Here is a 72,089-nt window from a genome sequence, read left to right on the forward strand (position 1 = left end):
CTTAAATAGGCGGAGGAGTAGTACGTGCGACGCGGTGTTAAGGGCAGACCGCAGACGGGAGGGGTGTAAATGAGGTCAGTGCGTTCCCGCAAAAAAAAAGAAAAAGAAAAGAAAGATGTGTCTGCATTGAATTGTTTTCGTCAATGCTTTAGCAGCTAAAGTTTAGCTATTGTCGGTTGCCGGAAAATGAGTGGCAAGGACAAACTGTTTGTTGTTTGTCCAATACTTTTAGCCTCGAACGGTTCATGTACAAAGGCGATGATGATGCTCCATATACGTAAGAAGGTAGACTAACATAACCAGCCTAACAATAATATTTTAGAAATGCTTAGATAGAGATAGATAATATAGAGGTAGAGGAAGATAATATTGATGTTGATGATTCTTGTCAATCTGATATATTTGATTCAAGAAACTGAAATTCTCTTGATTCCAAACAGATTGCTATACATTATAATTATTCATTACTGTTTTGTCATGAGATAGTGCCTCAATTATTAATTTTGGGCTGGGTCCCGGATTTTGCCGGCCCGGCCCTGTGGCTTATTAGGTCCGGTCATTTTCTAATGAAAAAGTCACAAATGTAATTAATGTTTTCGACTTAATTGAATATCATCCGTGTTACACGTAACTCGTGGTTTTTTAATCCAGTTTATATTTATGCGGTAACGGCTGGACTACCTGCTCCCGTATCGGCATCCATGCACTGGTCTCCACGGTCCATGGACGAACACGGTGCCCGATTTAAATGTGGGAGATGACCTTACTGCCTTGATCTAGCGCACGATTCATATTATGTAGTTTTGTTATGTTTTGGTCCTGATGATGTCGTGGATCATTGCCTGGCTTACTGTAATGTCGATTGCCGAGTAACACAAGTTCTATTAGCAGGAAAAAGGTATGATCGAGTGCGTACGCATTCAAAATTCAGCCGTATGATCCGAGTGCGTATGCGTGTATATGGTACTTCTATGACACACTAAAGGCGTCATGTGTATCTCACCGTCAGGAACTTCATGTACTTACGCAAGTGTGTTCCATTGAACCTGCAACTAGCATGCAGCCAACAAACTAACTAACGTGCCTACTTACATGCAACTAACACGCCCTGAAATCTCTTCATGACGGGGCTCACTCGGCCAGCCAGCGACTCCGTCCCGTATGTATCACACGTACATCTTGCCGGCGTTGAATACAACTAGCGACATGCAAAACTCAAAACTACATGCTGATACAAACATCAAGATTAGTTCTAACACACATCTGTAACCTGGCTGATCGGACGAACGCCCCCCACACAGATCCCGACTGCGCCGAGCTGGCCAGTAACACCAGTGAAGACGCAGATAATTTTGTCGAGCCCGTAAGGTTCCTCATGCCTCCCATGCCCACGAAGTGACGAAGACGTGCGGCAGCAGCTCGAAGCAAGACCTTAGCCGCCGCACCACCAGCTGCAGCAGGCACGGTCCTAGTGTGCGCTGCTAGCTCGTGGCAAAGCACGAGGAGGGACGTGACAGTACCAGAACATTTCCTACTGGCCAATGCCCATATGTCTACTCATTACTCTCTCGTGTGTTGAGCGCATGAGAGCAAGGTTAATAGCACAGCCGACTGCTGGCTATAAGCCCCCGCCACATCACCTGAAGCCTTCATTCACACAATAGGCTGGCTTTTAAGCTCGCTCCAAGGCTGACTCTAATAAAGACTTAAAGATTTAATACTTGCATATGTATATCTCCTGTTGTGATCCGATGTAAAGTGCATCTTTGTGGCCATATCGTACAAAAGAACAGCATCACCATATCATACAAACCAAATGACACCGCAGAGGGCCATATCATTGTTCAGAGTTGAGATAATTGGGGACACAAGTATAGCAGCTAGTTAACTAGCATTGCATATAATTGAAGATTAATAATTATAACCGCAGTCCGCAGACGCATACGCAATGGAGAAAGCAGACCATGCTTGCTTATCTAAGTAGTCCGGCTAGCGGTGCCAGCAAGGAGCTTGAGCCGAAGAACCTCCTACAGTTGGTTGCTGCATCCGAGCGAGCCAGCATGGTGCAGACTGCAGACGATGCCGGTCGCATGAACTGCACCGACGGCCTGACGACCTGGCGTGTTGACAGGACGAGCTGAGGCTCCGATGGAGGGACCTCCACAGGCGCTGGCCCTTCTCCTTCCGCGGCTGTTCTAGGGTTCGGAAGGTGGCAATTTGGGGGCGATTTGAAGAGTTCATATGTTCGATTTGGCGCGCAAGAAACGATTCGGGTGAAAGAAGGAAAGATTTGGCGCTGTGATGAAGGGAGCAGCACGGGACGCACGGGATCTCGGAAGCGTCAGCTCTAGCGCTCACATCGACTGCAAGCGGGCGGCTGTTCATCGGTTCCTGTGCTATCAGCTCTAGCGCTCACATCGACGAAGCGCCGGCTCGCTTCTCTCTCCTCCCTTCTCTTCCCTCCAGCGAGGATTTTGCTGACATGGAACGTCTTACAGCCGGTTGACTGTGATCTATTGTACTTGCTCTGAGATGCAGCTCCCTCTCGTGTATTGTGCGCGTGAGATGCAGCTGCTCCTGCCCTTGCGTTGTGGACATTTTGTGGCCTTAAATAGGCGGAGTACACGTGCGACGCAGTGGTGTAAATGAGGTGAGTGCGTTCCCGCAAAAAAAAAAAAAAAAGATGTGTCTGCAGTGAACTGTTTTCGTAAATGCTTTAGCGTCTAAAGTTTAGCTATTGTCAGTTGCCGGAAAATGAGTGGCAAGGATAAACTGTTTGTTGTTTGTCCAATACTTTTAGGGTGTGTTCGGTTTGAGGGATATCCTCTTAGAAACAGAGATAGCCTTTTTTTTCGGTGGCTGCCACCCGTTTGGTTCCGGGACAAAGAAGGATAGAGGCAACCAGATACCAGAAATATTCCTAAAAAACAGGGATGGCCAGACCTGCAAAAAACGAGCGGGTGGTGGCAACCACCCCGCGCGCGCTTCGTTCTCTCCTCTGCGGCGCGGCGGTAGGAGGCCGGGGCGGCTGACAGGAGGCGCGGCGCGGCGCGCGGCCGGCAGGAGGGGCGGCGCGAGAGGCGACCGGCGCAGCAGGAGATGATGCTCGAACGGTTAGCCTCGAACCACCCTAGACTATCCCTTCAACCAAACACACCCTTAGCCTCGAACGGTTCATGTACAAAGGCGATGATGCTCCATATACATAAGAAGCTATGTAGACTAACATAACCAGCCTAACAATAATATTCTAGAGATGCTTAGATAGAGAGAGATAATATAGAGGTAGAGGAAGATAATATTGATGTTGATGATTCTTGTCAATCTGATATATTTGATTCAAGAAACTGGAATTATCTTGATTCCAAACAGATTGATATACATTATAATTATTCATTAGTGTTTTTTTATGTGATAGTGCCCCAATTATTAATTTCGTGCAGGGTCCCTTATTTTGTTGGCCCGGACCTGGATCAGGTCCGGTCATTTTCTAATGAAAAAGTCACAAATGTAATAAATATTTTCGACATCAATGAATATCATCCGTGTTACATGCAACTCGTGGTTTTTTAAAGCATTTAAATTTATGCGGTAACGATTGGACTACCTGCTCCCCCTATCAACATCCATGCACTGGTCTCCACCTGTCCATGGACAAATACGGTGCCCGATTTAAATGTAAGAGATGACCTTAGAGCAATTTTAATGGGGCAACCCATTTCGTCCGTCGCCGTTCGTTTGGGTCGGCGCGGACAAAAATGATAACCCAACGCATCGATCCATTGCCAAAATGCGTCCGCTTCGCGTGTGCGCTGACCCATTTCCTGTCCAAAATTGGGACTGAAATGCGTCGGCGCGGACGCAAAGCGGACGCTCGCGCGCCCCCTCGGTGTGCGCCCCCAACCACCGCGGTCAACGTAATTTATGACGGCCGCCATCCTCGAGCCCACGCATCGTCGACCGCGGCCAGCCTTTTTTAATCCAAGCGTGCGGTGGATTCCGCCATCTGCTTCCACAACCCCACCCGTCCACATCCAGCCACCTCCTCGGCGACCAAGCGACCGAAACCCTAGCACACCATGGCCGGCGGCTTCCCAAACAATGGCAAGGCCCCGCTCTACCCCCGCGCCATCTCCCCGCCGTCGTCTTCCCACCGGCCTCGCCAGCGCGTGAGCGTCCCGGTTCACCAAGCGCGGTGGCACTGGGAGCACCGCGTGCCACTCCCTTACCCCGATGTCACGCTGCCGCATGCTACCTCTTGAGCTTGCATTGGTTTTTTCCCTTGAAGAGGAAAAGGTGATGCAGCACAGTAGCAGTAAGTATTTCCTTCAGTTTTGAGAACCAAGGTATCAATCCAGCAGGAGTATCAAGATGAAGCACCGATGTACCTGCGCAAAAACAGCAAACTTGCACCCAACGCTACAAAGGGGTTGTCAATCCCTTCACGATTGATTGCAAGGGGAGATCTGAAGGCGGAAAGTGCAACAAAGTAAAAATGTAGGACTGAAAATATGATGTGAAGTAGACCCGGGGCCCATGGTGTTCACTAGAGGCTTCTCTCAAGATAGCAAATATTACGGTGGGTGAACGAATTACTGTCGAGCAATTGATAGAAACACGCAAAGTCATGACGATATCTAAGGCCATGATCATACATATAGACATCACGTCTGACACAAGTAGACCGATACTTTCTACATCTACTACTATTACTCTACACATCGACCGTTATCCAGCATGCATCTAGTGTATTGAGTTCATGACGAACAGAGTAACGCCTTAAGCAAGATGACATGATGTAGAGGGATAAATTCATGCAATAGATATAAACCCCATCTTTTTACCCTTGATGACAACAACACAATGCGTACCTCGCTACCCCTTCTGTCACTGGGTGAGGTCACTGCACGGTATGAACCCAAAACCAAGCACTTCTCCCATTGCAAGAATCATAAATCAAGTTGGCCAAACAAAACCCACAACTCGAAGAGAATTACAAGGATATGAAATCATGCATATCAGAGATCAGAAGAAACTCAAATAAGATTCATAGATAATCTGATCATAAATCCACAATTCATCGGATCTCGACAAACACACCGCGAAAGAAGATTACATCGGATAGATCTCCATGAAGATCATGGAGAACTTTGTATCGAAGATCAAAGAGAGAGAAGAAGACATCTAGCTACTAGTTATGGACCCGAAGGTCTATGGTGAACTACTCACGCATCATCAGAGAGGCAATGGTGTTGATAAAGAAGCCCTCCGTATCCGAATCCCCCCTCCGGTAGGGCACCAGAACATGCCCCAGATGGGATCTTGCGGAGACAGAAGCTTGCGGCGATGGAAAAGTATTTTCGCGGATCTCTCCCATGGTTTTGGATTTTTCGGAGATTTATAGACGGAAGAAGTAGGGCGGACGAGCCACAGGGGGCCCACAAGCCTGCTAGGTGCGGGCCCCCCTGGTCGCGCCTAGGGGCTTGTTGCCTCCCCTGGTGGCCTCTGCCTTGGTTCTCACGCTCCCTGCGTATCTTCTTGTTGGAAATATGCCCTAGAGGCAATAATAAATTAGTTATTATTATATTTCTTAGTTCATGATAATCGTTTATTATCCATGCTATAATTGTATTGATTGGAAACACAGTGCATGTGTGGATACATAGACAAAACACTGTCCCTAGTAAGCCTCTAGTTGACTAGCTCGTTGATCAAAGATGGTCAAGGTTTCCTAACCATAGGCAAGTGTTGTCACTTGATAACGGGATCACATCATTAGGAGACTGGGATTTGTCACTCCGTGTGACGGAGAGGTATCTCGGGGCCCACTCGGTAATACAACATCACACACAAGCCTTTCAAGCAATGTGACTTAGTGTAAGTTGCGGGATCTTGTATTACGGAACGAGTAAAGAGACTTGCCGGTAAACGAGATTGACAAATCCCAGTCTCCTAATGATGTGATCCCGTTATCAAGTGACAACACTTGCCTATGGCCAGGAAACCTTGACCATCTTTGATCAACGAGCTAGTCAACTAGAGGCTTACTAGGGACAGTGTTTTGTCTATGTATCCACACAAGTATTGTGTTTCCAATCAATACAATTATAGCATGGATAATAAACGATTATCATGAACTAAGAAATATAATAATAACTAATTTATTATTGCCTCTAGGGCATATTTCCAACAGTCTCCCACTTGCACTAGAGTCAATAATCTAGTTCACATCACCATGTGATTTCAACGAATCCAACACCCATATAGTTATGGGGTCTGATCACGTCTTGCTCGTGAGAGAGGTTTTAGTCAACGGTTCTGAAACTTTCAGATCCGTGTGTTCTTTACAAATCTTTATGTCATCTTATAGATGCTGCTACTATGTGCTATTCGGAAATACTCCAAATATCTACTTTACTATACGAATCCGTTTCACTACTCATAGTTATTCGGATTAGTGTCAAAGCTTGCATCGACGTAACCCTTTACGACGAACTCTTTAACCACCTCCATAATCGAGAAAAATTCCTTAGTCTATTTAGTTACTAATGATAACTTTAGACCGCTGATTAGTGATTCAATCCTGGATCACTCTGTGTACACACTTGCTGCAAGGCACACATCAGGTGCGGTACTCAGCATGGCATACTTTAGAGTCTACGGCTAAGGCATAGAAGACGACCTTCGTCTATTCTCTTTATTCTGCCGTGGTCGGGTTTTGAGTCTTACTCAAATTCACACCTTACAACGCAACCAAGAACTCCTTCTTTGCTGATCTATTTTGAGCTCCTTCAAAAACTTGTCAAGGCATGTATCTTGTTGAAACTTCTATTAAGCGTTTTGATCTATCTCCATAGATCTTGATGCTCAACATTCAAGTAGCTCAATCCAGGTATTCCTTTGAAAAACTCCTTTCAAACAACCTTGTATGCTTTACAAAAATTCTACATTACTTCTGATCCACAATATGTCAACCACATATTCTTATCAGAAATTCTATAGTGCTCCCACTCACTTCTTTGGAAATACAAGTTTCTCATAAACCTTGTACAAACCCAAAATCTTTGATCATCTCATCAAAGTGTATATTCCAACTCCGAGATGGTTGCACCAGTCCATTGAAGGATCACTGGAGCTTGCACAATTGCTAGTATCTATAGGATTGATAAAACCTCCTGGTTGTATCATATACAATGTTTGCTCAAGGAAACCGTCGAGGAAACAATGTTTTGACATCCTGCGTGCAATATTTCATAAATAATGCAGCAACTACTAACATAATTCTAACAGACCTTTAGCATTGCTACGAGTGAGAAAGTCTCATCGTAGTCAACTGTTTGATCTTGTCGAAAACATCTTTGCGACAAGTCGAGCTTTTCTTAATAGTGACTTATCACCATCATCGTCTGTCTTCTTTTAAAGATCCATTTTTACTCAATAGTCTTATGACCATCAAGTAGTTCTTCAAAGTCTACACTTTGTTTTCATACATGGATCCTCTCTCGGATTTCATGGCTTCCAGCCATTTGTCGGAATCCGGGCCCACCATTGCTTTCTTCATAACTCGTAAGTTCATTGTTGCTTAACAACATGACCTCCAAGACAGGGTTACCGTACCACTCTGCAGTAGTACGCAACCTTGTCAACCTACGAGGCTTGTAGTAACTTGATCCGATGCTCGATGATCACCATCATCAGCTTCCACTTCAATTGGTGTAGGCGCCACAGGAACAACTTCCTGCGCCCTGCTACACACTGGTTGAAGTGATGGTTCAATAACCTCATCAAGTTCTACCACCCTCCCACTCAATTCTTTTGAGAGAAACCTTTCCTCGAGAAAGGATCCGTTTCTAGAAACAAACATTTTGCTTTTGAACCTGAGATAGGAGATGTACCCAACTGTTTTGGATATCCTATGAAGATGCATTTATCCGCTTTGGGTTCGAGCTTATCAGACTGAAACTTTTTCACATAAGTGTCGAAGCCCCAAACTTTCAAGAAACGACAGTTTAGATTTCTCTAAACCTCATTATATACTGTGTCATCTCAACGGAAATACGTGGTGCCCTATTTAAAGTGAATGCGGTTGTCTCTAATGCATAACCCCTAAACGATAGTGGTAATTCGATAAGAGACATCATAGCATGTACCATACCAAATAGTGCGTGGCTATGACGTTCAGACACATCATCACACTATGATGTTCCAGTTGGCATGAACTGCGAAACAATTTCCACATTGTCTTAACTGTGTACCAAAACTCGTAACTCAGATATTCATTTCTATGATCACATCGTAGACAGTTTATCCTCTTGTTACGACGAACTTCACTCTGAAACAGAATTGAACTTTTCAATATTTCAGACTTGTGATTCATTAAGTAAATACTCTTGTATCTACTCAAATCGTCATTGAAGTAAGAACATAATGATATCCACTGCGTGCCTCAGCACCCATTGGACTGCATACATCAAAATGTATCACTTCCAATAAGTTACTATCTTGTTTCATCTCAATGAAAAACAAGGCCTTGCTCATGTAGTATGATTTGCATGTCACTAGTGATTCAAAATCAAGTGAGTATAAAGATCCATCAGCATGGAGCCTCTTCATGCAATTTATACCAACATGACTCAAGCGGTAGTGCCACAAGTAAGTGGTACTATCATCATTACCTCGTATCTTTTGGCACCAATATCATGAACATGTGTAACACTACGATCGAGATTCAATAAACCATTGAAGGTGATTATTCAAGAAAATAGAGTAACCATTATTCTCTTTAAATGAATAATCGTATTGCAATAAACACGATCCAATCATGTTCATGCTTAACGCAAGCACCAAATAACAATTATTTTAGGTTTAACACCAATCCCGATGGTAGAGGGAGCGTGCGACGTTTGATCATATCAACCTTGGAAACACTTCCAACACGTATCGTCACCTCGCTTTTAGCTAGTCTCCGTTTATGCCGTAGCTTTCATTTCGTGTTACTAATCACTTAGTAACCGAACCGGTATCTAATACCCTCATGCTACTAGGAGTACTAGTAAAGTACACATCAACATCATGTATATCAAATATACTTCTTTCGACTTTTGCCAGCCTTCTTATCTACCAAGTATCTAGAGTTGAGCTGCCTCAGTGACTGTTCCCTCATTACAGAAGCACTTAGTCTCAGGTTTGGGTTTAATCTTGGGTCTCTTCATTAGTGCAGCAACTGTTTTGTCGTGTCACGAAGTATCCCTTCTAGCCCCTGCCTTTCTTGAAACTTAGTGGTTTTACAAACCATCAACTATTGATGCTCCTTCTTGATTTCTACTTTCGCAGTGTCAAACATCGAGAATCGCTCAAGGATCATTGTATCTATCCTTGATACGTTATAGTTCATCACGAAGCTCTCACAGCTTTGTGGCAGTGACTTTGAAGAACCATCACTATCTCATCTGGAAGATTAACTCCCACTTGATTCAAGCAATTGTCGTACTCAGACAATCTGAGCACACGCTCAACGATTGAGTTTTTCTTCTTTACTTTGTGGACAAAGAATCTTGTCGCAGGTCTCGTACCTCTTAACAAGGGCACAAGCATGAAATCACAATTTCATCTCTTTGGAACATCACTTATGTTCCATGACGTTTCAAAACGTTTTCGGCGCCTTCCTTCTAAGCCATTAAGTATTTTGCACTGAACTATCGTGTAGTCATCAGAAACTTGTATGTCGGATGTTCACAACATCCACAGACGACGCTCGAGGTGCAGCACACCGAGTGGTGCATTAAGGACATAAGCCTTCTACGCAGCAATGAGGACAATCCTCGGTTTTACAGACTCAGTCTGCAAAGTTTGCTACTATCAATTTTCAACTAAATTTTCTCTAGGAACATATAAAAACAGTAGAGCTATAGCGCAAGCTACATCGTAATTCGCAAAGACCATTAGACTATGTTCATGACAATTAGTTCAATTAATCATATTACTTAAGAACTCCCACTCAAAAAGTACATCTCTTTAGCCATTTGAGTGGTACATGATCCAAATCCAATATCTCAAGTCCGATCATCACGTGAGTCGAGAATAGTTTCAGTGGTAAGCATCTCTATGCTAATCATATCTACTATACGATTCATGCTCGACCTTTCAGTCTCATGTGTTCCGAGGCCATGTCTGCACATGCTAGGATCGTCAAGCTTAACCCGAGTGTTCCGCGTGTGCAACTGTTTTGCACCCGTTGTATGTGAACGTTGAGTCTATCACACCCGATCATCACGTGGTGTCTCGAAACGAAGAACTGTCGCAACGGTGTACAGTCAGGGAGAACACAATTTCGTCTTGAAATTTTAGTGAGAGATCACCTCATAATGCTACCGTCGTTCTAAGCAAGATAAGGTGCATAAAGGATTAACATCACATGCAATTCATAAGTGACATGATATGGCCATCATCATGTGCTTCTTGATCTCCATCACCAAAGCACCGGCACGATCTTCTTGTCACCGGCGACACACCATGATCTCCGTCAATGTGTCGCCATCGGGGTTGTCGTGCTACTCATGCTATTACTACTAAAGCTACGTCCTAGCAATATAGTAAACGCATCTGCAAGCACAAACGTTAGTTTAAAGACAACCCTATGGCTCCTGCCGGTTGTCGTACCATCGACGTGCAAGTCGATATTAACTATTACAACATGATCATCTCATACATCCAATATATCACATCACATCATTGGCCATATCACATCACAAGCATACCCTGCAAAAACAAGTTAGACGTCCTCTAATTGTTGTTGCATGTTTTACGTGGTGACCATGGGTATCTAGTAGGATCGCATCTTACTTACGCAAACACCACAACGGAGATATATGAATTGCTATTTAACCTCATCCAAGGACCTCCTCGGTCAAATCCAATTCAACTAAAGTTGGAGAAACCGACACTCGCCGGTCATCTTTGAGCAACGGAGTTACTCGTAGCGATGAAACCAGTCTCTCGTAAGCATACGAGTAATGTCGGTCCGAGCCGCTTCGATCCAACAATACCGCGGAATCAAGAAAAAACTAAGGAGGGCAGAAAAACGCACATCACCGCCCACAAAAACTTTTGTGTTCTACTCGAGATTACATCTACGCATGAACCTAGCTCATGATGCCACTGTGGGGGAACGTCGCATGAGAAACAAAAATTTTCCTACGCGCACGAAGACCTATCATGGTGATGTCCATCTATGAGAGGGGATGTGTGATCTACGTACCCTTGTAGACCGTACAGCAGAAGCGTTAGTGAACACGGTTGATGTAGTGGAACGTCCTCACGTCCCTCGATCCGCCCCGCGAACAATCCCGCGATCAGTCCCACGATCTAGTGCCGAACGGACGGCACCTCCGCGTTCAGCACACGTACAGCTCGACGATGATCTCGGCCTTCTTGATCTAGGAAGAGAGACGGAGAGGTAGAAGAGTTCTCCGGCAGCGTGACGGCGCTCCGGAGGTTGGTGATGATCTCGTCTCAGCAGGGCTCCGCCCGAGCTCTGCAGAAACGCGATCTAGAGGTAAAACCGTGGAGATATGTGGTCGGGCTGCCGTGGCAAAAGTTTTTTCAAATCAGCCCTAATACCTCAGTATATATAGGAGGGAGGGGGAGGGAAGAGGCAGCCTCAAACCCTCAAGGTTTGGCCGAAATTGGAGGTGGAGGAGTCCTACTCCAATCCTACTTGGAGTAGGATTCCACCTTCCCACTTGGAAACTCTTTACACCTTGTGTTTTTTCCTTTCCAAACCTTATGGGCCTTAGTGGGAACTTATTCCAGCCCACTAGGGGCTGGTTTTCCTCTTCCCATAGCCCATGAGACCCCTTGGGGCGTGACACCCCTCCCGATGGTCCCCGGCACCCCTCCCGGCACTCCCGGTACACTACCGATGAGCCCGAAACTTTTCCGGTGACCAAAACATGACTTCCTATATATCAATCTTTACCTCCGGACCATTCCGGAGCTCCTCGTGACGTCCTGGATCTCATCCGGGACTCCGAACAACATTCGGGAACCAACCATATAACTCAAATACGCATAAAACAACGTCGAACCTTAAGTGTGCAGACCCTGCGGGTTCGAGAACTATGTAGACATGACCCGAGTGACTCCTCGGTCAATATCCAATAGCGGGACCTGGATGCCCATATTGGATCCTACATATTCTACGAAGATCTTATGGTTTGAACCTCAGTGCCAAGGATTCATATAATCCCGTATGTCATTCCCTTTGTCCTTCGGTATGTTACTTGCCGGAGATTCGATCGTCAGTATCCGCATACCTATTTCAATCTCGTTTACCGACAAGTCTCTTTACTCGTTCCGTAATACAAGATCCCGCAACTTACACTAAGTTACATTGCTTGCAAGGCTTGTGTGTGATGTTGTATTACCGAGTGGGCCCCGAGATACCTCTCCGTCACACGGAGTGACAAATCCCAGTCTTGATTCATACTAACTCAACGAACACCTTCGGACATACCTGTAGAGCATCTTTATAGTCACCCAGTTACGTTGTGACGTTTGATACACACAAAGCATTCCTCCGGTGTCCGTGAGTTATATGATCTCATGGTCATAGGAACAAATACTTGACACGCAGAAAACAGTAGCTACAAAATGACACGATCAATATGCTACGTCTATTAGTTTGGGTCTAGTCCATCACATGATTCTCCTAATGATGTGATCCCGTTATCAAGTGACAACACTTGCCTATGGCCAGGAAACCTTGACCATCTTTGATCAACGAGCTAGTCAACTAGAGGCTTACTAGGGACAGTGTTTTGTCTATGTATCCACACAAGTATTGTGTTTCCAATCAATACAATTATAGCATGGATAATAAACGATTATCATGAACTAAGAAATATAATAATAACTAATTTATTATTGCCTCTAGGGCATATTTCCAACAGTCTCCCACTTGCACTAGAGTCAATAATCTAGTTCACATCACCATGTGATTTCAACAAATCCAACACCCATATAGTTATGGGGTCTGATCACGTCTTGCTCGTGAGAGAGGTTTTAGTCAACGGTTCTGAAACTTTCAGATCCGTGTGTTCTTTACAAATCTTTATGTCATCTTATAGATGCTGCTACTATGTGCTATTCGGAAATACTCCAAATATCTACTTTACTATACGAATCCGTGTCACTACTCATAGTTATTCGGATTAGTGTCAAAGCTTGCATCGACGTAACCCTTTACGACGAACTCTTTAACCACCTCCATAATCGAGAAAAATTTCTTAGTCTATTTAGTTACTAAGGATAACTTTTGACCGCTGATTAGTGATTCAATCCTGGATCACTCTGTGTACAGACTTGTTGCAAGGCACACATCAGGTGCGGTACTCAGCATGGCATACTTTAGAGTCTACGGCTAAGGCATAGAAGACGACCTTCGTCTATTCTCTTTATTCTGCCGTGGTCGGGTTTTGAGTCTTACTCAAATTCACACCTTACAACGCAACCAAGAACTCCTTCTTTGCTGATCTATTTTGAACTCCTTCAAAAACTTGTCAAGGTATGTATCTTGTTGAAACTTCTATTAAGCGTTTTGATCTATCTTCATAGACCTTGATGCTCAACATTCAAGTAGCTCAATCCAGGTATTCCTTTGAAAAACTCCTTTCAAACAACCTTGTATGCTTTACAGAAATTCTACATTACTTCTGATCCACAATATGTCAACCACATATTCTTATCAGAAATTCTATAGTGCTCCCACTCACTTCTTTGGAAATACAAGTTTCTCATAAACCTTGTACAAACCCAAAATCTTTGATCATCTCATCAAAGTGTATATTCCAACTCCGAGATGCTTGCACCAGTCCATTGAAGGATCACTGGAGCTTGCACAATTGCTAGTATCTATAGGATTGATAAAACCTCCTGGTTGTATCATATACAATGTTTGCTCAAGGAAACCGTCGAGGAAACAATGTTTTGACATCCTGCGTGCAATATTTCATAAATAATGCAGCAACTACTAACATAATTCTAACAGACCTTTAGCATTGCTACGAGTGAGAAAGTCTCATCGTAGTCAACTGTTTGATCTTGTCGAAAACATCTTTGCGACAAGTCGAGCTTTTCTTAATAGTGACTTATCACCATCATCGTCTGTCTTCTTTTAAAGATCCATTTTTACTCAATAGTCTTATGACCATCAAGTAGTTCTTCAAAGTCTACACTTTGTTTTCATACATGGATCCTCTCTCGGATTTCATGGCTTCCAGCCATTTGTCGGAATCCGGGCCCACCATTGCTTTCTTCATAACTCGTAAGTTCATTGTTGCTTAACAACATGACCTCCAAGACAGGGTTACCGTACCACTCTGCAGTAGTACACGACCTTGTCAACCTACGAGGCTTGTAGTAACTTGATCCGATGCTCGATGATCACCATCATCAGCTTCCACTTCAATTGGTGTAGGCGCCACAGGAACAACTTCCTGCGCCCTGCTACACACTGGTTGAAGTGATGGTTCAATAACCTCATCAAGTTCTACCACCCTCCCACTCAATTCTTTTGAGAGAAACCTTTCCTCGAGAAAGGATCCGTTTCTAGAAACAAACACTTTGCTTTTGAATCTGAGATAGGAGATGTACCCAACTGCTTTGGATATCCTATGAAGATGCATTTATCCGCTTTGGGTTCGAGCTTATCAGACTAAAACTTTTTCACATAAGTGTCGAAGCCCCAAACTTTCAAGAAACGACAGTTTAGATTTCTCTAAACCTCATTCTATACTGTGTCATCTCAACGGAAATACGTGGTTCCCTATTTAAAGTGAATGCGGTTGTCTCTAATGCATAACCCCTAAACGATAGTGGTAATTCGATAAGAGACATCATAGCATGTACCATACCAAATAGTGCGTGGCTATGACGTTCAGACACATCATCACACTATGATGTTCCAGGTGGCATGAACTGCGAAACAATTTCCACATTGTCTTAACTGTGTACCAAAACTCGTAACTCAGATATTCATTTCTATGATCACATCGTAGACAGTTTATCCTCTTGTTACGACGAACTTCACTCTGAAACAGAATTGAACTTTTCAATATTTCAGACTTGTGATTCATTAAGTAAATACTCTTGTATCTACTCAAATCGTCATTGAAGTAAGAACATAATGATATCCACTGCGTGCCTCAGCACCCATTGGACTACATACATCAAAATGTATCACTTCCAATAAGTTACTATCTTGTTTCATCTCAATGAAAAACAAGGCCTTTCTCATGTAGTATGATTTGCATGTCACTAGTGATTCAAAATCAAGTGAGTATAAAGATCCATCATCATGGAGCCTCTTCATGCAATTTATACCAACATGACTCAAGCGGTAGTGCCACAAGTAAGTGGTACTATCATCATTACCTCGTATCTTTTGGCACCAATATCATGAACATGTGTAACACTAGATCGAGATTCAATAAACCATTGAAGGTGATTATTCAAGAAAATAGAGTAACCATTATTCTCTTTAAATGAATAATCGTATTGCAATAAACACGATCCAATCATGTTCATGCTTAACGCAAGCACCAAATAACAATTATTTTAGGTTTAATACCAATCCCGATGGTAGAGGGAGCGTGCGACGTTTGATTATATCAACCTTGGAAACACTTCCAACACGTATCGTCACCTTGCTTTTAGCTAGTCTCCGTTTATGCCGTAGCTTTCATTTCGTGTTACTAATCACTTAGTAACCGAACCGGTATCCAATACCCTCATGCTACTAGGAGTACTAGTAAAGTACACATCAACATCATGTATATCAAATATACTTCTTTCGACTTTTGCCAGCCTTCTTATCTACCAAGTATCTAGAGTTGAGCTGCCTCAGTGACTGTTCCCTCATTACAGAAGCACTTAGTCTCAGGTTTGGGTTTAATCTTGGGTCTCTTCATTAGTGCAGCAACTGTTTTGTCGTGTCACGAAGTATCCCTTCTAGCCCCTGCCTTTCTTGAAACTTAGTGGTTTTACAAACCATCAACTATTGATGCTCCTTCTTGATTTCTACTTTCGCAGTGTCAAACATCGCGAATCGCTCAAGGATCATTGTATCTATCCTTGATATGTTATAGTTCATCACGAAGCTCTCACAGCTTTGTGGCAGTGACTTTGAAGAACCATCACTATCTCATCTGGAAGATTAACTCCCACTTGATTCAAGCGATTGTCGTACTCAGACAATCTGAGCACACGCTCAACGATTGAGTTTTTCTTCTTTACTTTGTGGACAAAGAATCTTGTCGCAGGTCTCGTACCTCTTAACAAGGGCACAAGCATGAAATATAATTTCATCTCTTTGGAACATCACTTATGTTCCATGACGTTTCAGAACGTTTTCGGCGCCTTCCTTCTAAGCCATTAAGTATTTTGCACTGAACTATCGTGTAGTCATCAGAAACTTGTATGTCGGATGTTCACAACATCCACAGACGACGCTCGAGGTGCAGCACACCGAGTGGTGCATTAAGGACATAAGCCTTCTGCGCAGCAATGAGGACAATCCTCGGTTTTACAGACTCAGTCTGCAAAGTTTGCTACTATCAATTTTCAACTAAATTTTCTCTAGGAACATATAAAAACAGTAGAGCTATAGCGCAAGCTACATCGTAATTCGCAAAGACCATTACACTATGTTCATGACAATTAGTTCAATTAATCATATTACTTAAGAACTCCCACTCAAAAAGTACATCTCTCTAGCCATTTGAGTGGTACATGATCCAAATCCACTATCTCAAGTCCGATCATCACGTGAGTCGAGAATAGTTTCAGTGGTAAGCATCTCTATGCTAATCATATCTACTATACGATTCATGCTCGACCTTTCGGTCTCATGTGTTCCGAGGCCATGTCTGCACATGCTAGGATCGTCAAGCTTAACCCGAGTGTTCCGCGTGTGCAACTGTTTTGCACCCGTTGTATGTGAATGTTGAGTCTATCACACCCGATCATCACGTGGTGTCTCGAAACGCAGAACTGTCGCAACGGTGCACAGTCGGGGAGAACACAATTTCGTCTTGAAATTTTAGTGAGAGATCACCTCATAATGCTACCGTCGTTCTAAGCAAGATAAGGTGCATAAAGGATTAACATCACATGCAATTCATAAGTGACATGATATGGCCATCATCATGTGCTTCTTGATCTCCATCACCAAAGCACCGGCACGATCTTCTTGTCACCGGCGACACACCATGATCTCCATCATCATGATCTCCATCAATGTGTCGCCATCGGGGTTGTCGTGCTACTCATTCTATTACTACTAAAGCTACGTCCTAGCAATATAGTAAACGCATCTGCAAGCACAAACGTTAGTTTAAAGACAACCCTATGGCTCCTGCCGGTTGCCGTACCATCGACGTGCAAGTCGATATTAACTATTACAACATGATCATCTCATACATCCAATATATCACATCACATCGTTGGCCATATCACATCACAAGCATACCCTGCAAAAACAAGTTAGACGTCCTCTAATTGTTGTTGCATGTTTTACGTGGTGACCATGGGTATCTAGTAGGATCGCATCTTACTTACGCAAACACCACAACGGAGATATATGAATTGCTATTTAACCTCATCCAAGGACCTCCTCGGTCAAATCCAATTCAACTAAAGTTGGAGAAACCGACACTCGCCGGTCATCTTTGAGCAACGGAGTTACTCGTAGCGATGAAACCAGTCTCTCGTAAGCATACGAGTAATGTCGGTCCGAGCCGCTTCGATCCAACAATACCGCGGAATCAAGAAAAAACTAAGGAGGGCAGAAAAACGCACATCACCGCCCACAAAAACTTTTGTGTTCTACTCGAGATTACATCTACGCATGAACCTAGCTCATGATGCCACTGTGGGGGAACGTCGCATGAGAAACAAAAATTTTCCTACGCGCACGAAGACCTATCATGGTGATGTCCATCTATGAGAGGGGATGTGTGATCTACGTACCCTTGTAGACCGTACAGCAGAAGCGTTAGTGAACACGGTTGATGTAGTGGAACGTCCTCACGTCCCTCGATCCGCCCCGCGAACAATCCCGCGATCAGTCCCACGATCTAGTGCCGAACGGACGGTACCTCCGCGTTCAGCACACGTACAACTCGACGATGATCTCGCCCTTCTTGATCTAGCAAGAGAGACAGAGAGGTAGAAGAGTTCTCCGGCAGCGTGACGGCGCTCCGGAGGTTGGTGATGATCTCGTCTCAGCAGGGCTCCGCCCGAGCTCTGCAGAAACGCGATCTAGAGGTAAAACCGTGGAGATATGTGGTCGGGCTGCCGTGGCAAAAGTTTTTTCAAATCAGCCCTAATACCTCAGTATATATAGGAGGGAGGGGGAGGGAAGAGGCAGCCTCAAACCCTCAAGGTTTGGCCGAAATTGGAGGTGGAGGAGTCCTACTCCAATCCTACTTGGAGTAGGATTCCACCTTCCCACTTGGAAACTCTTTCCACCTTGTGTTTTTTCCTTCTCAAACCTTATGGGCCTTAGTGGCAACTTATTCCAGCCCACTAGGGGCTGGTTTATCTCTTCCCATAGCCCATGAGACCCCTTGGGGCGTGACACCCCTCCCGATGGTCCCCGGCACCCCTCCCGGCACTCCCGGTACACTACCGATGAGCCCGAAACTTTTCCGGTGACCAAAACATGACTTCCTATATATCAATCTTTACCTCCGGACTATTTCGGAGCTCCTCGTGACGTCCTGGATCTCATCCGGGACTCCGAACAACATTCGGGAACCAACCATATAACTCAAATACGCATAAAACAACGTCGAACCTTAAGTGTGCAGACCCTGCGGGTTCGAAAACTATGTAGACATGACCCGAGTGACTCCTCGGTCAATATCCAATAGCGGGACCTGGATGCCCATATTGGATCCTACATATTCTACGAAGATCTTATCGTTTGAATCTTAGTGCCAAGGATTCATATAATCCCGTATGTCATTCCCTTTGTCCTTCGGTTTTACCTCTAGATCGCGTTGTTTTATGCGTATTTGAGTTATATGGTTGGTTACCGAATGTTGTTCGGAGTCCCGGATGAGATCACGGACGTCACGAGGTTTTCCGGAATGGTCCGGAAACGAAGCTTGATATATATGATGACCTCATTTGATTACAGGAAGGTTTTCAGAGTTACCGAGAATGTACCGGGAATGACGAATGGGTTCCGGGTGTTCACCGGGGGGGCAACCCACCCCGGGGAAGCCCATAGGCCTTGGGGTGGCGCACCAGCCCTTAGTGGGCTGGTGGGACAGCCCAAGAAGTCCCTATGCGCCATAGGAAGAAAATCAAAGAGAAAGAAAAGAGGAGGTGGGAAAAAGGGGGAAGGACTCCTCCTTCCAAACCTAGTTGGACTCGGTTTGGAAGGGGAGGGTTGCCCCCCTTGGCTCGGCCAACCCCCTTAGGAGTCCTTGGACCCCAAGGCAAGGCTCCCCCTATATATACGGAGGTTTTAGGGCTGATTGGACACAACTTTGCCACGCGGCAGCTCGACCACATATCTCCACGGTTTTACCTCTAGATCGCGTTTCTGCGGAGCTCGGGCGGAGCCCTGCTGAGATAAGATCACCACCAACCTCCGGAGCGCCGTCACGCTGCCGGAGAACTCATCTACTTCTCCGTCTCTCTTGCTGGATCAAGAAGGCCGAGATCATCGTCGAGCTGTACGTGTGCTGAACGCGGAGGTGCCGTCCGTTCGGCACTAGATCGTGGGACTGATCGCGGGACGGTTCGCGGGACGGATCGAGGGACGTGAGGACGTTCCACTACATCAACCGCGTTCACTAACGCTTCTGCTGTGCGATCTACAAGGGTACGTAGATCGAATATCCCCTCTCGTAGATGGACATCACCATGATAGGTCTTCGTGCGCGTAGGAAATTTTTTGTTTCCCATGCGACGTTCCCCAACACTTCTGTCCCGGATAAAAAAAATCTTTTCAGAGGTTTTATTCCGTTTGGACTCCGTTTAATATTCTCCTCCGAAAAGGGTTAAAAACACGGAAAAAACAGGAACTGACACTTGGCACTGAGTTAATAAGTTAGGCCCAAAAAAGATATAAAAGGCATACAAAACATCCAAAGTTTGACAAGATAATAACATGGAACTATAAAAAATTATAGATACGTTGGAGACGTATCACCGCACGGCTGGCATCTCGATCCGGAGAGGATTCCGGTGCCGGCCGTGCCGCGGTCGGCTCGGGTTCATACGGAGGAGGTGAGTCGCCGTCGGCGTCTGCTGACGACAGAGCAGCGGCGAGACCCCACGTACGCGGCCGACTCCCCTAACTGAAATGTGTGGTTCACAGTGGAGCACGAGGAGCAGCGCCGTCGTGGCGTGCGCGAGGTGCAGCCAGGAGGCCCTCCGTCGCCCCCGCCTGTCGTCAGCGACGAGGACCAGGAGGCTGAGGCCGCCTACCAGGCGGCGCTCGCTGGTGTTCTCCGCGACAACGAGGAAGAAGCACGGCGCAGGGCCGACGTGGAGGCGGCGTACCAACAGCAGCTCACGGAGGCCATCGCATTATCGGCCGCCGGCGACTGCGTCGTGCCACCTCCGCCGGAGCCCGAGCCCTCGGAGCCGCGGGAGGTCTACCAGTGGACTGGAATCGTCCAGGAATTCGTGACGGCGCCGCCCATCTGGCTGGACGAGACACCGCAGCAGTAGCAAGCCTACCTCGAGCACTGGAGGTCGCAGCACCTGCGGGCAGAGTGCGCCGAAGGCCTGCAGCTCATGGAGGTGGAGAAGGAGGAGGAGGAGGAGGAGCGACGTGAGGCGGAGGAGGAGCATGACCATGCTGCTGCGCTGCCATCGCCACCAGCACAGCCCGCGCCGGCGGGGCAGACGACGAAGGTGCAGGCAGCTGCGCTCTGCAACTCGGCGTTCCCTTGGGCCGGCTCTGCGCCTACAGTGGTCGATCTCACCGGCCCCGACGACGCCGCCGCCGCCGCCTAGGGCTTCGTGGACATAGTTTTAGAGTTTTTTTTATGTTTATTTAGTGTAATGTGGACGCGTGGACTATTGCCGGCCTTCGTGACCGGCTTTTAATGTTTAATTATGCATTACATGTTTTTTTTCACTTCTGTAAAAATGGATCCGGCCAGCGTTGGATGCACGAGCCGACCCATTTACGGAAGCGGACGTTCGTGTCCGCCTGCCCAACCTAAACGGACAAAAAGTGGACAAAATCACCGTCCGTTTAGGTCGGCCCGTTGGAGTTGCTCTTACTGTGTTGATCTAGCGCATGATTCGTATTATGTAGCTTTGTTATGTTTTGGTCCTGATGATGTCGTGAATCATTGCCTGGTTTATTGTAATGTCGATTGCCAAGTAAAACAAGTTCTATTACAGAAAAAAAAAAACGATCGAGTGCGTACGTATCCAAGACTCAGCCGTATGATCGAGTGCGTATGCGTGTATATGGTACTTCTACGACACACTAAAGGCCTCATGTGTATCTCATGCGTCTATATGGTACACTTATGTTACGCAAGTACGATCCACTGAACCACAGACGCAAGTGCGATCCACTGAACCACAGTTGGGTTAGATATATATACATTGAGTGCTAGTGCACATACGTACAAGGTAACGTGAGTGAAGACACTCGCACTTCGATCAAACCCGTACGGTTCCCCATGCCTCTTATGCCCACGAAGAGGTTCATTTGCCAATCGCGCCTGACACTTAGGCATGGTTCTCTGTGCGGCGGCGGCCGGAAGCAAGGCCTTAGAGCAAGTACAATAAGATATAGTCAGCAAACTGTAAAAATTAAAATATTATATTTTTGCTGAGTTGAATGAAAGAGGAGAGAAGAGAGAAGGAATGTGGGCTCTTCGTGAAGAACTAGCTCTAGCACGTGCTCCTACATGCTTTGTGAGATTGAAAGGTGAGTCATATATGATAAAAATAGTACTCTTTTATAGCTAATTATTATACAAGTTACCTATAAGATGAGTTATAAGATGACTTATAGTCAGGAATTGACTATACTATTAACCATGCTCTTATCCGGCGCACCGCCAGCTGCCGCAGGCACGGCTCTATCATCACTATCTCGCGTGTTCAGCGTGTGAGCTGCAACTGCTGATGCATTTGTGATCCGGATATTTCTTTGGTTTAAAATAGGCGGAGGAGGAGTAAGTGAGGCAAGGGCAGATGAGATCATGGGAGGGCGTAAATGAAGTGAGTGATTTTTTCGCAAAAGAAAAAAAGTATGTGAAGTGAAATGTTTTGTCTACGCTTTAGCTATTGTCATTCGCCTAAAAATAAAGCTAGTCTCAGCCGATTTCCTTGCTTTTTTAATTAAAGCTAGTCCATAGTTGTCTGCCCATAGTAATATGATTGTGTAAATAAATATTTATCAAATCGTGTCCGCCATTTATCTACGTAAATTAATTCGAGGATTTTATTCGGTAATTGTCGGACTACTATACTTAGGGGGTACCATGAGCCACCGGAAATCGGCCTGAGAACGCCAGCCATGGGCCCATACCACTACCCGACCCCGTTCTGCAATTCGGCATGTAGGCCTGATGCTATTTTATTTGAAGTACAATATATATACCTTACTTGGGCTTCATGTCACGTAAACCGACTTGCACTCTTGTTACTATACCCCATGTACACTTGTATAAGGGGAGGTAGGGCCCTCCCAATTCAACACTTGATAACCCAGCATATCCTAGAGATCCGACCTCTCATATGAAATAACCCCAATATCAATAAAGATCGTACATACATGATGTAGAGCATATTGCCTGGACCCGCGTAAAATCGTTCGTCTGGGAACTACAACCGCTGGAATACCTTGCAAATATATGGAAGTCGAAATCTATAATGCAGCACAAGGTATTTGTGTGGCTGATGCATATGGACAGATTAAACACTAGGGACATTCTGTGCAGGCGCCGTTTTAACATTGGAACGAACCAGTCATGTCTGATGTGCACAACCAAACCATTGGAAACAAACAAGCACCTGTTTTCTGAATGCCAGTTCAGTACAACTTGCTAGAACTTAATCAACATTCATTGGGATGTCACAGTTGAAATGCAGGAAATGATCACCCTGGCTGCCAGCTCTTGGCCACTTCCACTGTTCAAGAAGGTTACTATTCTTGCAGCATGGAACATCTGGAAGCAAAGAAATAGAGGCTACTTGGACAAAATAAATGTCTCTCTACAAGACTGGAGAAGGGCCCTAAAAGAGACATACAAATCGTTAAGTATAGAGTGTCTCCTGACCTAGCTAAATTCCTAGCAGAGTTCATTCATAGCATAGACTTGTAACATCTTTACCTTGAAACTTGCGGTTCCCGTTGCCTACCATTCCGTCCACCATGCCACCAAGTGCAACAGGCAAGTTCTTGATGGTTGGCACGAAACAGAGCAGGAAGGAGACAACATTTCTAGAGCATTTGTTGCCCATGGCTCTAGATTCTACTCCCTCTGGAGTGTGTCATACTCATGAGATAATAAGTTGTCGCTGCAGTTGCGGTGTTGTGGAGCTTGATGTTTAAATAGGTGGCAGAGGAGTACGTAAGACCAAGCAGTTGTGTCGGTTGAAGGTTGTAAATGAGGTGCGATTACTATCATAATGGCCCTGTTTGGATCCATAGGCTAGAGTTAGTTTAAGCTAGTTAGGGCTTAAATAGCACTAAAGTATTCAAGCATGAGGGTTAGATTGGAGCTAGTTGCATCTAACCCATCCAATAAAACTAGCCAACCCAAGAGGTGCTAATTGGAGCTAGTTTTCATGGGGTCTACTAAAAAGTCACTTTTCTCTCTCTATCCACCAGGTAATGACCCACTAAAAAATCACTTTCCTCTCTCCATCAAATACAACTATTGTCAATCTAACCCTATCATCCAAACACCTCTTTGGCTAGAGTTAGTTTAAAGTTAGCCATGAGCTAGAAACTAAATCTAACCTCTAGCTAAGTTAGAGTATCCAAACAGGGCCAATGTCTTTTAAGCAACCAAGAGAGTAAATTTCGTAGGAGTTGAAATAGGCCAAATTCTCTTGCTCATGTTTCACGACTGTTCTTTTTTTACTAGCAAATGAAGATTGGCTTTTAAATCTGAACTTGAACAGCTCAAAGCTTGGCCATGAAGAAGGGCCACAACCATTTTGGTGCCCATTTGTATGACCAGACCCAAGCATGGTCATCACTAACGAGTACCATTAACCCTATCAAGTTGAGCAATGCTTTTCCCCTCAATAAACAAGATGCAGACTGAATATAGCCACCAAGGCATCATCTCTGAGACCGATCATGGACCGAAAAGAAAACTACAGAGCACACATATGTACACATGAACATGATATGATGCAATCTGACCAACATCAAACACATTAAGCATCGCTAGATTGGTGGCCATGTTTTTTAATTATAAGATGAAGGTATGATGCACACAACTTCCTTTTAAACGGCCCGCAACAACAGGCCCAAAGCACTAGTATGTTGAATCCATCGTGAGTGTCGCACAACCCCTTGCCGATGCATCCATCATGAGTGTCGCTCGTAAAGCTTCTCCAAATCATGCTCAGATGACTTGTGAGAATATTAAGCATCGCTAGAATGGTGGCCAACCAGCTACGCCATGTGCCGCATGCTGGTTGGTCGCAGTAAGACTTTTCTTTTTTTGAGAAAAGTTTTTTAGGTTTATTTTTTTTGAGGTGGATGTAATGTTCATACGATATATGTTTTTTAATTATAAAATGAAGGTATGATGCACACAACTTCCTTTTAAACGGTCCGCAACAACAGGCCCAAACCACTAGTATATATGTTGAATCCGTTGTGAGTGTCGCACAACCCCTTGCCGATGCATCCATCATGAGTGTCGCTAGTAAAGCTTCTCCAAGTCATGCTCAGACGACATGTGAGAATGGTGAAGACGTCATCTTTGTTGCTGCCAATGCCACGGTCCTACCATAGACTTAGTGTCATCAGCGCCTCTGCCAATAGAAGAGGCACAACCCGTGACGCATCTGAAAGGAACACCACGTGGCGCATGCTGCTGGTTGTTCATAGTGAAAATGTTTTTAATTTTTTAGGGTTCTTTTCAAAATGTAAGTGAGACTTTTTTTTTTAGAAATGATTTTTTAGAATTTTTTTTCTTTTTGAGATGGATGTGATGTTCATATGATATTCGATTTTCTTAATTTTAAGATGAAGGTATGGTGCACAGCTTCCTCCTAAGCGGGCCGCAACGACGGTCCCAAACCATTAGTGTGTTGAATCCATCCCGAGTGTCACAGAACCCCTTGCCAATGCATCCATTGTGAGTGTCGCTCCTAAAGCTTCTCCCAATCATGCCCAGCCGACATGTGAAAATGGTGAAGACGTCATCATTGTTGCCGCTAATGCCCGGTCCTACCATAGACTTAGTGTCATGAGCGCTTCCGCCAATAGAAGAGGCACAACCCGTGATGCATCTGAAAGGAACAACTTCAGCACCACCAACGACTCAGCCCGCATTGAGTAGCCCCAAAACGAGCCTGGTGGCCTAGATAGTTCAATAAGATAGATGAACTCTGTGTGTATTGATCATCATACAGTTACAGGTTTATATATACAAAGAGTAGTAGCCTACTGGTACAACAGAACCAGATATGGTGCCAGGGCGTGGTTACGTGGGCGGAAGCGCCGTGCACAGAGGCGTGGGTGCCGCAGGACTCGGGCTGCCCCGTTGCTCTCGTGGGTGCGGGTGCATGCAACGGTTCCAACAACCCCCCAGCCGAAGCGAGGTGGTCACCAACGTTGAGGCTGGAGCGTAAGTCGACGAACACACTCATAGGCAGCCACTTGGTGAAGATGTCGGCGAACTGCGAAGTGGTCTGCACATGCACGACACGCACCTCTCCGAGAGAGACGCGCTCCTGCACGAAGTGGAGGTCGCTCTCAATGTGCTTCGTTCGCTGGTGTTGAACGGGGTTGCTCGACATGTACATGGCGTTGATGTTGTCGTAGTAGACGATGGTGGCCCGCGACGGTGGGCGGCAGAGCTTGAGGAGGAGCTGACGAAGCCAGGAGGCCTCGGCATCAGCGTTGGCGATGCCCCTGTACTCGGCCTCCGCGCTGGAGCGGGAGACGGTGGTCTTGCGCTTCGAGGTCCAGCTGACGAGGTTGGAGCCGAGGTACACTGCAAAGCCGGATGTAGATTTGCGGGTGTCCGGGCATCCCGCCCAGTCCGCATCGGAGTAGGCAGTCAGGTCGGCGGAGACGGAGTGAAAGAAGTGCAAGCCGAGGTGGGTTGTCCCACGAACATACCGAAGGATCCTCTTAACCATCTGATAATGGGCGTCCCGAGGGATGCATGAAAAGGCAACACTATTGCACGACATATGAGAGATCTGGGCGGGTGAGAGTGAGGTACTGGAGGGCACCGGCGAGACTGCGGTATAAGGATGGGTCGTGGAAAGTAGGACCGTCGGTAGCGGAGAGTTTGGAGGCGGTGTCGACGGGGGTGGAGACAGGCTTGCAGTTGAGCATGCCGGCGCGGTCCAAGATCTCGAGCGCATACTTCTCCTGTGAGAGATGAAGGCCGGTGGAGGTGTGTTGGACATTTATGCCAAGAAAGTGGTGGAGAGAGCCCATGTCGGTCAGAGAGAACTCGCGGTGCAGGGACGCGATGATGGACTGGAGGAAGACAGGTGTACTTGCGGTGAAGATGATAAAATCGACGTAGAGAAGTAGGTATGCCGTGTCGAGGCCGCGATGAAGTGAGAATAGGGAGGAGTCTGCCTTGGAAGCCTGGAAGCCGAGGGTGAACAGGTACAAAGTGAACCGCGCAAACCACGCTCGGGGGGCTTGCTTGAGCCCGTAAAGCGACCGGTTGAGACGACACACGTCCCTGGGTCGCGCCATGTCGACGAAGCCCGCAGGCTGCACACTGTAGACCATCTCGGCGAGATGCCCATGAAGGAAGGCATTCTTGAGGTCGAGTTGATGGATGGGAACAAGCTGTTCGTGGCGAGGCTGAGGGCGACGCGAACTGTGGAGGGCTTGACAACGGGACTGAACGTCTCACCGCAGTTGACACCGGCCTGTTGCGTGAAGCCCCGGAGTACCCATCGCGCCTTGTATCGTGCCAAGGTACCGTACGCGTTGAACTTGTGCCGGAAGATCCACTTGCCACTGATCACGTTAGCACCTGCAGGACGAGAGACCAACGACCAAGTGTCATTCTGCAACAACGCATTATACTCATCAAGCATAGCAACGACCCAGTTCTGATTCTTGAGTGCAGCGCGGTAGGACGAGGGAATGGGGTTGATCGAGGCTGTCACAGAGAGGCTAACGGGGTGTTTGGGGAGGGAAAAACAGACTTGGACCGGGTGTGCATGGGGTGCAGGTTCGCGGGTGGCTGTACCGGAACGGCGCATTGGGGAGGGGCGACCGAGCTGGCGGAGCATGATGGGTGGGCACGGAAACAGGGGTGGGCACGGAGCGAGGACCGAGACGAGGCGGAAGGAGTGGCGGGATCGGATGAGGCGGTTGGTGGTGATATGACAGGTGGCGTGCTGTTGGTGGAGGGGTGCGGTGTGTCGTTAGTGGGTAGAGGCTGGTTGGGGTGCGGCACGGGAATCGGGGGCGCAGAGCCCGGGATGTACAAGGTAGGTAAGAACGGAAGGAGAGGTAGGTATGAGGTAGGTATGGGATCCGATGTGTTGGGTGCCGGATCAGGTGCTGGTGGGGATATGGTGGCTTCTGGTGTGGCGAAGGGGAATTTTGTTTCGTCAAAGATAACATGACAAGAAATGTAAACACGCTGGGTGCAAAGGTCAGGGCAGCGGTAGCCCTTGTGTTGGAGTGGAGAGCCAAGGTAGACGCATGGAGTGGATCGGTGAGCTAGTTTATGCGGCGCGAGGTGAGTTAGGTTTGGGAAACACAGGCATCCAAAGACGCGTAAGTGATCATATGTGGGGTGCTGGCCATGAAGGAGTATGGGGTGAGTTTGTTGACAACGGAAGAGGGTTGCCGGTTGACGAGGTGGTTGGCGGTGTGGAGGGCTTCAACCCAATACGTGGGTGGCATGTGGGCATGGATGAGGAGGGTGCAGAGAACATCGTTGGTGGTGCGTAAGAGGCGCTCGGCCTTATCGTTCTAAGGCGACGTGTGGGGACACGAGAGGCGAAGGGAGACACCGAGGTGGGAGAAGTGTTCGCGGAGGGCGTGAGAGAGAAATTTGCCGTCGTTGTCGCACTGTACACATTTAATGACGAGGTTATATTGGGTTAGAACGTAAGAGAAGAAATGTTGGAGGGTGACGACTGTGTCACTTTTGTGGCGTAAACGAAAGGCCCAAGAGTAGTGAGTGTAATCGTCAAGCACAACAAGATAATATTGATAGCCAGAGAAACTACACACAGGGAAGTCCACAAATCGCAATGGATAAGCTGAAATGGTGCAGTGGTACGAGAAGTGGAGTTGGGAAAAGGTAAACGTGGCTGCTTGCCAATCTTGCAAGATTCACATACAGTAGAACCTTGAGAGTTATTACATGAATTAAGAAAGTTTTTAGCTAAAATGGAAAGGGAAATGCGGTTGGGATGATCGTAAATGCCACAAGTCGTCGTTGCTTGAGACATAGAGCACCCTAGAGCCGCCAGTATTCGAGAAGAATGGATATAAATCGCCAGAGCTACTGGACCTCATGAGAACCTTCCTCGTGGCCATGTTCTTGACAGAGAAACCAAACGGGTCAAAAGACACAATACACCAATTATCACGTGTAAAACGACGAACGGAAACAAGGTTTTGGAAGATGCCGGGGGAGACGAGTATGTCATGAAGATGAAAGGGGGGTAGGGAGGTGGAGCCGCATGCAACGACAGGGAGCTCGGAGCCATCGCCGACAATTATGCTGGATGGATAATATGATGAAGGGTAGACAGTGGTGAGGGTACCTTACGAGCCGGCAACGTGCGTGGTGGCTCCAGTGTCCATGTACCATTCGGACCCGGAGGGAGGCTGTTGCATGTGCATGTTGGCGAAATGGGACAATAGCGCGTGTTGATCCCACTGCGGCGAGGAGGAGGACGAGCCAACCACGAGGTATGCCTAGTGCGGGGCACTGGGACGAGGGCCGTGTTGGAAATATGCCCTAGAGGCAATAATAAAATGGTTAATATCATATTTCCTTGTTCATGATAATCGTCTATTGTTCATGTTATAATTGTATTAACAAGAAACACTAATACATGTGTGAATAAATAGATCACAATGTGTCCCTAGCAAGCCTCTAGTTGGCTAGCTCGTTAGTCAATAGATGATCATGGTTTCCTGGTCATGGGCATTAGATGTCATTGATAACGGGATCACATCATTGGGAGAATGATGTGATGGACAAGACCCAATCCTAAGCATAGCACTAGATCGTATTGTTCGTATGCTAAAGCTTTTCTAATGTCAAGTGTCTTTTCCTTCGACCGTGAGATTGTGCAACTCCCGGATGCCGTAGGAGTGCTTTGGGTGTATCAAACGTCACAACGTAACTGGGTGACTATAAAGGTGCACTTCGGGTACCTCTGAAAGTGTCTGTTGGGTTGGTACGAATCGAGATCGGGATTTGTCACTCCGCGTGACGGAGAGGTATCTCTGGGCCCACTCGGTAGAACATCATCATGAGCTCAATGTGACTAAGGAGTTAGTCACACGATGACGTGCTACAGAACGAGTAAAGAGACTTACCAGTAACGAGATTGAACAAGGTATAGGTATACCGACGATCGAATCTCGGGCAAGTTCTATACCGACAAACAAAGGGAATTGTATACGGGATTGATTGAATCCTTGACATCGTGGTTCATCCGATGAGATCATCGTGGAGCAAGTGGGATCCACCATGGGTATCCAGACCCCGCTGATGGTTATTGGCCGGAGAGGTGTTTCGGTCATGTCTACCTGTCTCCCGAACCCGTAGGGTCTACACACTTAAGGTACGATGACGCTAGGGTTATAGGGAATTGTTATACGAGGTTATCGAAAGTTGTTCGGAGTCCCGGATGAGATCCCGAATGTCACAAGGAGCTCTGGAATGGTCCGTAGGTAAATATTGATATATAGGACGGATGGTTTCGGACACGGGAAGTGTTTCGGGCGTCACCGGTAACGTACCGAGACCACCGGAGGTGGCCCTGGGGGTCCACCGGAGGTGGCCCCGGGGGTCCACCGGAAGGGGGCAACGACCCCGGGAGGCTAGATGGGCCAAGTGCGGGAGGGAACCAGCCCCTAGGTGGGCTGGTGCGCCCCCCACACTCAGCCCAAGGCGCAGGAGGTGGAGAGGGGGAAACCCTAGGCGCAGGTGGGCCTAAGGCCCACCTAGGGGTGCTCCACCCCTCCCCCTTGCCCTTTCCGCCGCACCTCCCATCTAGGGGGGCTGCCGCACCACCTATGGTGGGAACCCTAGGGGTGGCACCCCCTCTCCCCTCCTCCTATATATAGTGGGAGCTTTTGGGCTTTTGGGGATACAGTTTTCCCTCTCCCTCGGCGTAGCCCTGCTCTTCTTTCTCCTCCTCTTTGCCGGTGATTGGCGAAGCCCTGCCGGGAGACCTCATCTCTCCATCGACACCACGTCGTCGTGCTGCTGAAGATCTTCCCCAACCTCTCCCTCCTCCTTGCTGGATCAAGGTGCGGGAGACGTCACCGGGTTGCATGTGTGTTGAACGCGGAGGTGTCGTAGTTCGGCACTAGATCGGAATCACACCGCGATCTGAATCGCCGCGAGTACGACTCCATCAACCGCGTTCTAGCAACGCTTCCTCTTAGAGATCTTCAAAGGTATGAAGATGCACTCACCCCTCTCTCGTTGCTAGTCTCTCCATAGGAAGATCTGAATACGGCGTAGGAAAATTTTGAATTTATGCTATGTTACCCAACAGTGGCATCCGAGCCAGGTTTTCTATGCGTAGATTCTCTGCACGAGTAGAACACAAAAGGTTGTGGGAGATGATTTGTCAATTGCTTGCCGCTACAAGTCTTATTCTTTTCCGGTGGTATTTGTAGGGGAACGTCGCATGGGAAACAAAAATTTTCCTACGCGCACGAAGACCTATCATGGTGATGTCCATCTACGAGAGGGGATGAGTGATCTACGTACCCTTGTAGATCGTACAGCAGAAGCGTTAGAGAACGCGGTTGATGTAGTGGAACGTCCTCACGTCCCTCGATCCGCCCCGCGAACAATCCCGCGATCAGTCCCACGATCTAGTACCGAACGGACGGCACCTCCGCGTTCAGCACACGTACAGCTCGACGATGATCTCGGCCTTCTTGATCCAGCAAGAGAGACGGAGAGGTAGAAGAGTTCTCTGGCAGCGTGACGGCACTCCGGAGGTTGGTGATGATCTTGTCTCAGCAGGGCTCCGCCCGAGCTCCGCAGAAACACGATCTAGAGGAAAAACTATGGAGGTATGTGGTCGGGCAGCCGTGAGAAAGTCGTCTCAAATCTGCCCTAAAAGCCCCATATATATAGGAGGAGGGAGGGGGACCTTGCCTTGGGGTCCAAGGGACTCCCAAGGGGTCGGCCGAGCCAAGGGGGGGAGGACTCCCCCCCCAAACCGAGTTGGACTTGGTTTGGTGGGAGGAGTCCCCCTCCCTTCCCACTTCTTCCCTCCCTTTTTTTTCTTTTCCTTTGATTTCCTTCTCTTGGCGCATAGGCCCCCTTGGGGCTGTCCCACCAGCCCACTAAGGGCTGGTGTGTCTCCCCAAAGCCTATGGGCTTCCCCGGGGTGGGTTGCCCCCCCCCCCCCCCGGTGAACTCCCGGAACCCATTCGTCATTCCCGGTACATTCCCGGTAACTTCGAAAACCTTCCGGTAATCAAATGAGGTCATCCTATATATGAATCTTCGTTTCCGGACCATTCCGGAAACCCTCGTGACGTCCGTGATCTCATCCGGGACTCCGAACAACATTCAGTAACCAACCATATAACTCAAATACGCATAAAACAACGTCGAACCTTAAGTGTGCAGACCCTGCGGGTTCGAGAACTATGTAGACATGACCCGAGAGACTCCTCGGTCAATATCCAATAGCGGGACCTGGATGCCCATATTGGATCCTACATATTCTACGAAGATCTTTATCGTTTGAACCTCAGTGCCATGGATTCGTATAATCCCGTATGTCATTCCCTTTGTCCTTCGGTATGTTACTTGCCCGAGATTCGATCGTCAGTATCCGCATACCTATTTCAATCTCGTTTACCGGCAAGTCTCTTTACTCGTTCCGTAATACAAGATCCCGCAACTTACACTAAGTTACATTGCTTGCAAGGCTTGTGTGTGATGTTGTATTATCGAGTGGGCCCCGAGATACCTCTCCGTCACACGGAGTGACAAATCCCAGTCTTGATCCATACTAACTCAACTAACACCTTTGGAGATACCTGTAGAGCATCTTTATAGTCACCCAGTTACGTTGCGACGTTTGATACACACAAAGCATTCCTCTGGTGTCAGTGAGTTATATGATCTCATGGTCATAGGAATAAATACTTGACACGCAGAAAACAGTAGCAACAAAATGACACGATCAACATGCTACGTCTATTAGTTTGGGTCTAGTCCATCACGTGATTCTCCCAATGACGTGATCCAGTTATCAAGCAACAACACCTTGTTCATAATCAGAAGACACTGACTATCATCGATCAACTGGCTAGCCAACTAGAGGCATGCTAGGGACGGTGTTTTGTCTATGTATCCACACATGTAAATGAGTCTTCATTCAATACAATTATAGCATGGATAATAAACTATTATCTTGATACAGGAATTATAATAATAACTATACATTTATTATTGCCTCTAGGGCATAATTCCAACAGTATTGTGGGATGAAGCGGCCTGGACCGACATTACACGTACGCTTACGTGAGACTGGTTCCACCGACAGACGTGCACACCGTGCATAAAGGTAGCTAGCGGGTGTCTGTCTCTCCTACTCTAGTCGGATTGGATTTGATGAAAAGGGTCCTTATGAAGGGTAAATAGCTTTGGCATATCATCGTTGTGGCTGTCACGTAGGTAAGAAAGCGTTCTTGCTAGAAACCCAAATCAGCCATGTAAAACTTGCAACAACAATTAGAGGACGTCTAACTTGTTTTTGCAGGGTTTGACATGTGATGTGATATGGCCAAAGTTGTGATGTTGCATGTATGATGTATGAGATGATCATGTTATTGTAATAGGTTTCACGACTTGCATGTTGATGAGTATGACAACCGGCAGGAGCCATAGGAGTTGTCTTCATTTATTGTATGAGATGCAACGCCATGTGCTTACTACTTTTACTTCACCGCTAACGGTTAGCTATAGTAGTACTGATAGTAGTAGTTGGCGTGACGACTTCACGGAGACACGATGATGGAGATCATGGTGTCACGCCGGTGACGATGATGATCATGCGATGCCTGACGATGGAGATTGAAAGAGCAAAGATGATAATGGCCATATCACGTCACTATATGATTGCATTGTGATGTTTATCATGTTTTTCATCTTATTGCTTAGGACGAGGTAGCATAATAAGATGATCCCTTTTAAAATTTCGAGAACGTATTTCCCTAAGTGTGCACCGTTGCGAAGGATCATTGTCTCGAAGCACCACGTGATGATCGGGTGTGATAGATTCTAACGTTCGCATACAACGGGTGTAAGCCAGATTTACACACGCGAAACACCTAGGTTGACTCAATGAGCTTAGCATGTACAGACATGACCTCGAATACAAGAGACCGAAAGGTCGAACATGAGTCGTATGGTTGAATACTCAGCATGAAGTTTCTCACCATGGTGACTAGTCTGTCTCATGTGATGATCGGACACGGGTTAGTCAACATGGATCATGTATCACTTAGATGACTAGAGGGATGTCGATTTAAGTGGGAGTTCATACTTAATTTGATTAAATGAACTTAATTGTCATGAACTTAGTCTAAAAGTTGTCTTTATAAATATTGTAGATGGCCAACGTCAAAATCAATTTCAACGCATTCCTAGAGAAAAACAAGCTGAAAGATGATGGTAGCAACTATGCGGACTGGGTTCGCAACTTGAAGCTCATCCTTGAAGCAGCCAAAAAGGCTTATGTCCTTGATGCGCCGCTAGGTGACCCTCCCGCTCCCGCAGCAGCCCAGGACATGCTGAACGTCTGGCAAACGTGGAGTGATGAGTACTCTCTGGTTAGGTGTGGCATGTTATACAGTTTAGAAACGGGGCTCCAAAGGCGTTTTGAGCAACACGGTGCATACGAGATGTTCCAAGAGTTGAAGCTAGTTTTTCAAGCTCATGCCCATGTCGAGAGATATGAAGTCTCCAACAAGTCCTTTAGCTGTAAGATGGAGGAGAACAGTTCTGTCAGTGAGCACATACTCAAAATGTCTAGGTTACACGGTCGTCTGACTTCACTTGGAGTCGAACTTCCGGATGATGCTATCATTGATAGAATCCTCCAGTCTCTCCTACCAAGCTACAAAGGTTTTGTGCTGAACTACAACATGCAAGGGATGGAGAAGACCATTCCCAAGTTGTACTCGATGCTCAAGTCTGCAAAAGTATAAATCAAGAAAGAGCATCAAGTGTTGATGGTCAACAAGACCACTAGTTTCAAGAAGGGCAAGGGTAAGAAGAACTTCAAGAAAGACGACAAAGCCGTTGCCGCGCCCGGTAAGCCAGATGTCGGGAAGAAGAAAAAGAATGGACCCAAGCCTGACACTGAGTTCTTCTATTGTAAGGGAGATGGTCACTGGAAGCGGAACTGCCCCAAATACTTAGCGGACAAGAAGGCCGGCAACGTTAAAGGTATATGTGATATACATGTTATTGATGTGTACCTTACCAGCGCTCGTAGTAGCTCCCGGGTATTTGATACCGGTGCTGTTGCTCACATTTTCAACTCAAAGCAGGAACTGCGGAATAAGCGGAGACTGCGAAAGGACGAGGTGACGATGCGCGTCGGAAATGGCTCCAAGGTCGATGTGATCGCCGTCGGCACACTACCTCTACATCTACCGTCGGGATTAGTTTTAAACCTTAATAATTGTTATTTAGTACCAGCTTTGAGCATGAATATTGTATCAGGGTCTTGCTTAATGCGAGACAGCTACTCATTTAAGTCAGAGAATAATGGTTGTTCTATTTATATGAGTGATATGTTTTATGGTCATGCTCCGCTGGTGAATGGTTTATTCTTGATGAATCTCGATCGTGATGTTACGCATATTCATAGTGTGAGTACCAAAAGATGTAAAGTTGACAATGATAGTCCCACATACTTGTGGCACTGCCGCCTTGGTCATATCGGCGTTAAGCGCATGAAGAAGCTCCATATTGATGGACTACTAGAGTCTCTTGACTTTGAATCATTTGATACATGCGAACCGTGCCTCATGGGCAAAATGACTAAGACTCCATTCTAAGGAATAATGGAGAGAGCAACCGACCTATTGGAAATAATACATACTGATGTGTGTGGTCCAATGAACGTTGAAGCTCGCGGTGGCTATCGTTATGTTCGCACTCTCACCGATGATTTGAGTAGGTATGGGTATATCTACTTGATGAAGCACAAATCTGAAACATTTGAAAAGTTCAACGAATTTCAAAGTGAGGTCGAGAATCAACGTGACAGAAAAATTAAGTGTCTACGATCAGATCGTCGAGGAGAATATTTGATTCACGAGTTTGGCACACACCTAAGGAAGTGTGGAATCGTTTCACAACTGACGCCGCCTGGCACACCGCAACGTAACAAAGTGTCTGAACATCGTAATCGAACTTTATTAGGTATGGTACGATCTATGATGTCTCTTACCGACTTACCGCTATCATTTTGGGGATACGCATTAGAAACTGCAGCATTCACTTTAAATAGGGCACCGTCTAAATCCGTTGATACGACACCGTATGAACTATGGTTTGGCAAGAAACCTAAGTTGTCATTTCTTAAAGTTTGGGGCTGCGATGCTTATGTGAAGAAACTTCAACCAGAAAAGCTCGAACCCAAAGCGGAGAAATGCGTATTCATAGGATACCCTAAGGAAACTATTGGGTATACCTTCTATCTTAGATCTGAAGGTAAAACCTTTGTTGCCAAGAACGGATCCTTTCTAGAGAAAGAGTTTCTCTTGAAAGAAGTAAGTGGGAGGAAGGTAGAACATGATGAGGTAATTACACCCCCTCTCGAACATGATAGCAGCGCAGCGCGGGAAGTTGTTCCTGTGGCGCCTACACCAACTGAAGAGAAAGTTAATGATAATAATCATGAAGCTTCGGATCAAGTTACTACTGAGCCGCGAAGGTCTACAAGGGTACGCTCCGCACCAGAGTGGTACGGCAACCCTGTAATGGAAATCATGTTGTTAGACAACGATGAACCTTCGAACTATGAAGAAGCGATGGCGGGCCCGGATTCCAACAAATGGCTTGAAGCTATGAAATCCGAGATAGGATCCATGTATGAGAACAAAGTATGGACTTTGGTGGACTTGCCCGATGACCGGCGAGCCATAGAAAATAAATGGATCTTCAAGAAGAAGACTGATGCAAACGGTAATGTAACCGTTTATAAAGCTCGACTTGTCGCAAAGGGTTTTCGACAAATTCAAGGAATTGACTACGAGGAGACTTTCTCTCCCGTAGCGAACCTGAAATCAGTACGAATCATGTTAGCAATTGCCGCCTTTTATGATTATGAAATTTGGCAAATGGACGTCAAAATAGCGTTCCTTAACGGGAATCTTAAGGAAGAGCTGTATATGATGCAACCAGAAGGTTTTGTCGACCCTAAGGGTGCTAACAAAATGTGCAAGCTCCAGCGCTCCATCTATGGGCTGGTGCAAGCATCTCGGAGTTGGAACATTCGCTTTAATGAGGTGATTAGAGCGTTTGGGTTCATACAGGTTTATGGAGAAGCCTGTCTGTACAAGAAAGTGAGTGGGAGCTCTGTAGCTTTCCTCATACTGTATGTGGATGACATATTATTGATGGGGAATGACATAGAGATGTTGGAGAGCATAAAATCCTATTTGAACAAGATTTTTTCAATGAAGGACCTTGGAGAAGCTACATACATATTAGGCATCAAGATCTATAGAGATAGATCGAGACGCCTCATAGGTCTTTCGCAAAGTACATACCTTGACAAGATATTAAAGAAGTTCAATATGGAAAACTAAAAGAAAGGGTTCTTGCCAGTTTTTCAAGGTATGAGATTGAGTAAGACTCAGTCGCCGACCACGGCAGCAGATAGAGAGAAGATGAGTTTCTTCCCCTACGCTTCAGCCGTAGGCTCTCTTATGTATGCCATGCTATGTACCATACCTGATATAAACCTTGCCATAAGTTTGGTAGGGAGGTACCAAAGTGATCCCGATATGGAACACTGGACAGCGGTCAAGAATATCCTGAAGTACCTGAAAAGGACTAAGGAAATGTTTCTCGTTTATGGAGGTGACGAAGAGCTCGTCGTAAAGGGTTACGTTGACGCTAGCTTCGACACAGATCCGGATGACTCTAAGTCACAAACCGGATACGTATATGTTTTGAATGGTGGGGCAGTGAGCTGGTGCAGTAGCAAGCAAGAAGTCGTGGCAGCATCTACATGTGAAGCGGAGTACATAGCTGCTTCAGAAGCAGCTCATGAAGGAATTTTGATGAAGGAGTGGTTCAAAGCGCGTCGGGTCCAATGACACTCTTCTGTGATAACACTGGGCCATTGCCATAGCCACGGAGCCCAGGTTTCACCGGAAGACGAAGCACATCAAACGCCGCTACAACTCCATCCAGGACCATGTCCAGAGTGGAGTAATAGAGATTTGTAAAGTACACATGGATGTGAATGTTGCAGACCCGTTGACTAAACCTCTTCCACGAGGAAAACATGATCAACACCATAATGCTATGGGTGTTCGATACATCAGAATGTAACTACATTATTGACTCTAGTGCAAGTGGGAGACTGTTGGAAATATTCCCTAGAGGCAATAATAAAATGGTTATTATAATATTTCCTTGTTCGTGATAATCGTCTATTGTTCATGCTATAATTGTATTAACAGGAAACAGTAATACATGTGTGAATAAATAGATCACAATGTGTCCCTAGCAAGCCTCTAGTTGGCTAGCTCGTTAGTCAATAGATGATCATGGTTTCCTGGTCATGGGCATTAGATGTCATTGGTAATGGATCACATCATTGGGAGAATGATGTGATGGACAAGACCCAATACTAAGCGTAGCACTAGATCGTATTGTTCGTATGCTAAAGATTTTGTAATGTCAAGTGTCTTTTCCTTCGACCGTGAGATTATGCAACTCCCGGATGCCGTAGGAGTGCTTTGGGTGTATCAAACGTCACAACGTAACTGGGTGACTATAAAGGTGCACTTCGTGTACCTCTGAAAGTGTCTGTTGGGTTGGTACGAATCAAGATCGGGATTTGTCACTCCGCGTGACGGAGAGGTATCTCTGGGCCCACTCGGCAGAACATCATCATGAGCTCAATGTGACTAAGGAGTTAGTCACACGATGACGTGCTACGGAACGAGTAAAGAGACTTACCCGTAACGAGATTGAACAAGGTATAGGTATCCCCACGATCGAATCTCGGGCAAGTTCTATACCGACAGACAAATGGAATTGGATACGGGATTGATTGATTCCTTGACATCATGGTTCATCCGATGAGATCATCATGGAGCAAGTGGGAGCCACCATGGGTATCCAGACCCCGCTGATGGTTATTGGCCGGAGAGGTGTCTCGGTCATGTCTACCTGTCTCCCGAACCCGTAGGGTCTACACACTTAAGGTTCCATGACGCTAGGACTATAGGGAATTGTTATACAAGGTTATCGAAAGTTGTTCGGAGTCCCGGATGAGACCCCGAACGTCACAAGGAGCTCCGGAATGGTCCGGAGGTAAATATTGATATATAGGACAGATGGTTTCGGACACGGGAAGTGTTTCGGGCGTCACCGGTAACGTACCGGGTCCACCGGAGGTGGCCCCGGGGGTCCACCGGAAGGTGGCAACGACCCCGGGAGGCTAGATGGGCCAAGTGCGGGAGGGAACCAGCCCCTAGGTGGGCTAGTGCGCCCCCACACTCAGCCCAAGGCGCAGGAGGTGGAGAGGGGGGGGAACCCTAGGCGCAGGTGGGCCTAAGGCCCACCTAGGGGCGCGCCACCCCTCCCCCTTGCCCTGGCCGCCGCACCTCCCGTCTGGGGGGCTGCCGCACCACCTAGGGTGGGAACCCTAGGGATGGCACCCTGATACGTCTCAAACGTATCCATAATTTTTGATGTTTTCACGGTGTTATCTTGTCTTCTTTGTATGTTTTATGTACCTTTTTATGTCTTTTTGGGGACTAACTTATTGATTCACTGCCAAGTGCGAGTTCCTGTTTTTCCGTGTTTTTGACTCTTTTCAGATCTAATTTTGTAACGGAGTCCAAACAGAATAAAATCCCCGAAAATATTTTTTCCTGAACGAAAGAAGACCAGGGAGCCTTTGGGCCAAGCCAGGTGGGCCCTAGGGATCCCACAAGCTTGCACCACGCCACCAGGGGGAGGCAGCGGTGGGCAAGCTTGTGGCTTCCCTGGCCGCCTCCTGACCAAGGTTTTGCGCCTATATATTCCCAAATATTCCGCAAAAAATCAGGGGAGCCTCGAAAATACTTTTCCACCACCGCAAACTTCCGTTTCCGCGAGATCTCATCTGGAGACTCTTCTCGGCGCCCTGCCGGAGGGGACTTTGGAGGTGGAGGGCTTCTTCATCATCATCATCGCCCCGCCAATGACTCGTGAGTAGTTCACTTCAGACCTACGGGTCCATAGTTAGTAGCTAGATGGCTTCTTCTCTCTCTTGGATCTTCAATACAAAGTTCTCCATGATCTTCATGGAGATCTATCCGATGTAATCTTCTTTGGTGGTGTGTTTGTCGAGATCCCATGAATTGTGGACTTGTGATTAGATTATCTGTGATATATATTTGAGTCTTTGCTGATTTCTTATATGCATGATTTGATATCCTTGTAAGTCTCTCTGAGTCTTGGGTTTTGTTTGGCCAACTAGATCTATAATTCTTGCAATGGGAGAAGTGCTTGGTTTTGGGTTCTGCCATGTGGTGACCTTTCCCAGTGACAGTAGGGTAAGCAAGGCACACATCAAGCAGTTGCCATCAAGGGTAAAAAGATGGGGGTTTTATCATTGGTTTGAGATTATCCCTCTACATCATGTCATCTTGCTTAAGGCGTTACTCTGTTCCTATGGACTTAATACACTAGATGCATGCTGGATAGAGGTCGACGTGTGGAGTAATAGTAGTAGATGCAGACAGTATCGGTCTATTTGTTTCGGACGTGATGCCTATAGAAATAATCATTGCATAGATATCGCCATGACTCTGCACAGTTATATCAATTGTTTGACAGTAATTTGTTCACCCTCCGTGTACTTGCTTTCGAGAGAAGCCACTAGTAAACAATACGGCCCCCGGGTGTATTCACATCCATTGTTTACACCTCCGCTTTTACTTTGCTTTGTTACTTTGTTGCTTTCAGTTCTCACTTGGCAAACAATCTATAAGGGATTGACAACCCCTTCATAGCGTTGGGTGCAAGCTTTTGTGTTTGTGCATGATCTAGAGATACTCTTCCGCCGGATTGATACCTTGGTTCTCAAACTGAGGGAAATACTTACCACTGCTACGCTACATCACCCTTTCCGCTTCGAGGGAACACCAACGCAAGGCTCCAAGGCCACGGGGGAAATCCTTTGCATACTTGCCTAGGAAGTCCTTTAAGGCGTAGCCGCAGCTGAAGGATTCCTGGTGCCGTTGTTGAGGAGTATCAAGCAACACTCCTATTTCTGCCACCGTTGGAAGGTCTTTTGTTGCAGTAGCAGAAGAATTTCTGGCGCCGTTGTCGGGGAAGAGAAATCAAGATCTATCCAAGTAGGTCTCACAAACTCTTCTCTTGCATTTACTTCTGTTGCGAGTTGCCTCTCGTTTTCCTCTCCCCCACTTCCCATTTGCCATTTTTATTTGCCTTTCTCCTTCGCCGTTTTCTTTTGCTTTTTTCGTTCGCCCTTTTCTGTCGCTTGCTTTCTGTTCGCTTGTGTGCCATGTGCCCTCAATATGCTTGCATCTTTGCTTGTTGAAAATCTAGTGATATGGATCCTCATCCACTTGCTAGTCTCTTTAAGAGACCCACTCGTTTGGAAGAAATTGCTATTGAGTTGAGGCAAATTGCCTATTTCTTTGGAGTTTTGCGTAAGATGCGTGAATCTGAAAATTGTGAGGAAGAAATCCATGAAGTGATTCACGAGGGCTCCTTGGATGAAAAGCATGATTGCAATGATTTCACTATAATTCCTATTAGTGAAAATCATGCTAAAATTATGCAAAACTCTAAGCTTGGGGATGCTAGTTTTGCTTTGTCCACTACTTGTTGCAATAATCATGATTGGGGTGATGATCTTTCTTATGATCTTGAAATTTTTTCAAACCTCATGATGAATATGATATTTGCAACAATACTGAAAGTGGGATTGGAGAAGTCATGACTTTATTTGATAATAATCCCACTATTTTTGAAGAGCGTCAACTTTGCATGCATGTGGATCATGAAAAGAATATCCTATGGGATAGCTATATTGTTGAATTTGAATATGATCCCACATGTAATTGCTATGAGAGAGGAAAATATTTTGGTAGAAACTTTCATGTTACCAATTCACCTCTCGTGATGTTGAGATTGCTCTTGTCTCTTTCTTCTTCCTTGCATATGGCAACTATTGGTTCTCTTGACAATTTGTTTTCCTATAAAATGCCTATGCATAGGAAGTATGTTAGACTTAGATGTGATTTTCACATGCTTTAGGATGCTCTCGTTATGCTTCAACTCTTGTCTTTTGTGAGAGCATCATTGAATGCCTAGCTAAGGGCGTTAAACAAAAGCGCTTGTTGGGAGGCAACCCAACGAATCTATCCTTTTTCTTTCTGTTTTGTGTTTTTCACACTTTCATAATTCTGTTATGATTGTGTTTTTTTGAGTTTCTTTTTGCGTTTGTGCCAAGCAAAACCGTTATGATTAGTCTTGAGGATGATCGTTTGGTCATGCTGGGAAAGACAGAAACTTTATGCTCACGAAAAGAATTTTCATTTGTTTTCTGTAAGAGATTTTGAGTTGATTCTTTTTGCTGCTGATTTCTACGCAAATTCTTCAGACTTTCGTAATTTCTCAGAATTTTTGAAGTACCAGAGGTATACGAAACATACAGATTGCTACAGATTGGTCTGCTGTTAACATATTCTGTTTTTGTTGTGTTGGTTGCTTATTTTGATGAAACTATGGATAGTATCGGGGGGTATTAGCCATGGAAGATTGAAATTACAGTAACCCAACATCAGCACAAGTAGAATTTAAGTTTGCTACAGTACCTAAGGAAGTGGTGGTTTGCTTTCTTGTACTAATGTTATCACGAGTTTCTGTTTAAGTTTCGTGTTGTGAAGTTTTCAAGTTTTGGGTGAAGTTCTTCTGGACAAAAAGATAAAGAGTGGCAAGAGCTCAATCTTGGGGATGCCCAAGGAACCCCAAGAGATTCAAGGATGCCGTAAAAGCCTAAGCTTGGGGATGCCCCGGAAAGGCATCGCCTCTCTCATCTTCAATCCATCGGTAACGTTACTTGGGGCTATATTTTTATTCACCACATATTATGTGTTTTTGCTTGGAGCGTCTTGCATCGTAGGAGTCTTTTATTTTTGTTGTGTCACAATCATCCTTGCTGCACACCTAGAGAGAGATACATGCACACACGGTGATTTTGTCGAGCTTCACTTATATCTTTTGGTAGACAATTCAGCTCACATGTGCTTCACTTATATCTTTTGAGCTAGATACTTTTGCTCTATGTGCTTCACTTATATATTTTAGAGCGCAGCGGTGCGTGGCTTGGTAGTTGATCTATGCTTTGAAAGTAGTCTCAAAGGGGGTAGTTATCCAAAGGGATACGAAAACTTCCTCCTTCATGTGCATTGAATACTTAGAGAAGTTTGATTCATCGAGTTGTGGTTATGATAATATTGAAATCATGCTAGTGAGGTGTTGTGAATCTAGAAATACTTGTGTTGAAGTTAGTGATTCCCGTAGCATGCACGTATGGTGAACTGCTATGTGATGAAATCTGAGCATGATTAGTCTATTGATTGTCATCCTTTGCGTGGCGGTCGGGATCGCGCGATGGTTTATACCTACCAACGCTTCCCCTAGGAGTATGCGTTGAATGCTTTGTTCCGATTACTAATAGAACTTTTGCAACAAGTATATGAGTTCTTCATGACTAATGTTGAGTCCATGGTTTAGATGCACTTTCACCTTCCACCATCACTATCTTCTTAGTGTCGTGCAACTTTCTCCGGTGCACAAAACCCACCATTAACCTCCCTCAAAACAGCCACCATACCTACCTACTATGGCTTTTTTAAAGTCATTCCGAGATATATTGCCATGCAACTACCACCATGATATGTGCCACCACGTCTACATTGCCTTTGCATGATCGTAAGATAGCTAGCATGATGTTTCCATTGATGTCTATGCCATGCTAGATCATTGCCACGGTAATCTACCGAAGGCATTCCATATAGAGTCATAATTGCTCTAAGTTTTGAGTCGAAAATGTGATGATCATCATTATTGGAGCATTGTCCCATGTGAGGAAATAAAAGAGGCCAAAGAAGCCCATAAAAAATAGGCCAAAGATCCCACCAAAATTTAAAAAAAATGAGAGAAAAAGAGAGAAGGGACAATGCTACAATTTTTTCCACACTTGTGCATTTTGAGCACCATGATCTTCATGATTGAGAGTCTCTCGTTTTGTCACCATCATATAGCTAGTGGGAAATTTTCATTATATAACTTGGCTTCTATATTCCAATGATAGGCTTCCTCAAAATTGCCTTAGGTCTTCGTGAGCAAGTAAGTTGGATGCACACCCACTAGTTTCCTTTAAGAGCTTTCACGTACTTATGGCTCTAGTGCATCATTTGTATGGCAATCCCTACTCATTCACATTGATATCTATTGATGAGCATCTCCACAGCTCATTGATATGCCTAGTTAATGTGACTATCTTCTCCTTTTTGTCTTGCAAACTCCACCACATTCCACACCATCTATAGTGCTATAACCATGGCTCACGCTCATGTATTGCGTGAGAGTTTAAAATGTTTGAGAAAGTAAAGGTGTGAAACAATTACTTGGCCAATACCGGGGTTGTGCATGATTTAAATTCGTTGTTCAATGATGATAGAGCATAGCTAGACTATATGCTTTTGTAGGGATAACTTTCTTTTGGCCTTGTTATTTTGAAAGTTCATGATTACTTTGATAGTTTGCTTGAATTATTATTGTTTCCACGTCAATAGCAAACTATTGTTTTGAATCTAATTGATCTGAACATTCACGTCACATAAGAGGAATTATGAAGGACACCTATGCTAGGTAGCATGAAAGCATCAAAAATTCATTCTTATCACTTCCCTACTCGAGGACGAGCAGGAGTTAAGCTTGGGGATGCTTGATACGTATCAAACGTATCTATCATTTTTGATGGTTTCACGCTGTTATCTTGTCTTCTTTGTATGTTTTATGTACCTTTTTATATCTTTTTGGGGACTAACTTATTGATTCAGTGCCAAGTGCCAGTTCCTGTTTTCTGTATTTTTTACTCTTTTCATATCTGATTTTGGAACGGAGTCCAAACGGAATAAAATCCCCGAAATGATTTTTTCCCGAACGAAAGAAGACGAGGGAGCCTTTGGGCCAAGCCAGGGGGGCCGAGGGAGCCCACAAGCTTGCACCACGCCACCAGGGGGGAGGTGGCGGTGGGCGAGCTTGTGGCTTCCCTGGCCGCCTCCTGTCCTAGGTTTTGCGCCTATATATTCCCAAATATTCCGCAAAAAATCAAGGAAGCCTCGAAAATACTTTTCCGCCGCCGCAAGCTTCCGTTTCTGCAAGATCTCATCTGGAGACCCTTCCCGGCGCCCTGCTGGAGGGGACTTTGGAGGTGGAGGGCTTCTTCATCATCATCATCGCCCCTCCAATGACTCGTGAGTAGTTCACTTCAGACCTAAGGGTCCATAGTTAGTAGCTAGATGGCTTCTTCTCTCTCTTGGATCTTCAATACAAAGTTCTCCATGATCTTCATGGAGATCTATCCGATCTAATCTTCTTTGGTGGTTTGTTTGTCGAGATCCGATGAATTGTGGACTTGTGATCAGATTATCTATGATATATATTTGAGTCTTTGCTAATTTCTTATATGCATTATTTGATATCCTTGTAAGTCTCTCCGAGTCTTGGGATTTGTTTGGCCAACTAGATCTATGATTCTTGCAATGGGAGAAGTGCTTGGTTTTGGGTTCTGCCATGTGGTGACCTTTCCCAGTGACAGTAGGGGCAGCAAGGCACACATCAAGAAGTTGCCATCAAGGGTAAAAAGAAGGGGATTTATTCATTGGTTTGAGATTATCCCTCTACATCATGTCATCTTGCTTAAGGCGTTACTCTGTTCTTATGGACTTAATACACTAGATGGATGTTGGATAGCGGTCGACGTGTGGAGTAATAGTAGTAGATGCAGACAGTATCGGTCTACTTGTTTCGGTCGTGATGCCTATAGAAACAATCATTGCATAGATATCGCCACGACTCTGCACAGTTCTATCAATTGCTCGATAGCAATTTGTTAGCCCTCCGTCTACTTGCTTTCATGAGAGAAGCCACTAGTAAATACTACGGCCCCCGAGTCTATTCACATCCATTGTTTACACCTCCGCTTTTACTTTGCTTTGTTACTTTGTTGCTTTCAGTTCTCACTTGGCAAACAATCTATAAGGGATTGACATCCCCTTCATAGCGTTGGGTGCTAGCTTTTGTGTTTGTGCAGGATCTTGAGATACTCTTCCGCCGGATTGATACCTTGGTTCTCAAATTGAGGGAAATACTTACCAACGCTATGCTACATCACCCTTTCCGCTTCGAGGGAACACCAACGCAAGGCTCCAAGGCCACGGGGGAAATCCTTTGCATACTTGCCTAGGAAGTCCCTTAAGGCGTAGCCGCAGCTGAAGGATTCCTGGTGCCGTTGCTGAGGAGTATCAAACAACACTCCTATTTCTGGCGCCTTGGAAGGTCTTTTGTTGCAGTAGCACACCCCCCTCCCCACCTCCTATATATAGTCGGCACTTTTGGGCTTTTGGGGATACATTTTCCCCTCTCCCTCGGCGCAGCCCTGCTCTTCTTTCTCCTCCTCTTTGCCGGTGCTTGGCGAAGCCCTGCCGGGAGACCTCGTCTCTCCATCGACACCACGCCATAGTGCTGCTGGAGATCTTCCCCAACCTCTCCCTCCTCCTTGCTGGATCAAGGTGCGGGAGACGTCACCTGGCTGCACGTGTGTTGAACGCGGAGGTGCCGTAGTTCGGCACTAGATCGGAATCACACCGCGATCTGAATCGCGGCGAGTACGACTCCATCAACCGCGTTCTAGCAACGCTTCCGCTTAGCGATCTTTAAAGGTATGAAGAAGCACTCACCCCTCTCTCGTTGCTGGTCTCTCCATAGGAAGATCTGAATATGGCGTAGGAAAATTTTGAATTTATGCTATGTTACCCAATAGGCCGAGCACACCCGTGGCATTCGGTGGCGTCCAAGGGGAGCGCCACTGCTGCGGGATGGGCATCGGGGCTCCGAAGGGCGCGAAGTAGCCCATCCAAGGTTGTTGCATCTGCTAACCACAACCGTCGTGGGAGCTGGACGAGGCACCGGGGTCCCCGCGACCAAGACCACGGCCGCGGCCGCATCCGCCGCGTTGACGATCACCGGGGGGGCTCACGGAGGGTCCCTCAATGACAGGCGCCTTTCCCTTGTCGGACGAAGGAGTAGGCGCACCGGAAGAAGGGCCTTCGCCGTGGCTGATGGTGAGGGTCGCAGCTCCCGTTGAGCGTTCGCGCTCCGGGACAGTGATCTCCCCGAGTAGCAGCCGCGACCGCTCCTGGAGGAAGGTGGGGAACGACTACTACATCGGTTGCAGGGTCGACACGACGTGGAAGCGACGACTGAGTCCGCGTGTGAGATGCAGCGTGAGCGACCGATCCGAGATCGGTTCGCCGACGTCGGCGAGGGCGGAGGCGAGCTGATGGAGGCGCCGACAGTACTGGGCGATCGACAAATCACCCTGCACCGTCGTGCGGGAGTCGGCGCTGATGTGGATGGCGCGGTCGGCGGCGTCGTTGCGGAAGAACACCTCGAGCTACTGCCAGATGTGGAAGGCCGTGGCTGCCGGCGTCTGGATGGTGTCGTAGAGCTCGTCAGAGATCATCACGTACATCCATAGGACGTTCGTGATGTCGTCGTTGCGCCAGACGACGTTCTCATGCATTAGTAGAAAACAAGGCTTTGGTTCGGGCCTGGCCAGCCCATTAGTCCCGGTTCTTCAGGAACCGGGACCCATGGGGGGCATTAGTCCCGGTTCATGACTCTAGGGGGCCGGCCGGGACCTAGTGGGCATTGGTCCCGGTTCGTCTGGACCCATTTGTCCCGGTTATAGTCACGAACCGGGACCAATGGGCCGCGCTCCTGGCCCACATCCATTGGTATCGGTTCGTGCCTTGAACCGGTTTCGAAGGGGGCTTTAGCCCCGGTTTATGCCACGAACCGGGACAAATAATTTTCCTATATATACCCATCGCCGCGGCAGAGCATTCTGTTTTTTTCTGGCCGGCGAGGGGAGGTCATTTGGGTGCTCTAGCTCACCTCCTATGCACATGAGGTGTTCGATGAAATGCCCGAGCCACACTAGTTAAGTTTTCTCCTCTGGAAGCTCGACCTCGGAGCTCCATTTTTCCTGATATTTGTGTGGATTTAGCGGTCTGTCATGCCACGTCCCCGTTTTCACCGCTGGGGCACGTCCATGTGTACGTCCGCAATGTCTTCTGCAAGTTCCTCCGCACACAGTGAGGTAAGTCGATTTGGATTTTCGGTTGACATTGGATTTGGGGATTTCTCATCTAGGGTTTCGCGGGATGGGCCGTAATATGCGCCTTTCTGGCTCGTAGGTGGATGGCTGCGGGATTGTGCAGTTCCAATCCGAGTTTTTCATTTCCAATCCAAGTTTCTACGGCCTTTAGGAGTGCTCGAATCACCGTTGCCCGAGGCATGGGCTGATTCCCGCTCGTCGTGTTTCTTGGGGTGGAGCAAGCACGGGAAGAAGGTTTTTGGGTTGTCCACTCGATGTAATTCCTCAAAACATCATTTGGTACTCTGTTTTCATCGATGTATTGCAAAGTTACGAATTTCATCTAATTATGTGAACTCTGATTTAACAGCTTCCTGATGAGTGTGATTGGGTTGTTTGGATTGACCCCCTCCCACTAAGCTAGTGGGGCAAGCTTTTGAGGAGCTCCATGGTGGCCTTGAACGTAGTTGGATCAAAACTAATAGGATGGAGAAGAAGGTTATGGATCTGAACAATGAAAACAAGGAAATGCAATTGAAGTTGAAGAAAAGGAATGAGCTCATGGAAACAATTGGTTTTCTCTTTGTTCTTGGCATCAACATTGTGGCTAGTTTAGATTCTATTTGGTCCAAGCAAGCCAATTAAGTGGCAGTGTGTGTGTTATGTTTCTGCTAGTGTGTTGTGCCCTAGATATAATTCTATCATTTCTGCACTGTTGTGAACTTGAGCAAATGTAATGGTGTGCCCTAGATGTAATGGATATGATGTGTTGAGTTAAAATTGTCACCACTGCCAAATTGGAACCTTTTCAGAGTTCATTTCAAATGCTTTTCAATTTCATGGTCTTATATCTCAAAATAATCAGTAAATGCATGAAAAATAACAAATGAAGTCAGAAAGGGTTGTTAATTGATGATGTGGCTTTGAATGGTGCATTTTGAACACAGAAAAACTATGGAGTTCAAATAAGCTCTAAAAAATGAAAGCCCTTTGTAACAGACGAGTTTCCGTATGAAACCCTGATACATCGAAAGAGATTGTCCGTTTTGTACACGAAGTGCATCCAGATTTTGCCGTAACCCTCTCAACTTTCTCGCACATGCTATGTGGGTGAAATGATGATACCATGCCAACTTGGAACCTTTTCAGAGTTCATTTCAAATGATTTTCAATTTCATGGTCTTATAGCTCAAAATAATTAGTAAATGCATGAAAAATAACAAATCAAGTCAGAAAGGGTTGTAAATTGATGATGTGGCTTTGAATGGTGCATTTTGAACACAGAAAAACTATGGAGTTCAAATAAGTTCAAAAAAATGAAATCCCTTTGTAACAGACGAGTTTCCGTATGAAACCCTGATACTTCGAAAGAGATTGTCCGTTTTGTACACGAAGTGCATCCAGTTTTTGCCGTAACCCTCTCAACTTTCTCGCACATGCTATGTGGGTGAAATGATGATACCATGCCAACTTGGAACCTTTTCAGAGTTCATTTCAAATGCTTTTCAATTTCATGGTCTTATAGTTCCAAATAATCAGTAAATGCATGAAAAATAACAAATGAAGTCGGAAAGGGTTGTAAATTGATGATGTGGCTTTGAATGGTGCATTTTGAATACAGAAAAACTATGGAGTTCAATTAAGTTCAAAAAAATAAAATCCCTTTGTAACAGACGAGTTTTCGTATGAAACCCTGATACTTCGAAAGAATTGTCCGTTTTGTACACGAAGTGTATCCAGTTTTTGCCGTAACCCTCTCAACTTTCTCGCACATGCTATGTGGGTGAAATGATGATATCATGCCAACTTGGAACCTTTTCAGATTTCATTTCAAATGGTTTTCAACTAAAATTATATATAATTCATGCAACTAAAATTATCAAAGTATTTTCTGTTCAAAACATTAAAAGCAAAAAGAATTATCATAAACGAAAATAAATAAGTAATTTTTTTACAAACATTAATAGCAAAAATAATTATCATAAAAGAAAATAAATAAGTAATTAGAAACAAAAAAGAAAGCAAAAAAACATGTATCAAATAAAATGCCTTTGTAACAACCTTAGAACTGCTACTAAAGGAATCAACTAAAAAGCTTTTATAAACCTCTATTATTATTGAAACTAAAATTATATAGAATTTATGCAACTAAAATTATCAGAGTATTTTCTGTTCAAAACATTAAAAGCAAAAAGAATTATCATAAAAGAAAATAAATAAGTAATTAGAATTTTGTTACAAACTTTAATAGGAAAAAGAATTATCATAAAAGAAAATAAATAAGTAATTAGAAACAAAAAGGAAAGCAAGAAAACTGGATTTTTTTAAAAAAAGTGCCACCTACACGACCTGCATGCGACTAGAAACCCATTACTAGGGCCAGGATGGAGGCCCGTAGTAGGCCCAATAGGCCCACAAGCACACAGAATGATTTTAGGCCTGTAAGCCTGGAGTAGATAGGAGCTCGAAGTGGTTGGTTTGGCAGGGCTTATAAACCACTCCGAGCCCCTCTCGGCTAGCGAGGTGGGACTAAACATATCACCGCACCGCGCAAGGCCTTTGGTCCAGGTTGGTGGCACCAACTGGGACTAAAGGGGGGCATTGGTACCGGTTGGTGCCACCAACCGGGTCCAAAGGCCTCTCCTTCCCGCCCTCCGGGCTGTTGAAAATAGACCTTTGGTCCCGGTTGGTGACACCAACCGGTACCAATGCCCCCTTTAGTCCCGGTTGGTGCCACCAACTGGGACCAAAGGCCTCTGCTTCCCACCCTTCAGGCTTCTGAAAAGAGACCTTTAGTCCCGGTTGGTGACACCAACCAGGACTAAAGGGGGCATTGGTACCGGTTGGTGGCACCAACGAGTACCAATGGCTTTGCTATATAAGCCAGCACTTGTGAAAATTTCGTCAGTTCTTCGATCCCTCCGACGACGCCGCCAGGCTGCCCGAGCTCGCCGTGCCTCTGTCGCGCCCCCGACCACGCCGCCGTTGCCCGGCCCCGACCACGCCGTCGTCGCCCCTGCCCCCCGACCATGCCGCGCGCCCTCGCCGTGCCTCTGCCGCACCCCCGACCCGCCCCATCGACGCCGTCGCCGCCCTCTACCCCGTCGACGCCATCGCCCCTGCCCCGACCACGCCACCGTCGCCGCCCTGTACACCGACGCCGACGCCGTGCCTCTGCCCCTGCCCCGACCATGCCGCACCTCTCCTTGGTCAGGCCAGCGCCGCCCACCCTGTCCTCTCCTCTGTTTTTTAGATTGTATGATGTTTTTTTCCATATTATGTGTATATGTGTGAGTATATGTATGTGTGTATATATTATATGTCTTTTTTTAGATTTTTTCTTCATATATATGATGATTTATAGTTTGTATTTTTATAAAAATGTATATATGTATGTATGTTCTTTTAGCATATAAAAGTTAGATTTTTAGTACATTTGGGTGCATTTTAGGTTAGTTTTATCTATATATGTTCTCTAATTTAGTATATTTAGGTTAGTTTCATTTTTATAAAAGTTTAATATATTTAGGAAAAGAGGGAAGAGAAGGAAGAAGGAAGAAGGAAGAACAAGAAAAAGTTTTATATATGCAAAAGTTACTTTTTTAGAAAAGTATTATATATAGCTAGGAAGATAAGGAAGAAGAAGAAAAATAATGGGAGGAAAAAGGAAAATAAGAAGAGGAAGAAATGAGAAGAAGAGGAGAGGAAGAAGAGGAGAAATAAATAAGAAGAGGAAAAAAGAAGAGGAGAAGAAGAAAGGAATAGAGAAGAAGAAGAAAAAAATATTTTTTTTCTTTTTTTTTCTTCGTTCGCTTCTCTTCTATTCCTTTCTTCTTCTCCTCTTTTTATTTCTTCTTTTGTCTTCTTATTTTTTATCGGGTATGTCGTTGTCGACATACCCCCTCCCGATAACTTCAACACGAGTGGGGGTCGATATACCCCCTCACCGATAACATTATTTTCCAATGTATGTATGTCGTCGTTGTCGATATAACCCCCTCTCGGATAACTTCAACATGAGGGCGGTCGATATATATACCCCCTCTCGACCGTGATAACTTATACCACGGGAGCACCCCCCTCGGCCCTCTCGCTCGACCAAAACTCTCGAGGACACCCAAACCCTAGAAAAAACGATGTTGGTCTCCTACCCCCTCCCGCCGCGCCCCTAGACGACAAACTCTCTCGAGGCCACCCAAATTTACCAAGTTAAAATAGCGTTGTCGTCGAGGCCACTCAAAACCCTTGAAGTGTTGTCGAGGCCACCCCAAACCCTTGAAGCGTTGCCGAGGCCACCCCAAACCCTAGAGAAGCAGCGTCGAGGCCACTAATATGATTCCTCATTGTGATTAGCTAGCTAGTTCTACGTTTTCCACTAATATATCCATCTATCATGTTTGAATAAAAATTGCCATGTTGTAAATATTTGCAGAAACAATGGAGCACCCCCGAGACGAAGCAACAGAAGAGATTTTGGGGGAAATAATCGCAAAAGGAAGTGATGTCGTCTTGTCGTTTTTCAACGACACCGATGGTCTGGAAGGACAAGGTGAAGAAGAAGGCTATGCTTATGATGGCTCTGGTGACCCATTAATGCTGCTACAAGAAGAAGGCTATGATTATGATGGCTCCGGTGACCGAACCGAGTCCGGCCAGGTATATATGTATTTGTTAAGCCTGTGCTGACTAGCTAATTGATGCATTCATTGTTTTAGTATGTACACATATTAATTAACTCTCGTCTTTCTTCTTTTTCTAGCCCTCTGGATCGAGCACAACTTCGGTAAAGAAACGAGGCCCGAAGAAAAAGTTGCGCTCGGATGAAAGCTTTGCGATCACAGCAATCGCGCGCGATGGCAAGCCGATTGAGCCGTATCGGACAAAGGAAGCATTTGCTAATCAGTGCGGGGTTCTTGTTAGGGACAAGATCCCGATCAGTATCCAGCAATGGTTAAAGCCTAAGAAGGAAGACCCTGAGGTGTCTTATGTCTCCGATATGCAGAAAGAATATCTTTGGACAACGCTTAAGGAAAATTTAACCCTACCGCCAGAGGAGGATCCGGAGAAGCCAGTTATAGAGAAACTGATCAAGTCTCATGCTCTTAAGAAGATGGCAGAACTATTCAGGAGGTGGAAGAATGAGCTGAAAACGTTTGTCGACAAAGAAATTACACCAGAATTCACCGGCCGGTTTGAGAAGATCAGAGATCACTGGCCCGCATTTGTGGCCCACAAGACATCAGAAAAGAGTAAGAAGATGTCAATGACAAACAAGGAAAATGCTGCGAAGAAGAAGAATCACCATCGCACGAGGTCAGGTGGCTACCTCAAAGCCCGACCTTTGTGGGACAAGGCTGAGAATGACCTGATTGCTAAAGGTGTCGAACGAGAGACATTGAATTGGCCAGACCGTTCCCGGAGTTGGTTCTTCGGGGTTGGCGGAACCTTGGACCCTGTATCAGGGAAGTGCGTTTGGATGGAAGAGGAACTGCGAATACCCGTCACGAGGCTTAAGGAGTATATCGAGAAAGCGCAGCAAGGGGCATTCGTTCAGACAGAGAGAAGGACGATCTCACAATGGCCCTCGAGAATCCTACAGGCGCCAACTGCAGGCGCTGCACGAAAGGGTACAAGGGCTATAGGAACGAGAAGCAGATCGCATCAAACGACCTACCGAAGCTTCCCTTGAAGTTACCCCGCCATCTCAGCGGAGAAGCAGCGTGGCTTCGACCGAGCAGACTTAGCAGCTAGACCCTGTCTTCACGGCTCCTGCTAGCGACCCCGTCGATGCTATCACGGAGTCTCAACATTGCCAGCTTATGGCGCGATGGATGACATTGAAAGTCAAGGCTGCTGTTGGAGTTGTTTTACCTACTGAACCTCGCACAACCTACCACGGCCAGTCGATTCCAGAAGGATATGCTAGGGTGATGGTGGACCAAATAACGGACGGATTTGAGGACCTTGAGCTTGACCACCCTACGGGTGAAGGGGAGATTCGGCTGGGTTCTTCTGTGAAGACTACATGCCTATGGCGAAAGGAGCTCATCAACCTTCCGAACTGGACGCCTCCGCCTCCTCCTCCTCCTCCGGTGAGTCAGGGCACTTCGCCTCCTCCTCCGCCTCCTCCTCCGGCGAGTGATCAGGGCACTCAGTCTCCTTCTCCTCCTCCGCCTCCTCCTCCGGTGAGTGATCAGGGCACTCAGTCTCCTTCTCCTCCTCCGCCTCCTCCTCCTGCGAGTGATCACGGCACTCAGTCTCCTTCTCCGGCGCGTGGCGGCACTCCGCCTCCTTCTCCGCCTGCGCCGGCGCGCCCGAGCAGCCAACCTCCTCCTTCTCCACCTCGTCAACAAGGGCGGAAGAGACTCGCCGCTGCTCCGGCTGCTCCGGCGCGCCATCCTTCTACTCCGCCTCGTAAGAAAGGAAGGACAGCCGCAGCCGCTCCGTATGCTCTGGCGTCTAGCAGTACAGCCAGAGGAAGGCAATACAAATACGGTCCTTCTCCGAAGACTCCAGAGAAGTTACCATACGAGAGGAGCCAGGAGGAAAACGCGAAGATCCTGCAAGCCGAAGTGAAAAACTTCTTTGAAGGGGTGAAAGCAAAGAATCATCCACCTCCGGAGGAGAAGATAGATCCGGTAAAAGCGAAGCGTACTCTGGCTGCCGTGAAGAAACCACCAAAGTCTCCGACGAAAGGCAACTATGAGTGCATTATGACAAAGTCATTTATCGAAGCGGAGCAGTCGGGAAGTACTGTCAGTGGTCAAAGGTTAGCAGAACAACGAGCTGGGAAAAAAGTTGCCCAGCTCGGCGAACAAGCGAACCAATCGTTCCCCCCGCTCAAGTGTCTAGCGATATCGTCGCTAATCATCCGGGATCTTGTTGCCCGGTACCAATCCTGCAGATTACCTGCCCGATGATGCACATTTTGATTTATTGGAGGTGGACGAACACAAATACGTATACGGGAAGCCTCTCGTCAAAGATGAAAGATCTCTAACAACGATGATGCGAAGATTCCATGATTGGTACATGAAAACCTGCAAAGAGTCTGAGGGGAGTAATATTTTGACGCTGAGAGTTAGAGAGGAGCACGACCTCGTTGGACTTGAACTGTTGAATGTTCCATTTGAGGAGTTCTTCCCGTTTTTCAATCTCCTGGCCCTCGATAAATTAATGATCACTTGCTACTGCCTATAAGTAGTACTATGTCTGTCATTAAGTCTCTATATATAGGTCAACTCTTTCATTGCATGTATTTTTAATTATCCTCACTATATTATATGCAGATTGAAGATCGTCGAATTGAAGAAAAGACAAATCAGTGATATTGGGTTCATTAACACAAATCTCGTAGATGCATTTATGATTGAATTTCAGGCCAAAGATACCGAGGCCAACCTGCTACAATCGTTTGTATTGAATCAAAACAAAGCTATAATACTCTTCCCTTGCGAATTCCAGTGAGTGTTACTGTCTTGTGCATATTCGGTTTCCCTTATTAGTCAAGGTTATAGTAATGTAATTGATGAGTTATGCATGCGTGCGCAGCTTCCACTATATTCTCCTAGAGATTAAGGTTGAGCAGGGACTAGTAATCTTCTTAGACTCGAGATGAAAAGATCCCAACGAGTATGCGGACATGACTGAAATTCTACAGAAGTAAGTTAAATCGATCATTCTCGCACCATATCGGTAACTTTGTTCATTTCCTGATATCAAGTAATTGTTTTCTTTGTCTCGCAGGGTTTGGAAAAAATTCACCTCAAAAACTCCGGGACTACCGAAGAAGCTGCAATTTAGACACCCGAAAGTGAGTACTATAGTAGCATGTTTCACGCATCTCCTAGTGATTCAAGCGCTAGTTTCATCAATACCATTTAGCATGCTTGCTAACTATCAGTTTGATTGACCTCTATTTCTTGTAAAGAGGTTGTGGTAGGAACCAGGGAATGATTACTGTGGATACTACATTTGTGAGTCCATCCGCCACACGATCTGTGAGCGGGGTTACTCTCACAAACAATATGACGTGCGTAAATAATGATATTCACAATTTTCTTTTATTACCTTCATTTGTGTTCAGTTTCATTTATTCATATATATGTATTGACCCCCTTCTTCAAATTAGATATTTTGGATGCGGAATGAACTCCTACCAGCAGATCATATGCGAGGAATTCAAGAGGAATTGGCAGCATTCTTTCTTGGCCACGTGATCGCTAAAGACGGAGAATACCATGTGAACCCCAATCAGTTGAAATTTAATTAGGAGATTATATTGTAAGAGATAATTATATTGTATATATGTAGCCAGTAGCGTCGGATAGATATACGAAAACTTGTTGTTTGACCAATCTCTCAAAGAAGGAGAGGTGGTCGATATCACTTCTCTGTGTATGCATATGTTCATGACGACCTTCCGTTTCCTTCATTTGCTTACTAGCTAGCGTGTCTAGTCCTCTCTATACGTATAGTATGTAGCGTCGACCAAGCATGGAGATAAGATAGGACACTTCTCTCTATTCATTAGCTAGCTAACACAATATATGAAACACCTAAATTAACCCTCCAAAACCCCCAACCCCCCCTTTCAAAAAAACAAAAACCCCGGCACCTGAAATGCTGACGCGAAGATGCCTTTTGGTCCCGGTTGGTGTCACCAACCGGGACTAAAGGCCCCCCTGCCTGGCCTAGCCGCACCGGCCATCGTGGAGGCCCATCTATCCCGGTTCGTATAAGAACCGGGACTAAAGGCCAAGGGCATTAGTAACGACCTTTTAGTCCCGGTTCCGAAACCGGGACAGAAGGCCCTTACGAACCGGAACAAAAGGACCTTTTTCTACTAGTGATGCAGCGGCTCCGCCTCCTCGAGCATGTCGTCCTCGACGCGGTACTTGCACAACACGTACCAGAGGAGGTTGCGCCACTTGGTCCCAGAGTCCAACGAGAGCTTGAAGGGGATGTACGAGGTGATATTGATGTGGTGCATCGAGGGGAGAGGCACAGGTGGAACTCGGGGTGGTCAGAGCGCAAGTACGTCGGCATGGGGACAGGCGGCGCGGAGAGGCGGCACCATAGGTGCAGCGGGAGGCCGGCGCATGGCACTGGCGTTCGACGACAAGGGCACCGGGGCGGCTGGTTGCACTGGCTGAGCGGGGGCCGGGGCGGCTGGCTGCACCGACTGAGCAGGGTTGGGGGCGACTTCCGGGAGGATGAAGATGGAGTCGGCGTCCCCGAACGAGCAAGTCCGGCGAAGGGGGTGACGGATGCTCATGGTGAAGAGAGAAGGATCGAAAAAATCTGATACCAAGTAAGATAGATGAACTCTATGTAATGATCATCGTACAGTTACAGGTTTATATATACAAGGAGTGGTAGCCTACTGGTACAACAGAACCGTATATGGTGCCGGGGCGTGGCTATGTGGACGGAGGCGCCGTGCGCGGAGGCGTGGGTGATGCAGGACTCGGGCCGCCCCCCGTTGCTCTCGTGGGTGCGGGTGCATGCAACGGTTCCAACAAGTTCCGCATGCCTACCATTCTCATGAAGACATTCTTCTTGTCCAACGCGCCACTAGTGCAATGACGTGCCACTAGTGCAGTAGGCACGGTCTTGGCGGCCGTCACAAAGCAGACCATGAGGAGGGATAGTTGCCAGTGGACTTCTTGGCCACGGCTCTAGATTCTACTCGCTCTCGAGTGTCTCGTGGTCGTGACATAGTATGATACAAGTGCACTAGTGGTGTTGTGGAGCCTTAAGTTTAAATAGATGGAGAGGCATGGGTGGATGGAAGGTATAAATGAGGGCGATTGCCACATCTACATATAAACACACATGGGCCGACCGAGTTGGTAAGTAGGGTTTCCTTGTCACACCATCCATTCCAAGAATGCTTAAATCATCTTGAGTTGCGAGGCAATGAATTTCATGCTTATCCGGAAACCATAGAAGCATCACACTACTTCTAGCAATATCCGCTAGTGAACCAAGGGTTTTGTCACAAAAACTATTAGCAACTAGCCATGCACTAAAGTCGACAGTGGGTTAGCGCAGTAAACTTACTGCTCGGATGGTATTTACAAAGTGATCTTCCAATTACCATGCCAAACTTTTTTCTCGGATGCATGATTCATGGACATCTTCACACTTCTATATTCTCATTTTAAAATAGATGTAGATTTGGAACAAAGATGGTGAATTCTACTCCCTCTATTTCAAAATAACTAACTCAACTTTGTACTAACTTTGACTTTGAGTCATTTATTTTGAAATGGAAGGAGTAATAAGGAGTAGCATCAACATCACAAATAGGCAGGCACAACTATTTTTACAATTGGTGCTATAAAATTTTCCAATAAATTAAGTTATATATGTCATCTATAAAATGTTAAAATCCTCGTACATGTATGCCTCTTCACTGCATGGTTACGCGACCTACAAGTGACGCTATCTAAAGAAAATTTGTACAACTAAGACCAATATTAACCTACCTTACATTGTAATATTTCTAGATATATGTCGTGTGTGGCACAATGGTGATGCTCATTAAGGACAGTAAAACTGAGCCTAAACCGAGCTCTCTCAGTGATTTGCGACTCTGGTCGTTCGTTTTCGCGATCTAGCAGTTTCTGCTCGTCGGATCTGAATGCTCTCCACCGCATGGGCTAACTATAAAGATTAGTGGCCCAACTGTCCTAGGGGATGCTACTCCAGTAGCCAAAACTGAGCCCTCTGGTAAATTGGGCCACGTCTCGCAGCCCAGATCACTAACCAAATACAACCCAGGCCACCACCACTCCTCCAGGACTCCAGGAGCCACACCTAAAAGAACATCTCCACGAGTCGCGTCGCCTTCCTCGTCATCCAAGCCGGCGAACCTCGATCTCCCACGAGGGCACGACCCCGTCGACCCCTTTCTTCGGCGCCGACGCCGCTTCCCACCAATTTCGCTGCCTCCAGTCGCTCCTCCATGCGCCGGCCCTCCTCTTTGCCCTAGCCACGAGCGCTGCCACGCTCCAATGTGGGATCGCTGCACCTTCCCAGATGCGGGGAGGACTCACATCCCATGGCGACGGCGGCCTGGACCACTCTGCTCCTTCCCCTGTTACTGGTCTGCTCCCCCTCCCTTGCTCCATGAATGGATTCTCTTGAAACCTTGATCTGACTGACTGACTCAATATTTTCTATAGTCGTACTCCATAGCGCTGATGGATTTGCCACCAGATGGATAGCAACGATCTCAGGATGATGGTGAGGTTGCGGATTAAACCCTTTGGTTGACTCTGTTCTTGTGGACCTGTTCGTGTGCATTTTATAATTTTATGTAGATACAACTATTCTTTGTTCTAGCCATTGTGTTTATTAGATTTGGTAAATAGAATTTTCTTAATCTTAATACATTAGGATTTTATGTCGACATGAAATTCAAACTGAATTTTCTATTCAGCTGGCAATTCTAATAATTATATGTATTGTATATGCATGTACATAGTTGTCTACACAACGGTCAGGGGCATATGCTTCTCCTGCCACCTACGTCTTCCTCCTATTGTAGCCAGAATCTTAAATGATCAGAAATATATTGTCATTTGACAGGGCAGAATGGCGTATTAACGCTCACAAATTTGCTGGCTGAAGAGCAGATGCGGGTTAGCGCGCGGCGGTGGAGACACGAGCCTCAGGTTGTGTGCGTGCACTGAGGCGGCAGGAACGTCCTTGGTGATGTTCATAACCGGCACCTTAATCGTCTTGTATGTATCTTCTCGAATCTGCATCACAAATCCAGCCTTTCTTTTCTTTTGTTCAGACATTGAGTTTTTTATGGTGTTACAGATGCGGGACGAGGCCATCTCGCTGGCCCTCGGCAGCTCTTGGTTTTTTCACTGTCGTACCCGTCCTCGATGCTTCGGTCGCCATCATCCTCTTTCACAAAGTGTCTATTAGCACGTGTTACAGCCGGCTATTAGTTTATAGCCCGTTTCTCTTCTCTTTTTTCTTCTTTCTTTTCCAATTTATCACAGCCCGCCTACGTCATCCTATTGTACTTGCTCTAAGTAGTATGGATGGGACTATAAGGAGCATATTATCTCTTCGTAACAACAATAATATTGAAGAGTGTGGTACATTATCCATGTAATTTCCAGTTTTCTGAGAAAATGTTGTTTTAATTGAGGAATAATGAGCATACATATGGTGTTTCCTGGACTTGGTTTTCTATCTTGAGTTGGAAAATAAGATGTTGAGTGTGAGCATTGTGTCATACTTTATATATAATTTCCTGCCTATTGATTTATAATGACGTGGTCCCTGAATTTCTATCATGTCACATGATAGGTGATGTACGATGCATTTTTTCCATCAATGTCGCGAAGCAAACATGAAGTATCTAACAATTGCTTGTACGAGTATGATTTTCTGATTTTTTTTTCTGTTATCAAAACTTGTCCTTATCTTATCAATTATGTATTTGCTGAAACAAAATATCTTAAATCATGTTGACTAGAGTGACATGCAAGCTCAGGCGAGAACTTTACATGCTTTCCTTTTTTTAATACTTGTCACTCAGGGTTTATAGAGTTTTCTATCTGGATTGCAGTTCCGCTAAGAAATGATATATTGCATCAGGCTCGCCTATTCTTTTCTGTTTCCAAACATGGTGGCTTCTTTGGAGATGCATGTGAAGATTTCATGAATGTTCCATGTAAACAATCCGCTGCTTATCATTTGTCTTGGTAGAATTGGTTATTTATATTTACTATAACTAAATAGTGTATTTGGTCATACCAATCATATTTCTATGTGTACACCTTTCTTTTAATGATTATATATGAGATTTCCTTCGACACTGGCTAATATTTAGTTATGTTTATCGAAAGTTACTGTGCCTCATGTAGTCATCTATTTAAGAAAAATCCTATTATTTTTATTGTATAAATAGACGGGTGCGGCAACGCGCACCATTATTGATCTAGTGTGTACTAAGGTGGGTTACCTGTATAGTATAATATGACATAGTGAGAGCTGATGCTCATACCTTATACATAATCTCTAAGTAATAGACATCAAAGCAAATGATTACCTCCTTTGCCCAAGCCAACTCGCAAAACGGACCATCGGTCGTCGGCCAAGGTGGTGGACAACACGGCAGTGGGGGGTTAAGAAAAAAAGGGATGTTGCTTCCTGGACGCTTTCCACTCGATCTCCCGTGGTGGCAGCGAATACTACATGGTCTGTTCAATAGAATCGTCAACGAGGCCAACCTTTGGATCAAAGCAGGGACTAAGAAGCTAGGGTCTTTATTATTACGAGAATAATTGTCATGCCATATCTTGGTTGTGTTGTAACAAACTCTTGCTCCTCTGTATTTATTATATGAGGCAAAAAATTTACCTCCATTTCAAAAAGAAAATACTACACGACCTCGTGTAACGGTGACAACAGTAGTTATGTAGGCGGCGACAATGCACTGGCAAAAGTGCATGAGGCACATGTGAACTATGATGGCTTTTTATTCACCGTGCGTTGGTGCTTTTTTTGAATGAATTTGCCTATCTGGTGCCTTTTGGCACAAATTATGATTATATTTGATGGATTCGGTGAACTATATTTATGCTCGTAGCTGAATTATGAGGTGATGCTTTCAAATTGCCTATGTGTTTATTGAAATGTGATCAATTTGTTACAAATATTTCAACTGGCATTTTGAAGATTTGGCAAATAAACTTTTTAGGATAGGAGATTTGCTTGATGAACAATAGTGATTTCCAAAAAAAAGGGAGAAATGCGTATGAAGAAAGTTTTGGACTTTTAGGATAAAGGGCCGGCTAGAGATACTCCTAGATGATGGACAACTAAATTCATCTATGCATAATTATTTGCCTTATAAATCTATGGATAATTATAATAGTGATATACAAGTGCGGCTAATACTAGTGACGCGAATGTGTACTAATACTTTTTCCTAGAAAGAATGTGTACTACACTCTGTGTCAACGCTACACAGAAATATATCATGGTTGAATGGATGTTGCTCTGAAACGTGTACATAGCCACTAGTCCTCAACCCAGTACTAGCTGCACCAGTCGGAATCTTGTCGGCCTTCACGCAAAGATGGATCGAAACCATGAACACAACACGCACTCGCACATGAACACAACAACTACTCTGTGCCTTGTAGTTCTGTTTGTTGCTTTCGTAATTTTCTGGTGCTTTATAACTCACAGTTACCGTTGCTTACAAGTTCACCCGCGACCCAACGTGAAACCCTACTCATATTAATTAGTACCCTGAAGGTTGAAACTAGCTAGGAGATACTGAAAATATAAAGCCCCAAACGTGAAACCCTACTCATATTTTCTGGTCCTGCCATCCGTCCCATCATGACAGTGAAGACATTGTCGTTGTTGTTCCTAAAGCCTCCATCCTAAGTACTGCCAACGACCTGGTGGCCCGGATAGTTACACATGCCACTAGTAGAAATAAGGGCTTTCGTCCCAGTTCGAAAAACACATTAGTCCCGGTTCCTTTACGAACCGGAACTAATGTTAGTATTAGTCTCGGTTCAAGCGGCAAAGGCGCCGGTCGGGCATTAGTCCCGGTTCAAATGGAACCTTTAGTCCCAGTTCGTGTCTCGAACCGGGACTAAAGGGTTTGGAGGATTTAGTCCCAGTTCGTGTCTTGGACCTTTAGTCCTGGTTCGTGTCTCGAACCGGGACTAAAGGGTTTGGAGGATTTAGTCCCGGTTGGTGTCTTGAACCGGGACTAAAGGGTAGACCTTTACCTTTAGTCCCGGTTCGTGACACGAACCGGGACTAAAGGTGTTCAGATTTTTTTTTCTGTTTTTAAATTCTTGTTTGTAGTTTCTGTTTTAAATTGCTTATATCTTTTAGGATATTTGATGTTTTTGATTGATTCTTTTTGCATTAGATTCAACATTTTGTCTAGTTTCTGTTTGTGCCATTAGTTTTCAAATTTGAATGGTTTAAATTTGAATTTGTTTAAATTTGCTTCAAACCCAGTTTTTGAATAACTTGAGTTTACAAATAGTTTTTAATTTAATTCTTTTTTCTCCCACTCATGTGTTAGATTGTTGTCACAGTAAGATTTATTTGGTTATTTTTAGAATATTTTAAATTAGGATTTTAATTAAAGAAATATTGTTTTGCTTATATAGTTGTTTTAATCATTTAATTGTTGTTTTTCATTATTTTTATTTAGTTCTTTCTGTAGATTTTAACATGTTGTAGTATGGTGCATATTTAATGCACAAAAAAATCTACAGTTCAATTAATTTTAAAAAATGCCTTTGTAGCAGATGGGTTTTCGTCTGAAACCTTGATACTTTGAGTTTTGTAGAAAATAAACAAAAATGATAAAATCTTCAAAAAATAAACAAAAATGATAAAATCTTCAAAAAATAAAATCCTTTGAGATGTTGTTAGGTTTTAGTGTCTACTCGGTATAGAAATTTTGAGATATGAATTTTGACCGTTTTTGCAAAAAAAGGAAAAAAAATAAACGGCCATAACTGTTGCATACGACGTCCAAAAAAAATTAATATATAAAAAAACTAGAAAAAATTGGTACTCGATTTCACCCGGGCTTGCCCGGTGTAGTTTTCTCACATGCTCAAAATTCCAAATGGAAAAAAGTTATTTCAAAAAGAAGTTTTTTCCAAAAAAAATAATAATAATTTTATTTAAAAATATTAGGTTGTTTTCATTGAAATTCACTATTATTGTTACTTATTAAGTTTATTTTAATAATTGTTTGTAATTCAAAAAATTAAATCACGTGACATGACATCAAGATCCAAGTTGTTTACGATTGATAGCTTACTATTGTCAGGAAAACAATAAGTGCACACTTGGCAACTAGGGGCGATAGAACCAGAAAGTTAAGCGTGCTCGGGCTGAAGCAGTGAAAGGATGGGTGATCGGCCGGAAAGTTAGACGATTTGAAATGAGTGATCCACGTTAGAGCAGTGAGGATGGGTGATTAGAGATTAAATTGTCAAATAATTCAAAGATTAGAAAATTGAAATAAAACATAAAAAATATTCAAAAATAAAATTTAAAAAAAATAAAAAAAGTCTACCTTTTCGACAGACGGATCCTTTAGTCCCGGTTCGTAAGTAGAACCGGGATTAAAGGTACTCCCTCCGAGGCGGTCACGTGAAGCACCTTTGTTCCCGGCTTGAAACAGGACCGGGACTAAATGTTAGGCCTTTAGTCCCGTCCCTTTAGTAGCCCTTACGAACCGGGACTAAAGGCACTGTCCCCACTAGTGTGCCTACCATGCCGACCAAGAGGGACGGGACTAAAGGCACTGTCCCCACTAGTGTGCCTACCATGCCGACCAAGAGGTTCTTCCCGTCTGGCACAACACCCAGTGAAGCAGGCACGACCATGGCGGCCAGCACAACACAACAGGAGGAGGGGGGCGAAGTGCACTTCCTTGGCCATGGATCTACATTCTACTCACTCTCCAGTGTCTCGTATTCGTGAGATATGCTGCTACTGCTGCACCTGTAGTGTTGTAGAGCTTGAGGTTTAAATAGGCTGCGGAGGGGTACGTATGAGTTATCACACGGAGATGGAGGGACGGATGGAGGGGTTAAATGAGGCTATGGTCCACGTGGTGAATGTCGATACACGAAGCTATGGTGAATGTCGATACACGAAGCTAAGATGAGTAGATTTCGTAGTAGTGAAGGTAGACGTAAGTTCTTTCAAAAACAAAAATTGATATGCTATATAGTGTCTTAGGACTAGGAGGGAGGCATCCGAGGCATATGTGACCTTGAGACGTCTAACTCAAACATGTGTGCATGGTGTTTCCGCTACGGCTGGTGACGAATCGTTGTTCAGGATGAATCGAGTTATTTGTTTCCCTGTGTCAACTTAATTTGGAGTATTTAAAAGTTAAAACTCGGGGATATATATGCATGAATCCCTTAATAATGTATCAGCGTCGTGGCCATATTTTCCCAGCCGTCTCCGAGGCATAGGTAGCTGAAAAATAGCGTCATAAGTGTACGTGCATGCTGTATGTGGGTAATCTGCTTATTTGTAAGCGTTAGCCAGTGCAAGTTTGTATGTGTTCTAGTCAGTTTATGATGATCTCGGCTCGCTGTCGCCTATGAGCAGTACCTAGTATTTTCAGTTTTCATTGTCATATCCGTCGGTACTAAAATCGACGGATCTCGGGTAGGGGGTTTCGAGTTGTGGATTTCGGATCAATGGTACCAAGGAGAGTAGGTAGACGATGTCTATCCAGGTTCGAGCCCTCTCGAAGTAGTAAAACCATACATCGTGCTTTGATTGTATTGATGATGAGGTATTGAGTACATGTTGATGATCTACCTCAAGATCGTTGCGTAAGCTATAAACCCTAAAACGAATAAGTTGCCCTCTACGGACTAAACCCTTCAGCTTATATAGATACCCAGGGGGAGAAAGATTACATGTTTAGGTCGGTTGGGAACATGCCAAATATGGAGACATCATTGGGGTACACGTCAAGTCTTCGGAGGTTACCTTCTTGCACACGGGCGAATCTTGATGCTTCATCGTTCTTCATGAGGCGACTCAGCATGCTCCCAACCTGGCCCATTTAAGGGCCGAACAGCTCAGGTTAGCACCCCCTAATTTAGGACACCCTCAATATCCTAACTTGTACCACACGTATTGTGTAGAGCGTACATGAACGACCAATGTCGGCTAAATATGTCCCACACCGAAGCGTACATAACTACTCGCCTAGTTTAAGACATACACAAGATCTGCCGCCACCGACGCCTCCGCCACTAACGAAAGTAGGTCAGGCGATGTTAACAACATTGTCATTATGGTTGTGGAAGCCCTCACAAACACCACCATCGATGGGCAGGAGGCCCAGACGATTCCCCACACCTCCCATGCCAACGAAGAGGTTCTTCCCGACTGTTGTCCCACCAAGTGTAGCAGGCATGGTCCTGAGGCCAGCACGAAGCAGAGCAGAAGGAGCGAGACAACTGTACCATATCACTTATGCCGTGGTTTTAAATTCTACACGCTCTGGAGTATGTCATGCCTAAAAGGTATATTTGTTGTTGATGCACTTGTGGGTGTTGTGGAGCTTGAGGTTTAAATAGGCCGCGTATGAGTATATAAAATGGAGAGGCGAGGGCGGATGAATGGTGTAAATGAGGTGCAAATACTATAATGAATGTCTTTTAAAGAATAAAGAAGAGTAATTTTTTTATGTCCATTTAAGCCATCTCAAACGAGGACCCTCAAACCATCCGCATTCATCCACATCGCATGGTCCGAACGTATTGTGTCATTCAAGGCAGTCTCGTAGCCATCTGTGGAACAGTCTGGAAGTACTTTTCCACAAACATGGGGGCTTTGAGGACTTCCGGACCGCTGCTACACACATGTCCCACGACTCTGGCCTACCAAAAACCTTCTTCCTTCACTGCGCCATTTCCCTCCCGAAGAGGTTGCCCTGCGTTCATGCCGCTTTGGAGCCCCGCAGTAAAGAAGAATGTTAAAAATGTAAGGAATGTGTTCCGGTTTAAATAAAAATTATCCGGTTTACATGCGTTTCATCGGGTTTTTTGAAACCCGCTTCGAAATATAAACGATAATGGTTTGGATGATCAGCCTCCACATCAGTATCCGCAGTCGAATTCCCACCGGTCTATAGACAGATAGGGTGTCTGATTTTCATGTCGGTGTTGAAGATGCCCTTACTACCTTGATCTAGCGCACGATTCATATTACGTAGTTTGGTTATGTTTTGGTCTTTAGATATTGTGGATCGATGCCTCGCTAATTGTAATCTCGATGGCTGAGCAATACACGTTCTATTGGCAGAAACAAAAGGTATGATCGAGTGCGTACGCATTTGAAACTGATCAGCAGTATGATCGAGTGAGTATGCGTGTATATGGTACTTATACGATGCACTAAGGTTCTCATGTGTATAACACCATCAGGCAGATGATGTAGGTACGCAAATGTGATCCATAAAACCACTGGCTGTACGTTCACTATGACCGCACGTGTATCTGTCCCAACACGTGCCAGCCGGTACGGCACTTCATCGCGTGATGCCGTGTGTGCCTCAACCCCAGTGAAAGAACTATATCCTGCCGGACGGGACGCCGCCACTGGCAAACCTTCCCAACGGGATACCGACGGCTCGCCCGACGCAGATGATCGGCAAGACGCTTTCCATACAGGCCCTGATGGCGCCGAGCTGTTCCCCATGCCCACAAAGAGGTTCTTTTATCCATCCCGTCTGACGCTGAGGAATCATGGGTCTCAGCCGGCGCACCACCAGCTGCAGAAGTCACGGCTTGCACTGGGAGCGCGGGGCAGAGCATCTGTGTTGTGACAGTCCCTCTGAGAGCTCTATCATCACTCTCTCGTATGTTCAGCGCGTGAGCTGCAAGTGCTGATGCATGCATCGCGAGGCAGAGCATCTGTGATGTGACAGTCCCTCTCATAGCTCTATCATCACTCTCTCGTATGTTCAGCGCGTGAGCTGCAACTGCTGATGCATTTGTGTTCTGGATATTTCTTTGGTTTTAAATAGGCGAGGGCAGATGGGATTATGGGAAGGTGTAAATGAGGTGAGTGCTTTTTCGCAAACGAAAAAAAAGATATGTGAAGTGAAATGTTTTGTCTAAGCTTTATCTATTGTCATTCCCATGCAAATAAAGCTAGTCTCTTGCGTGTACTGGACTGGAGGCTACTACTAGTTACGTACAATTCAACATTAGCTAGCTAGCTTGCTTAAGTGGTAAGCAAAATTATTGTCAAACTGCGGACATGACTATGTAAAGGCTGTTTGGTTGCCAGCCTTAGCTAAGTAATTTGTTGCTTTCGCTGCGTGCATGCTACCTTTTTTGAACGGTGAAAGCCTGACGGCTTTTATATTACATTGGGAAACACGGTTACATCATTTGCTAGTGTATCAATAAGGAAGTCGGGAGGCTCCTCCATCCATTTTATAGTCCTAGTGGGATCAGCAAACCTAGCTAGAGTATAAGCTATCATATTTGCTTTCCTTGGACACAAAGCAAATTGTATCAGGGAGAAGTTCTTGGCGAGGCTGATTCCCTTGGGCGTGCATGCTACCTAAGACAAGGTTGATTCGACAAGTGCCACAAGCGCCACTGACTTGGAAGTGACGTCCCACGCCTCTTTCAACCGCATTAAGTAGCAGGACCATGATGCCGATGAAGATATCATTGTTGTTCCCTCGGAAGCCCCCGCTGATGGATGCAACCGCCGTGAGAGTCGCTCCTTAATGTTTTGCTATGGCTGCATATCTGAAACGTGAAGCTGGTGACGACGTCGTCATTATGGTTGCGGAAGTCCCCACCATAGCCGCCATCGACGGCCGGGAGGGCTAGGCGGTTCCCCACGTCTCCTAAGCCCACGAAGAGATTCTTCCCATCCGTTGTGATGCCAAGTGCAACAGGCATGCACCGTCCCGAGGCCCGCACGATGTAGAGCAGAAATAGGGAAACAACAGTGCCACATGACATCTGTCGTGGTTGTACATTCTACACGCTCTCGAGCATGTCATTCTCAAGAGATATGTTTGTTGCTGATGCACTTGTGGATGTTGTCGAGCTTGAGGTTTAAATAAGGGACGTAGGACTACATAAAATGGAGAGGCACAGGCAGATGAAGTGTGTAAATGAGGTGCAAATACTATAGTGAATGCCTTTTTTATGAATCAAGAAGAATCAACTTTTGTCATGTCCATTTAGGGCATCTGCAACGTGGAACCTCAAATCATCTGCATTTGTCTGGTTTGCATGATTCGAACGTGTTTTGTCATCCAAAGGACTCACACATTTGTATGTAGACCTGCCCAAACGTTCTTTTTCTCACAAACCAGGGGTCTTTGCGAGTGTTCGAACAGCTGCCACGCACACATTTGATAACTATGGCCCACCCAAATCCATCTCCCTTGCGTGCGTGCTTTTCCCACATGAAGCACTAGCTCCGCATTCATGGATGTTTGGAGCGGCACCTCTACATTGACGCCAGCAGACATAACCTGTCATTAGTGCCGGCATTAAAGCGGCTCGCTGCCTAAGAGCACTGCCTGCACCACATCCTCGGTGTCCATGCATATCAAATGTTGGAGAGATATTATTGAACGGGACGGGGCGGATATGAACCGCATTCAAACGGGATGTCCGCCTGTCCGTCCGTTTGTCTCCATTAAACAGGCACGCTGAGAGAGACACCAACTCCGATTTATGCACATTGACACACCCTTATATTGTTGGCCGCACTGGCATCCACTTTTTAAACAAGGTCACTCCCAACACTAACCGCACAACAACGCATCCACTCCACTTCCTCGTTCCACTGTGTGCGCTGCGAGCGCGAGGCAGAGTGGCTGTTCCAAAGCATTGCCTCTTAGCCATGGCTCTATCGTCACTCTCTCTCTCTCTCTCATGTGTTCAGCGCATGAGCTGCAACTGCTGATGCATTTGTGTTCTGGATATTTCTTTGGTTTTAAATAGGCGGAGGGGGGCTACTGGACTTTAGTAAGTGAGGCAAGGGCAGATGGGATTATAGGAGGGTGTAAATGAGGTGAGTGCTTTTTCGCAAAAGAAAAAAAAGGTACTTCCTTCGTCACGGTTTAGAAGGCACAATTAAATTTACGTGCATTTTCACAATAGAAAAGGTTTAAGGCGCATTGCATTTATTCCTAGCTTCTAATTAGTACTTTGTTGTAGTACTATTTTTGTATGCATGTTTAGTGTGAATGCTAATTTTTAACTTATTTCACAGCCAATCAATAACCACCTAGATTGTAGAGAATTTCCATGCATAGCCACCTAGGTTCTACAGAATTTTCATGCACGCCTTCTAAACCTTGACGAAGGAAGTATGTGAAGTGAAATGTATGGGAGGGTGTAATTTGTTTGCTTTAAAATAATCTAGTTTGAAATATATGCACTAACGGTTGGATGGCCCGCTCTATCAGTATTCTTTGATTGGTCCCCGTCGGCCTGCGGACGATACGGTGTCCCTTGGGTGTGAACGTTAGAGATGACACCTTACTTCCTTGATCTAGCGCACAATTCATATTATGTAGTTTTGTGATGTCTTGATCGGGAGGATGTTGTTGATCAATACCTGGCTTATTGTAATCTTGATGGTTGAGTAACACAAGTTCTATTAGCTGAAAAAAGGTACAAGCTAGTGTGTATGCTTGTATGTGGAGCTTCTACGATGCACTAGAGACCTCATGTGTATATCACCATCATCCATCTGGCAACACATGTTCATACGCAAGTGCGATCCACTGAACCACATGTATGTACGTGCACTAGGACCCAACACGTCCCAGCCGGTACCGCAGTTCATCGCGTACGTCACGTCGTAGGCGCCTCAGCAGCAGTGCAAGAAATACATCTTGCCAAACGTGACGCTTCCACTGGCAAATCTTCCCAGCTGGCTCCATCGACGCAGCTGATCGGACAGACGCTCGCAACACTGCCGAGCCGAATGTGACGCTGCCACTGGCAAATCTTCGCAGCGGGATACCGCCGGCTCCATCGACGCAGCTGATCGGACGGACGCTCCCCACACAGTCCCTGATGGTGCCGAGCTGGAAGGTAACACCAGTGAAGACACTCGCATTTCAATCAAACCCGTACGGTTTCCCATGCCTCTTATGCCCACGAAGAGGTTCATTTGTCAATCGCGCCCTAGCCGGCGGCTGGAAGCAAGGGCAGATGTGAGCCGGCCTCAGCCGGCGCACCGCGAGGGCGAGGCACCGCAGCTGTGACGTGACAGTGCCAAAGCATTTCCCTCTCTCATCACTCTCTCGTGCCTTCAACGCGTGAGCTGCAACTGCTGATGCATTTGTGGTCTGGATACTTATTTGCTTATAAATAGGCGGAGGGGGAGTACGTGAGGCAAGGGCAGATGGGATTATGGGAGTGTGTAAATGAGGTGAGTCCGTTTTCGCAAAAGAAAAAAAGGTATGTGAAGTGAAATGTTTTGTCTACGCTTTTGTTATTGTCATTCACATGCAAATAAAGCTAGTCTCAGCCGATTTCTTTTCTTTTTTGAGTCTATATAAACACACTTCTCTTATTAATCAATAATAAGGTTTATCGGGTACAATTTAGGTCCGGAGTATTAAGCAGCCGCACATAGTTTCCTAACAAAAGTCCTTAAGCGTGTTTATAACGAGGATATTCTATATTGGTCTCACGTCCTTCGAATATGGGGAACATTTCATAAACTGCCTTGTAGTAGCTAGAATCTCCTTGATGATTGTAACATACGTTCTTCACGTGCCTCTGTGTATATCGTTAACCACTCCCTGGCAATCAGAACATATCTTCACATGTGATAATGTTAGGTCACACAGTCCCTGATGGTGCCGAGCTGGAAGGTAACACGAGTGAAGACACTCGCACTTCAATCAAACCTGTACGGTTCCCCATGCCTCTTATGCCCACGAATAGGTTCATTTGCAGAAGTGAGCCGGCCTCAGTCGGTGCACCGTGAGCGCGAGGCACCACAGCTGTGACGTGACAGTGCCAAAGCATTTCCCTCTCTCATCACTCTCTCGTGCGTTCAACGCGTGAGCTGCAACTGCTGATGCATTTGTGGTCTGGATACTTCTTTGGTTTTAAATAGGCGGAGGGGGAGTACGTGAGGCAAGGGCAAATGGGATTATGGGAGGGTGCAAAAGAGGTGAGTCCGTTTTCGCAAAAGAAAAAAAGTATGAGAAGTGAAATGTTTTGTCTACGCTCTAGCTATTGTCATTCACATGCAAATAAAGCTAGTCTCCGCCTATTTCTTTTCTTTTTTGAGTCTATATAAACACACTTCTCTTATTAATCAATAATAAGGTTCATCGGGTACAATTTAGGTCCAGGGTATTAAGCAGCCGCACATAGTGTCCTAATAAAAGTTCTAAATCGTGTTTATAACGA

This window comes from Hordeum vulgare, chromosome 5H (assembly GCF_904849725.1).
Source record: "Hordeum vulgare subsp. vulgare chromosome 5H, MorexV3_pseudomolecules_assembly, whole genome shotgun sequence".
Classification (NCBI taxonomy): domain Eukaryota; kingdom Viridiplantae; phylum Streptophyta; class Magnoliopsida; order Poales; family Poaceae; genus Hordeum; species Hordeum vulgare.